This window comes from Channa argus, chromosome 1 (assembly GCF_033026475.1).
Source record: "Channa argus isolate prfri chromosome 1, Channa argus male v1.0, whole genome shotgun sequence".
NCBI lineage: Eukaryota > Metazoa > Chordata > Actinopteri > Anabantiformes > Channidae > Channa > Channa argus.
Window position 1 is genome coordinate 4,687,411 of NC_090197.1, and position 72,089 is coordinate 4,759,499.

The 72,089-nt window shown below is 40.4% G+C and overlaps 1 protein-coding gene and 2 gene segments (V, D, J or C); 2 read left to right on the plus strand and 1 right to left on the minus strand.

Moving 5' to 3' along the window:
* Window positions 1-2,537, minus strand: part of LOC137102408 (Ig kappa-b4 chain C region-like) — a 4,254-nt gene extending 1,717 nt beyond the window's left edge. Inside the window, 1 exon segment of the C gene segment in view lies at window positions 2,364-2,537. Within this exon segment, the coding sequence occupies window positions 2,364-2,537 (174 nt within the window).
* A 16,364-nt stretch (window positions 2,538-18,901) lies between these two features.
* On the plus strand, window positions 18,902-29,890 carry LOC137102413 (C-type lectin domain family 17, member A-like). The gene is made up of 6 exons (XM_067481923.1): window positions 18,902-19,139; window positions 19,805-19,921; window positions 25,908-26,053; window positions 26,650-26,787; window positions 28,082-28,200; window positions 29,045-29,890. The coding sequence occupies exons 1-6, from the start codon at window positions 18,977-18,979 to the stop codon at window positions 29,181-29,183; spliced, it is 822 nt and encodes a 273-aa protein (XP_067338024.1). The 5' UTR covers window positions 18,902-18,976; the 3' UTR covers window positions 29,184-29,890.
* A 1,370-nt stretch (window positions 29,891-31,260) lies between these two features.
* On the plus strand, window positions 31,261-48,832 carry LOC137133502 (Ig kappa chain V region 3547-like). The segment is given in 2 exon segments: window positions 31,261-31,392; window positions 48,403-48,832. Coding segments are annotated over 2 exon segments (414 nt in total).
* Window positions 48,833-72,089: the final 23,257 nt, after the last annotated feature.

The window sequence follows — 72,089 nt, forward strand, 5'->3', positions numbered from 1 at the left end:
TAATTTAATTACCATGAAAATGTTAATAAATATTTTACTATATATGATCATATAAAAAATAGTTTGTAAATATTTTATATAAGAAAAAAGATGTTTTCACAAAAGTCCCAAATAATAAAAAGATAATAAATAACCAAAATAAATAATAATTCATTAATCCACTGACAATCAGCCTGATCAGATTGATCCAAGTCCCTGTTGGAGTCAGTGTGATCATTTCCATAGAGCCACTTTGCATCAGCAGCACCATGCTCCAGTGCTCTGGGAGAGTTTATAGTCCTGAGAGTTGAACACTGGATGACTGACAGCTGTCCTTCATGACAACAGAAGACACAGAAATCCTTCTCATCAAAAACATGACTCTGATATCCGTCCTCATCTGGACTCTCCTCTGCTGCTGCTTCACAGGTAAAGTCCAGAGAATCCAACTCCTCTCCTCTATCAACATCCGTTCCTCTGAAATGAAGCCCACAAAACCATGATGCTGCTTTCTGTTTTTGTCTCTGTGTCCTCAGAGTCCAGAGGTCAGGTCACAGTGACTCAGCCTGGAGCAGTGAGCTCTGCTCTGGGAGGAACCACAACCATCAACTGTAAAACCAGTCAGGACATCTATGGTAGCTATTTCGCCTGGTACCAACAGAAAGATGGAGAACGTCCTAAGCTCCTTATTTATTATGCCACCACTCGAGCATCAGAGATTCCAGATCGTTTTTCAGGCAGTGGATCAAACTCTGACTTCTCTCTGACCATCAGTGGAGTCCAGACTGAAGATGCAGCAGTTTACTACTGTCAGAGTTATCACTGGTTGAACAGTCAGTATGTGTTCACACAGTGAAAAAGCATCGTACAAAAACCTCCCTCAGTCAGACTGAACAGAAACTGAACTGATGCTGCAGCTGGAAGCTACTGCAGAGACTGATTCAGTTCACTGAGGACACACACACACACACACACACACACACACACACACAGACACACACACACACACACGGACACAAAAATCAGTTGATGATCAAAGTCAATTGTGATAAACATGAATATAAAGCAACAAAAACATCTTTACAAACATTTCCTTCTCTATTAATAGTAGCTTAATAATTACATGTATATGAGAATATAAAATCATTCACAGCATTAAGTTAAATAATTTTGTTTAAATAATTGTAACTACCTTATTAAAACCCAGTCTAAAGATAAGCATCACTTACACCAAATTCCAAAACACTATATCTTTGTTAGCTTCTAACATCTAAACAAAATTCAATATTCAGTAAAGATCAGTGACTTCATTTGTTCACATACATGTAAATATAATCATCATAACACAGTTTCACTGATGCTACTTGAAAGCTAAACTGCAAAGAGATTAACAGAAATAGCATTTGTCCACATTGTCCATCTACTTTTTGTTGTGGAGTGTGACGTCATCTGACCTCTGACCTTTAGCTTGTTGGCTCTCCTCTCACAGGTACATGTAACGGGTGGCAAATAAAGTGACAGACGCCAGAAACACATTCAAATAACTGATTTCTTTACTAACATGACTTTCAGATGAGATGTGGAAGTTGGTGAATGTTGCTGTGAAAACTAAATAAAGGCCTGGAGAGAGTCTTACAGAAAGGACTGAGGTGGTTCAGAGAATTGGACCCAAGTTTTTGGAGTTCATGGCCCCGTCCTGTACCTGTACCTGTAGCAGGAGGCCAAAGGTTGTCACAGGAGCCTTTATGGCAGATGGAGTCAACCAGTTGTCATTGAACTTTCTCAGTTTCAGGCCTCTCAGCACTTTATGATACGATAAACTTTATTGTCTGTCCCAACCGGAGACAGAAATTCCTCTTTGACAAAGCTCCACACGTACTACGTACAATACAAATACAATTAACACAGTTCAAAACAACAACCAGATAAAATGTCTACTTTTTGCTTTTCAGAATAGTTATTGTTCTGGTAATGAAAGATTTTTTCCAGTGGGACTTTATAACACCTGACCAATGGCAGCAGCGGGAAAGAACTGTGTAGGGGATGAGAGGGGTCCTCAGTAATCCGGGTTGCTTTCCTCACCACCAATTGGCTGTAAAGCTCAGAAAGAGGAGTCTGTGGTGATCCGGTTCTCTTGCTGCCCTGATTAATTAAAAGTTTGGTTTTGTGTTGAAAGGTGAAATTATAATAGGTTGTGATGTTGAACATGAGGATGGATTCAAAGAGTGATGTGTAAACCAAAGTTAATATTTCCCTGCTAACTTGACCTTTAGCTTCCTCAGCAGGTGGAGGCACTGTTGTGCTTTTTTGTACACTGAGTCAGCATGTTGTGTGAAGGACAACCAGGTGTCAATCTCTGTCCCTAGATATTTAAAGGATTGCACCTGCTCCACCGACTGGCCCTGGATACTCAGTGGTTGAGTCAGCAAAGGGGAGGTTTTTCCTCTGGCCCCAAAGCACAGTTCTTTTGTCTTTGTTATGTTCAGCTCCATCCTGTTGACGTCCTGCTGGTGTTGAGACAGAGTCTGGGTGTCAGTCACGTGAGCCACCAGGGCCATGTCGTCTGCATACTTTAAGAGCTTCATTCCTCCCTTGTTGCGGCAGATATTATTTGTGTGGACAGAGAAGAGCATGGGAGACAAACCACATCCCTGAAGCAGTCCTGTGTTTAAAACCAATGTACTGGATTTAAAACCATTAAAAAGCACATGTTGTGGCCTGTTCTGTAGAACATTCTTTATCAATAAAATCAATGTGGGTGCACATGAAGACCGAAGAGGCAATGCAATACAGTGTCCGTCTGTACTGTGTTAAAAGCAGAAGAAAAGTCCTTTTTGCAGTTTGTTTGCACTGTGTCCCCAACATTAAACAGTCCCACGAATGTCATTGTCTCCATATCAGCTGCTGAATGGACCATGTGTGGTGATTCAGATCCTTTCAGGGGAAGTCATTTTGGGACTGACTTCACTCTGAGCATCAGCAGGGTTCAGTCTGTAGATGCAGTTTATTAGAGGAGGGGGACCAATGTCAACAAACAGTGGCACAGAAATTCAGTGAAGAGCTTTGATTAAAGCAGTTTCTAAGTAAGACCACCACGTTAAGACGGTCAGCGTGAAAATGTGTATTTAAGGGAGATATTTTTCTTCATAAATATATTTGCCCGTAGTTGCCCATCACCTTTCTCACAACAACAGTAAATACATACATTTAGTTTCAAATATCTGATTAAGTTGACTTTGTGTGTTTTCTGCTTGCTGCCAGAACCTTTTTTATTGGACTGTGAATTGAAAAATGGATCACGAGTCTTTCAAAATCTCCCATTTTCCTCTGTTTAACTTATACCAAGACGTCTGTATTTATCAGTCAATGCAGTTATAATACTACTGTGTATTATTTGGAGACAACAATGTGTCTGGATTAACAGGACTGCTGGGTAAACTAAAGAAATGTCTTTAACCCAGCTTCTTTGTGAGTATTTGTAATAATGGGATCACTGAGATCTGCTGCACTTTGAATTCCCAACTTCTGTCACTTATGAAGTGTATCATACATAAGTATTCAGACCCTTTGCAACAACACTTGAAATGTAGCTCAGGTGCCTCCAATTTCTCTTGATCCTTGCTGAGATGTTTCTACACCTTGACTGGAGTCCACCTGTGGTCAATCAAATTGATTGGACATGATGTGGAAAGGCGCACACCTCTGTATAGAAGCCCTCACAGCTGACGATGCAGACTGTCTCAGAGCAAAGGGCCTTAGTCAGAGCGGTGACCAAAAACCCAATGGTCATTCTGACTGAGCTCCAGAGATTCTGTGTTGAGATGGGACAAAGTTCCAGAAGGACAACTGTAGCTGCAGCTCTCCACTGATCTGGGCTTTATGGCAGAGTGGTTAGAAACAAACCCCCCTAAGTCCAATCACATGAAACCTGCATGGAGTTTACAAAAAGGACCTGAGACTGTAATTGATGCCGAAGGTGCTTCAACAAAGTCCTGAGCAAAGGGTCTGAATACTTATGTACATGTGATATTTCAGTTTTTCATTTACATAAATTTACAGACGTTTCTAAAATTCTGTTCCCACTTTGTCATTATGGTTTACAGAGTGTAAATTAATAAGAAAAAAATGGAAATGAAACAAGTGTAGCATGAGGCTGTGACATAACAAAATTAAAAAACAGTGAAGGGGGTGAAAACTTTCCAAATGCTGTAAGTCAGCATCTCATCTGTCTTTATTAACATATAAATGAGACATGGATCCTCGTCAGGGCCAGAGGTTAGTAATAGTGATAAATGTTGATATAAAACGTGTCGTTTAAGCGTGTTTCTACTTCCATTTATGGCAAATTGTGGGACTGAAAATGAAGCTTGTGCATGTTCACATTAAAAATGTGGTAAAAATAAATGAATCTGCATCCTTCTGTCCTGCTTCACCAGTCACTGACTCCTACATTGTTTCACTTCCCTTTAAGAAACCTGTCATGTAAATCAGCACAGAAAGAGTCCTCATATGACCCAAATCACCCCAAACTACTAAACTTTTCACAGCCCAAGTATATAAAACTAAATTAACTAAGGAAAAAGTAGTTAAGTGTCTTTATAATGTAGAAATTACATTGTTCCAAAACCCTTGCTGTTTGAAAAATTCACCATAAAGTTTGATCTCTTTACTGTTTAAACATGGTAAAAACTATGAGGTAGAATGTACAAAAAGAACATGTCATGTTGAACAACTTTAATTGGTTTGTTTCTCCAAATTAATCTTCGTTTCTACACTAAAATCTCAAAATCCAGTCTTTAAAATTTTTTCTGGAAAACAGAGTTATAGACAAATAAATGTGAAAAAAAATAAAAATATTAAAGACAAAAGCGAAAGTGTATAACTGTAATCTTATGCCCCCTGACATTTATTCACTGCTCCCCTAAACTAGATCTGACATTTGTTCAAGGGGTTTTCTCACAACTGCCAAATCCTTATATGCTGGTAAATCCACTAATAATCAGCCTGATCAGATTGATCCAAGTCCCTATTGGAGTCAGTGTGATCATTTCCATAGAGCCACTTTGCATCAGCAGCCCCATGCTCCAGTGCTCTGGGAGAGTTTATAGTCCTGAGAGTTGAACACTGGATGTCTGACAGCTGTCCTTCATGACAACAGAAGACACAGAAATCCTCCTCATCAAAAACATGACTCTGATCTCCGTCCTCATCTGGACTCTCCTCTGCTGCTGCTTCACAGGTAAAGTCCAGAGAATCCAACTCCTCTCCTCTATCAACATCCGTCCCTCTGAAATGAAGCCCACAAAACCATGATGCTGCTTTCTGTTTTTGTCTCTGTGTCCTCAGAGTCCAGAGGTCAGGTCACAGTGACTCAGCCTGGAGCAGTGTGCTCTGCTCTGGGAGGAACCACAACCATCAACTGTAAAACCAGTCAGGATGTTTATGTTTGGAGCAACTATCAGCTTTTAGCCTGGTACCAAAAGAAAGATGGAGAACGTCCCAAACTGCTCTTTTATTATGTTAACAGTCGAGTGCCAGGGACTCCAAGTCGTTTTACAGATGGTGGATCAAACTCTGACTTCACTCTGACCATCAGTGGAGTCCAGACTGAAGATGCAGCAGTTTACTACTGTCAGAGTTATCACTACATCAACAGTCAAGCTGTGTTCACACAGTGAAAAAGCATCGTACAAAAACCTCCCTCAGTCAGACTGAACAGAAACTGAACTGATGCTGCAGCTGGAAGCTACTGCAGAGACTGATACAGTTCACTGAATGTACACAAACACCAGTTGATGGTTAAAATCGAGATCATTCACTGTATCTGTTATGCTGAACATCAGTGTGCAACAATTCCAAATTTTAATGTTTGATACATAAATACACTTCCAACAAAGTGAAAACAACAATAGGGTAAAAAAGATGCAAACAAATTTAAGCTGAAATCAGACCTCAGAGGGAAGACAAATGATATCAAATTATTCATATTTTATTTAATAACACTTACTTTTACCATGAAGATTGACATGTTTGACGTCACTTCCGTAGTTTCCAAATGGTGGTCTGTTCAAACTGTGTACACGTTTTCACGCAGTTGCAATAAACCATCAAACTTTTGGAAAACGACCTAAGCAAAAAAAAATGAACTTATCTTGGGGTTTTCCAACGTTGCCACCACACAAGCGAAGCACCTCACAGCTCTTAATACCTCGAGCTACATGGAACAAACAGTTTCTATCCACCCAGCTGTTTGCTCAGTGAACCAGGACACCGATGTCACGCTGCCGTGGTCCGGCCCTGTTGCTTCCGCTGGAAACGTGATGCCAACCCGCGGCCTTCTGGCCCTGTCGGACGACCAATGGCCTGTCCTGACACGGGCCTGCTCCTCCTGACACAGGAGGCCTGGATCCCGGCTAAAAGGAGACATCGGACGACACCTGCTGCAGCTAATCTTGTCAACCAGTCCATTGGACCACCTTCCCCGGTCCAGGTGGAGAACCGTTTCACTGTTCTTGAAGAACTGGAAAGGCCGACCTCCCTGGTGGCGGTTCCCTGTGACTCCCTGCCCCGTGAGATACCACACGGCTCCACCGCCCGCGGGCAGCGCGGTCGGGGCCTCGGCAGACCAGACGTACCACCACCACCAACACTGTGCCTCCAGAGAGGAATCCACATGCTCCTCCTCGGCGCACCTCTCCACCGCAACGTCCTCCCGGTCCGACCATGCTAATTATTGGCGACTCCATCGTTAGAGACGTCCGCTTAAAATCAGCTAAAACGTTTTGCTTTCCTGGAGCCACAGTCACTGACATAGCGGAGAAAATTCCAAACCTGATTGAAAAACCTCCTACAGCAACAAAAGTAGTGATACACGTTGGCACAAATGACACCAAACGCCAACAGTCTGAGTTGCTGAAACGTGACTTCATGTCATTTTTCAACTCACTGGAGAGTTTCCACGACAGACGGTTCTTCATTTCCGGCCCAGTTCCCACGCTGGGTCGCGGTGTTGGCTGGTTCTCCAGACTCCTCAGCCTGCACACATGGCTTCAACCACAAGTCTCCGCACACGGACTCTTTTACGTGGACAATTTCAATCTTTTCTGGGATCGTCCTCAGTACTTGAAGCAAGATGGACTGCACCCGAACTTTCTGGGATCACGGATGTTGACTGAGAACATTGTCCACAGCGTCTCAGTCTCCGGAGACTGACTGACCATTCAAAACACCTGTGGCTCTGATGTGCTCACCTCTCCTGCATCCTCCGCTCCAACCTCCAACAACATCCACAGGTATAAACAGTCCGAGATATTTATAGAATCTGACGTCACCAACAGACAAAATGCAGCTATTATGGATTCTAATTTTTCACCCAGGGAATATTATTATTTTGTTGAATGTTATGATCTTAACCACACTGCTCTTTGCCCCATAGAGACTAAAAAATCTAATACAAGTTAAGACTACTGCTCATACTGAACCAAAACCCAAAACTATTAAATATGGATTATTAAATATCAGATCTCTCTCTTCTAAATCTCTGTTAGTAAATGACTTAATAAATGATCATCAAATTGATTTACTTTGTCTCACTGAAACTTGGTTGCAGCAGGAAGAATATGTCAGTTTAAATGAGTCATATTAATGATCATGTTCCTAGAAGCACAGACTGAAGTGGAGGAGTTGCAGCAATATTTCACTATAGCTTATCAATAAACCATAGACCTAAACATAGTTATAACTCATTTGAGAGTCTTACTCTTATCCTTTCACACCCAAACTGGAAAACTCAAAAACCACTATTATTTGTTATCATGTACCGTCCTCCAGTCCCTTACTCAGAGTTTTTGATTGAATTTTCTGATTTTCTATCTGATTTAGTGCTTAGTACAGATAAAGTCATTATAGTGGGTGACTTTAACATTCATGTAGATGCTGACAGTAACTGTCTGAGCACTGAGTTTAATTCATTATTAGATTCAATTGGTTTTTCCCAAAATGTAAATAAACCCACTCACTGTTTTAGTCACACGTTAGACCTTGTCCTTACATATGGAATTGAAACTGATAATTTAATAGTATTTCCTCATAATTCTCTTCTGTCTGACCATTTTCTAATAACATTTGAATTTACAATAACTGACTATACAGCAGTTAGGGAAAAATTCCACTACAGCAGATGTTTATCTGAAAATGCTATGAATAAATTTAAAGAAATGATTTCATCTTTTTCACCACCATGTGTCAACACTATGGTGAGTAGCCATCTTACTTAGTTGACGATTCTGCAGCCTCACTGCGTATGATACTAGATACAGTTGCCCCTCTGAAAAAGAAGGCAGTGAATCAGAGGAGCCGACCTCCATGGTACAATTCACAAATGCACAGCTTAAAGCAGGCGTCAAGAAAGTTAGAGAGGAAGTGGCGTTTGACTAATTTAGAAGAATCCCGGTTAGCCTGGAAAAACTGTTTAAAAATTAAATAATAAGAAATAAAAATAAAAAAAAAAAGCCATTAGGGAAAAGGCCATTAGGGAAAAGATTCACCAGATCCTCCCTACAAATATTACAGATAGATCTTCATGTACAACAGCTCTAGAATCCTCAATAAGGCCCCAATCCATCTTAGACTGTTTTTCACCCATAGATCTCACTGAGCTAAGTTCAACTATCGCCTCCTCAAAACTAACAACATGTCTTTTAGACCTTGTTCCAACCAAATTGCTTAAAGATGTTCTACCTTTAATAGACACGTTCATATTAGATTTGATTAACCTATCTTTAGATACTGGCTATGTACCAAAGGCCTATAAAGTTGCTGTAATCAAACCATTTCTTAAAAAACCTTGTCTTGATCCAGGTGATTTAGCCAACTATAGACCAATATCAAATCTCCCGTTTATTCCTAAAATCCTTGAAAACGTAGTTGCAAAACAATTATGTGATCACCTTTACAGGAATAATTTGTATATAGACTTTCAGGATTTAGAGTTCATCATATTACAGAAACAGCACTGGTAAAAGTCACCAACGATCTTCTCTTGGCTTCAGATAATGGACTTGTGTCCATGCTCGTCTTACTAGACCTTAGTGCCGCATTTGACACCATTAACCACAACATTTTATTCTTGAGACTACAACATGAATTTGGGATTAAAGGAACCACATTACATTGGTTTAAATCTTATCCGTCAGACAGATTCCAACTTGTTCATGTTAATGATGACTCTTCTTTATGCACCAAAGTTAGTTATGGAGTTCCACAGGGCTCTGTGCTAGGACCAATACTTTTTAATCTGTACATGTCACCTTTAGGCAAAATTATTAGAAAACATTCCATAAACTTCCACTGCTATGCAGATGATACCCAGCACTATTTATCTGTGAAACCAGAAGATACTAACCAATTAGTCAAACTTGAAGCATGTCTAAAAGACATAAAGACCTGGATGTCCTACAATTTCCTACTTCTAAATTCAGACAAAACTGAAATTATTCTCTTTGGGCCTAAATATGCTGTCTAACAATATAATTACTTTTGATGACATAACTTTGGCCTCCAGTACTGCGGTGAGGAACCTTGGAGTTATTTTTAACCAGGATTTGACGTTTACATCACATATAAGACAACTCTCTAGAACAGCCCTTGTTGTTAGAAGCATCCTGTCTCAAAGTGATGCCGAAAAATTGGTCCATGCATTTGTTAGTTCTAGTTTGGACTACTGTAATTCCCTACTTCTGGGGTGTCCTAATAACTCTCTAAAAAGCCTTCAGTTAATCCAAAATGCTGCAGCAAGAGTGCTGACTGGATTAGGAAAGAGAGATCATATTTCACCTTCACTAGCTTCTCTCCATTGGCTTCCCATTAAATCTAGAATTGAGTTCAAAACCCTCCTCCTTACATACAAAGCTCTTAATGGACAAGCTCCATCATATTTAAAAGATCTCATAGTTCTGTATCGCCCAATTAGACCACTTCGATCCCAGAATACAGGCCTACTTGTGGTTCCCAGAGTTTGCAAAAGTAGAATGGGAGGCAGAGCCTTTAGCTATCAAGCTCCTCTCCTGTGGAGCCAGCTTCCAATCCAAATTCGGGGGGCAGACACCCTCTCTACTTTTAAGACTTGGCTTAAAACCTTCCTTTTTGATAAAGCTTATAGTTAAAACTGCTCACTCAACCTGAACTAGCTCCTACTTAAGATGCTATAGGTTTAGAGTGTTGGGGGACTACCATAAGTGCAATGAGCTCCCCTCCCCTTTTTCTCCATACATTTATTTGTCAGCACTGTATGCTATTAATTTTGTGTCCTACCAACCTGTATAATTTGTTTTTCCTTTTTGTTGTCGTTTTGTTGTTGCTTTTTGTTGTTCTTTTCTTTTCTCGCTTCACTTTCCACTCACCCCAACTGGTCAAGGCAGATGGCCGCCCACCCTCCTGTTAAAGGGAGTTTTTCCTCTCCACTGTTGCCCTGGGCTTGCTCAAGGGGGAATTGTTGGGTTGCTTCTACATACTTGTGTAGTCTGGACTTTAGCTATCAAGCTCCTCTCCTGTGGAGCCAGCTTCCAATCCAAATTCGGGGGGCAGACACCCTCTCTACTTTTAAGACTTGGCTTAAAACCTTCCTTTTTGATAAAGCTTATAGTTAAAACTGCTCACTCAACCTGAACTAGCTCCTACTTAAGATGCTATAGGTTTAGAGTGTTGGGGGACTCCTGCAACTGCAATGAGCTCCCCTCCCCTTTTTCTCCATACATTTATTTGTCAGCACTGTATGCTATTAATTTTGTGTCCTACCAACCTGTATAATTTGTTTTTCCTTTTTGTTGTCGTTTTGTTGTTGCTTTTTGTTGTTCTTTTCTTTTCTCGCTTCACTTTCCACTCACCCCAACTGGTCAAGGCAGATGGCCGCCCACCCTCCTGTTAAAGGGAGTTTTTCCTCTCCACTGTTGCCCTGGGCTTGCTCAAGGGGGAATTGTTGGGTTGCTTCTACATACTTGTGTAGTCTGGACTTGATTCTGTAAAGTGCCTTGAGATGACTTTGTTGTAAATTGATTATAAATGTTTGTCTGTCTGTGTTGGCCCAGAAATAGACTGGAGACATATCAAGGGTGGACTTGCCTCTCACCCTGTGACAGCTGGGATAGGCTCCAAACCCCCAAGACTCTGAACACTGCTCAGAGTCCCTGGAAAAGCCTTTGGCAGGGTGCTAAGAAAGTCTTGGACTGGTTGTCTGTCCTAGCCATTAAACAGTGGAACAACTCTTTAATTTTGAGAAGGGGGGCTATAGTGGGAGTATTGGGTACAGGAGCCATTATTACAGGCCATGCAGTCCTTGTATAACCGAACTGAGAAGTTTCCGTATTCTCAGTAAGAAGTGAAACATGTTCCCATGTGGTTTTGCCCCTTGTCACTGATCCTGTGATTGTCATGGACACAACAACCTGTTATCTAGTTGTTCTACTGCTTATCGCCCCCAGGTTGGAGGTGTGTGTGATGCCATCACATTCATGCTGCAGCGGGGGCTCTATCACCTGGACAAAGTGGGCAGCACTGTGAGGATCATGTTCTTTGATTTCTTCAGTGCCTTTAATAGGATCCAGCCTGTCCTGCTGAGAGACAAGCTGCTGAAGATGCAGGTTGACCGCTCCATCACCTCATGGCTTGCTGACTACTTGACCAACAGACCACAGTTTGTGCGGCTGTGTGGTTGTGTGTGTCTGTGACAAAGAACGGTACAGGAGGTCATTCCTGCAAACGGCCACAAGTCTGTACAATGACTCTCTAGAGCAGACATGCCCAAAGTCCGGCCCCCGGGCCAAATGCGGTCGCGTTTATATTTCCACTGGCCCGAAACCTCTGTCATAAAATCAATAATATGTGTCCCGCCAGTACTGTTGTCCACAGTATAAAATACACGCGAAAAAAAAGCAATTTTATATTTCACCACAAGATGGCAGTAAACTTGTGGCCGAACTCTCGCGACCCCGTTTTGGGCCTGATCTGTTTTGTGCCCATTTCTAAAATGGAAACTGGAAAAAAGAAAAGGAAAGTTGACAGCGAGTGCCGCCGTTTCCAGGACAAGTGGAAATCGGAATCTTTTTTTACTGAGTTACGAAACAACTGTCTCTGCCTAATTTGCCAAGAGACTGTGGCTTTGTTCAAGGAGTTAATATAAAGAGGCGCTACCAGAGAAACATGCTAATTACAACAAGCTAACTGGGAACAAACGCGGTGAAAAATTGAAGCAACTTGAAGCTGGTTTAACGGCACAGCAGCTTTTTCACCATTGAGTCGAATGAAAATACCACAAAGGCAACGCTGATTGTCAAGAGCTGCAAACCTTTTACTGAGGGTGAATTTCTTAAAATTTAAGAAATTCAGATTTATTTGATTTTGTTTGTTCCGCCGTAGATGACATAAAAGTACAGTGGAATAAAATCACGGGGATTATTACGGATGGATTATCAAGTCTGGTGTCAGCGAAGAAGGAGGTAAAGCTATAAAACTCCATTGTATTATTCACCAACAAGTTCTATGTGGCAAACATCTGAAATATGATCACGTTATGAAACTGGTGATAAAGGCTATTAATTATATTCGCTCCAAAGCCCTGTGCCACCGCCAGTTTCAACAGTTTCTACTGGACATTCACGCTGAATACGGAGATGTTGTGTATCACACTGATGTAAAATGGCTCAGTCGGGGGTCTGCACTGCATCATTCTACTTCTCTTACAGAGGAAATGGACAATTCTTTTAAAAAAAGGGACAACCGATGCCAGAACTAACCGATCCTGTTTGGCTGCTGATTTTTGGATTTTTAGGCGACATAACCCGACATCTGAACGTCCTGAACACGAACCTTCAGGGCAAAATGCAGTGATAAGCCAACTGTAGTCACATATCAAAGCCTTTCGGACCAAGCTGCTACTTTTCCAAAGCCACTTGTCCGTTAATGACCCGTTTTCCAGCGCACAGTATGAATGCGGATATGAGGAGGTAAATGAGGAGGTAAATGAGAGATTCAGGGATTTTGCAACTATTGAAGAGGAGATCACGCTTTTTTCCGTGGATCCCAGTGAGGTTCCAGCCCACCTGCAGTTGGAGCTCAGTGACTTGCAGTGTGATACGTGTCGCAGCCGGCACCAACAACTCGCTCTTGTCAACTGTTACCAGCAGCTGGAAAAAGACATTTTCCAAGAGATTCAAACATTTGTAAGAAAATGTTGAGCTTATTTGGCTCGACATACTTGTGCGAGAACACATTCTCAGTTTTGAACATGAATAAGAACCGTGTGAGAACAAGACTAAGCGACTCCCACTTGCGTGACATTTTGCGCATTAAAACCACTGTTTTTGAGCCAGACCTGCCCAGTTTACTGCAGTGGAGATCTCAGTATCACCCTTCACATTAATGCAAACCTGTTATTTGTTGATTCTGTGGAATAAAGGTTTGAGTTTGAGTCAAATTTCATAAAATACTTGCATTCAATTTATTTTTTTAACCTACATTTATCCAGATCAGGCTGTTATCAGATCTACCTAGCAGCACAAAGCATAGTACAACAAAGCAAAATAAAAGGAAATACATAGAAGCAACCCCCCCCCCCCCCCCCCCCTCCATCAGTGGCGTGTAAAATTCATACTGGCCAGTATGACAATTGTTTTACGTCAATATGGCCCCTGAGCCAAAAAGTTTGGGCATCCCTGTACTAGATAAAACCATGTAAACCAGTTGCTTTAAAAAAACAAGTAATGGTTCCAACTTTAAAAAGTCATGAATGAAAGATGTTCAGAATGTTACTTTGGTCACATATTCTTTGTCTTTGTTTGTTAACCACGTCCTCCGTCAAAAGAAATTTATGAACGTGCATCGCTATTATAACAATACTGCACTACAGCACTAAGGGAAGCTCTTTAAATGGATAGACCCCAACTCAACTCCGTCCATCACCCCCTGTTGTTCATTAACTTCAGCTCAGCATTCAAGACACATTTCCCCCCATCCTGACCATGTTCTACAGAGGGACCATTGAGAGCATCCTGAGCAGCTGCATCACTGCCTGGTTTGGGAACTGCACCGTCGCGGATCTCAAGACCCTACAGAGGATAGTGAGGACAGCTGAGAAGATCATCAGAGTCTCTCTCCCCTCTATTATGCACATTTACACCACACGCTGCATCCGCAAAGCCAACAGCATTGTGGACGACCCCACACACCCGTCACACACACTCTTCACACTCCTGCCATCAGGAAAGAGGTTCAGAATCATTCGGGCCGCTACATCCAGACTGTGCAACAGTTTTTTCACGCAAGCCGTCAGGCTCCTCAATACACAGAACTGAAATGGAACACACACACACACACACACACACACACACACACACACACACACACACACACACACACACACACACACACTCGTACAATCTGAACTTAACACACACTCATCACTTATTACTCCTCTCAATTCATTCAATCATCATTTATTTATTTATTATTCTATACTTAACTGCACTACACTGTTTACCTGCCGCTTTTTGCACCTTTAGCACACTTGACTGTACTGTACTGTATAATCGAAGTATACAATAAGTTTACTGGTCGGCGCTGTCTTAAGTTTTGTGTCCTGTCCTGTGTTATTTTGTATTTTCTGTCTGGACTGTATGTACTAGGTTTCACTCAATGCACTTTACATAGCTACTGTTGTTTTGTAGCACGTTGGTTCTGGAGGAACGTTATCTTGTTTCCACTGTGTACAACTGTGTATAGTAGAAATGACAATAAAAGCCACTTGACTTGACTTGACAGTGGTTCTTGTGTCAATTAGCCATAATTATCCAGTGCTCAGATCCGTCCCACCAAGGTGTGAAAGGTTCTTCACACTGTACAGCAACGCAATTTTAAAAAATGTAAGATTCCCTCTGTCCTTAGCACATCCAGCAGAGGGTGCTCCAAGGACAGAAAAGGGTCAGGGGTCACTGGGTTCATGAATTTTATTATACCTGATTGTGTTGCATTAACTCAAAAACAATAAGTGAAGGGGTTTGTTCACCCTGCACTTAATTCAAACTTGATGAAAATGGTAAGAAGTGCATATTGTTTATAACTGAGTAAAATTGACTAAAAATGTAAAATAGAAGAATAGATGTTATAAAAACTTTAATAAACTTTTAACGATATTTCTCACCAAAACAAATTTATTACAGGTTAAATTATTCTTCTTCTTCTTCTTCTTCTTCTTCTTCTTCTTCTTCTTTCTTCTTCTTCTTCTTCTTCTTCTTCTCTTCTTCTTCTTCTTCTTCTTCTTCTTCTTCTTCTTCTTCTTCTTTCTTCTTCTTCTTCTTCTTCTTCATTCTTCTTCTTCTTCTTCTTTCTTCTTCTCTTCTTCTTCTTCTTCTTCTTCTTCTTCTTCTTCTCTTCTTCTTCTTCTTCTTCTTCTTCTTCTTCTTCTTCTTCTCTTCTTCTTCTTCTTCTTCTTCTCTTCTTCTTCTTCTTCTTCTTCTTCTTCTTCTTATTATTATTATTATTATTATTATTATTATTATTATTATTTCAAAGCCATCAAGTTGATTTCAAGTATGACTGGACATAATGGAACTATTAAGATGGAAATATTATTTACAACAGCCATAGAGAGCTAATTTAAATATGTTTCATTCAACTGAAACAATAAAAACATAAAAAGTTGTTGAATGCAATTTATTAGTAAAGGACAGAAAAACACAGAGAGACAGCAAAGTGAAAGCAGTAGCAGAGTCCTAGTATGTCAGGTCAGAACTGGAAACACTGGTCTCTCCTCAGTGTCTCTGACTTGTGAGGCAGACAGGGCTCCCAGACTCTGTTTCAGAGTCCACCTTCCCCCACTGGTCTGCAGGGAGCCTCAGGGTGCTGCTCCATCTGCAGAGGCCGTCCATCTCCAGCACCACTGTGCTCCTGCTCTCCTCCCAGCTGATGCTGCTCTTCACTGGCCCAGTCAGGGTGGGAAGGACTCGACCCACTGCACAGAAAGAGAACAAAGTGTAGAAACGCTGCAGGTTGAGATGAAAATGGTCTGAAGATTTTCACTTCCGCTTTAACCTTAGTAACTATAGCAACAAATTGGCATCACTGATGAACCATGAAAGCAGACGGTTTCAGGACTAACGATAAAATGTCAAATGTCATTTGTTCCACAGATATTTCACCATTTCATCCTGCAAATTACTTATTGTTAGCTTTAAAAAAGAAGAAAAATCATCAAATCACTGGTCTAACTAATGGATTGATGGATGAATGCAGCACAATGTGCGATAAAAAAATCTATAGGAAAATTGTAGATAATAAAAAAACTAAATGTCACACATTTGTTGGAGGGGACTTATTTTGGGAAACATACTTTTGATGAATTGTTGAAATTTCAGTGTAACAAAGAGAAAAATTTAAGAAAATTTTACAGTGTGATGAACTAAACAATCACTGCAACAGTCTTAAAAATAAATATCAGCTAAATTTCGCAGTAATGTACAATAATTAAATACAATTAATTACAGTTTATGTAGAACTGACTCCAAAGTAAAATTAATGTATCAAAAAAGTCAGAGTCATGATTTTAAAATATCTGAATGTAGAGAAACATGACTGAATATGAATCAAATAAACAACAATCAACAACAAAAAAAGTGTAAAAGAAAAGTCAGTTGCTGTAAAAGTGACCAAAAACATAATGTCACTAATTTCCTGAATGTTTATATTTTACCTTTAAAAATACAGTATATTAATTTCCAAACTAATCCCTGTTTATTTATTTGAAGACAAAAGAAAAGATTTTGAAATAAATGTCTAGAAAAAAGTTACAAACAAACTGAACCACTGATAATCAGCGGATCAGATTGATCCAAGTCCCTGTTGGAGTCAGTGTGATCATTTCCATAGAGCCACTTTGCATCAGCAGCACCATGCTCCAGTGCTCTGGGAGAGTTTATAGTCCTGAGAGTTGAACACTGGATGACTGACAGCTGTCCTTCATGACAACAGAAGACACAGAAATCCTCCTCATCAAAAACATGACTCTGATCTCCGTCCTCATCTGGACTCTCCTCTGCTGCTGCTTCACAGGTAAAGTCCAGAGAATCCAACTCCTCTCCTCTATCAACATCCGTCCCTCTGAAATGAAGCCCACAAAACCATGATGCTGCTTTCTGTTTTTGTCTCTGTGTCCTCAGAGTCCAGAGGTCAGGTCACAGTGACTCAGCCTGGAGCAGTGAGCTCTGCTCTGGGAAGAACCACAACCATCAACTGTAGAACCAGTCAGGATGTGTAAGTGGGAGCTATTTAGCCTGGTACCAACAAGAAAGATGGAGAACGTCCTAAGCTTCTAATCTATTGGGCAACTTCTCGAGCATCAGGGATTTCAGATCGTTTTTCAGGCAGTGGATCAAACTCTGACTTCACTCTGACCATCAGTGGAGTCCAGACTGAAGATGCAGCAGTTTACTTCTGTCAGAGTGTTCACAACATCAACAGTCAGTATGTGTTCACACAGTGAAAAAGCATCGTACAAAAACCTCCCTCAGTCAGACTGAACCTGAACTGATGCTGCAGCTGGAAGCTACTGCAGAGACTGATACAGTTCACTGAATGTACACAAACACCAGCTGATGGTTAAAATCGAGATCATTCACTGTATCTGTTATGCTGAACATCAGTGTGTAAGATCTTTACAAACACAAATTTATTACCTTGTTACTCGATAATATTTTATAATGTTCTATAATTAATAAATCTTGATGACTCCACCCTGTAGGGACTGATGCAATTCACTAAGACACACACACACACACACACACACACACACACGTTAAAAACATTTCTTCACAATATGTTTGAAATCCTGATTATCTTCACAGGAAATTCTGTTTCACTTCATTCTCATTCATTCATATCACATGTCCATATAACATCATGTGGTAAGTAGAGGAGCTATTTTAAGATGATGATGTTCATTGGTTAAAACATGATTTCTAAATACTCCCTCTATTGTAAATGTGTAGGATTTATTTTCCATCTCAGTCACCAAAGAACCTAACATACATCTCTTTGGTTGAAGCTGGAGTATCCAGATGAAACCCACGCAAGCACAGGGAGAAGATACAAACTCCACACAGAAAGGTCGCAGCCAGCTGGGAGGAGATCAGGAAGTATCTTATCTCAGCACATAAGATCTGCAAGAAGTGAACTGAAACTCTCTGTGCCTTCATGTTCTGAAATCGAATTTTGGCTCCTATTTAACATCAATGAGGCTGAAGCCAGTGATCAAGCAGCTCAGAGTAATGCAGTTCCCTCCTTTACCAGGTGAAGGCGCTGATCTGTTCACATTAATCCTCCTCTGTTTCAGTTTGTGATCATTTTTGACCAGGTATTTAAATTAACACACACTGACCCCCCAGGACTCTGGGCCTGTGCCCACTATAGTCTCATGATCCATCAGTGAATTCATCTACTTTATCTTATATCAATCAGAGTTTTTAGATTTCATGTGTCTGTTGTACTTTTACACACTTTGTACTGATGGTTGCACCAATAGAAACAGAGTCTGACCACAACCATTTTCATTGCAGCCTGCTCTGCATTAGTGACACTATGATGTTGTTAAGTCACTGACAGACTGATGGTCTGACACTTTGTATATTGTTAAATATTCTTTCATTAAAATGATTTTGTTCATCTGTAAGAAAGAAACACTTCCTGTTTTTTATTTCCTGTTAATCTGCTGTTGTATTTTCATCCACCAGTAAAATGAATAAAAAGGTGTGAACACATTTGTTTTCTTGTTACTTCCTGAACCAGACAGAAGGTTGAACTCTGACAGCAGCATCAGTAAAGTAGATCATGTTACTGCATTTCTGTCTGCCACAGGTCGTAGTTTATACTACAGTAGAAGACTTTAAAGTTTTACTGCAGCACAGTAACAGTCAGTGAAGTTCAGCTACTGTCGGTCTGTCTCAGTCGTCTCAAAATGTCTTCAGATATTTACGCCAAACCAGATTTTTCCAAGAAGGTGAGATACCACAGAAAGGTGGAGGAAGATGGAGGAGAGTGGGAGGAAAGAGAGGTGGATATCTACGAGAACACAGATGATATCAGAGATGATGTCACTGATATTCAGTCACAGGAAGAAAGTAAGTGATTGGACACAGGTGTAAATCTGCTTTGTTGCTCTGTTCTGTCCACACAGCATCTACTGCACATCTGTTCATCTTGTTGCTCTTCCTGAACTTTCTTTTATTCTCTATTAAAGGTTTTTTAATGGAAAACATGACAAATCAATATTACAAATAACTTTGTTTGAGTGGCTTTAGATCATGTTAGACTGATATGTGATGTTTTTCCTCCATTCAGAACCTGCAGCCCATCACTGTTCTCTCTGTATCTATATCCTACATGTCGAATGTAGAATGTAAATGTAGAAAACTCATTTTCAGGTGTTTTGTTGCTGAATGTGTTCAGTTTTTAGCTTCAGTCCTACTGGTCACAGTTTAACATTTATTCAGTTGTCAGATCTGTAGAAGCATCAGCTCTGGTAAAGAGTTTTACCACAGAGTGGAACAAACACACAACAGGAAGAAGTGGGAGGTGTAAAGTGACTGTTCAGTTGGACACTTCTGTGGTCAACTGCAACACGAACATGATAATCTGTCAGATCACTGATCTCTAGTGTTGCTGTGACATTTTGAACAGATGCCACCACAACCACAGACCTGAACCACGATGCTTGTGTGTAAACCACCATGATTAAAGCTGATGATCAGTAACAACCAGCTTCCATGTTGTTTTGTCTCTGTAGGACCACAGACTCAGAATCATCCTCCAGTCCACAGAAAGTCTTTCAGAGGAGCTGCTCTGTGTCTAGCAGTGCTGTGTCTTCTGATGGCAGCTGGGATCATCGTCCTGTCCACACATCGTAAGATAAACTGCTCTGATTGGTTGTTCTAGATTTGTACTTTATTGATCCTGAGGGAAATTTAAAGCATCCAGTAACTTACACAGCTTAAAATGCTGAAATACACAAAATAAAATATGAATATAAATAGTAATGAACAGTAACAGTCCAAGTTTTTACTAAGCCAATAAACCTAAGTTAGCTCAGTATAAAAGTGAACATGATGAGACTAATAAAGGTCAAGAGGGCAACAAAGCCAGTGAAACACAACACAGTGACGGTGGACACTGACTGTGTTGTTGCACCCTGGACTTTGGTACTGAGCAGAATTAAACTGATGGCTTGGGGGACAAAAGGACTAAAAGTCTTGAAGCTGTTCAGCTACAGATGGTTTGAGCTGCACCATAGCACAAAGTCTTTCACCAGGCTCCTGTACCCCCCCTCCTGATAAACTCTACAATGGCTGTGTCATTCACATGGGACATAACTTGGAGTTGTATCCAAAGTCTGATGTGAACAGGGTGAACAGGACAGAAAAGAGCACAGTCCCCTGTGGTGCCCCCTTTTTGCTGACCACAGTCCCACAGGTGAACTCCCTCAGTTTGACATACTGTGGTCTCCCTCCACTTATCATCTGGAGTGTTGCTGACTAACCACGTCTCTGTGAAGCAGCAGACTACAGTCCTTGTTAATCCTCTAGTTTTTCACTGCAGCTGCCAGATCATCAGTCTTCTTCCACAGTGAATTAACATTCCACATAACCACAGATGGAACAAACATCTTATGCCTCTGGTTCTCCAGCTGCATGGCTCTTAGTTTAGTACCGGCCTCCTGCCCCAGTACTTGCACCTCAGCTCACTGTGGATCTTCTTTTTATTTAATTATCTTCATGTGTTTGGTGAGAAGTTCATTATGTTACAGGAAGTAGGAATGACAATAATGTCGTTTTTGTGATTAACTGTGAATCTGAAGCTGTTTAAAATCAATTTCAAATTCCATAATGAAGCTTCATTTATGTCATTTCATGAAGCATCTTTGAAAAGCTCATTATACCCTACTGACATCAAGTGTGTAAATTATTTGCAGCAAACAGCACCAATTATGATGAAGGTAAAGCACCAGGTAATGTAAGTGTGTAGAAATGTATTTGATGTCAGATGTTACCCACCTTTAAATTTCCCCTTCAATTGGTAAAAAGAAGAAAAAAGTTTGAATACCTGGGATTCATAACCAGTACAATGGTACAATACCGTTGGCCTCCATGTTGGTCTCTTGGAACTGTTTGCAACAGTTTTTCAAACTCTCTGTCCCGCCGTGTCCAAGCGGTGCAGTGGAGAGACATGTCCTGAGCCTGTCCACGTGTATGGACATTTAGCAGACTCCTAGAGCAGCAGCAGGTCCTGATCACTTCACTGCAGCAGTGTGTGGCAGCGATGCAAACACCCACAAACACTAATGAACGTCTTTCTCTAAGCAGCAAGTGTCCAGAATCTCCCAGTGTCAGATGTAGTTACCGTCCTCACTCAGTAGCTTGGTGTAATACGTGTCTCCCACATTCACCATGCTAGCATGAAGGAGCTAAGCTAACTACAGTCCACAGCGTGGTGAAGGCCTTAGAGTCTATGAAGTGAATGTAGAGACAGCAAACAGCTCCTACTGCTCCCATACTTTATAAAATACAGATACAGAAACATTCAGGAGTTTAGTGAACCAACAACATTACTGGAACTTTACCAAACATGGATATTGTATTTTTGTCTCTTCCCTCAGTCAGGCTCCGTTTTCTGCTCCTTCCTCCTGTTCTCTTCCCTCCTGCTTCGTTCTTTGAGTTTCCCACTCACCTAAACATCACTAATTGTCCAACACAAATGACTGACACCTGTGTTGTCCACTAACAACACAGAGAAAGGGAGAAAGATGCGTTTAACAACCATTCTGAACATAGGATATTTCATTTACATAAGTGTCCAATTATAACAGTCCACATTCAACAAAAGCTGGAAACTCCCCTTCTGCTCCACACAAGCACTGAAACTTTGATATCACATGGAGCATCACTACTGTTCACCTGATCACATCCTAGCAAAGGAATCTGAACAGGTGCCATTGGGGCATCGAGGTGTTTCATTCACTCACATACAGATAGTTCACAGTGATCTGTCCTGTCATTCTTACAAACTATGAGATGGTTTAATAGTATGTGTGTGTGTGCAACAGCTCCAAACTAACTGAGTGGGATAAATAAAGCTGTATTTTATTGTATTGATCAGAGTAGGTCCAGTTCTCTCCTTCATGACCTTTGTGAGCCGTTGCACCACTTGCTCTGTCCATGTTTTAAGCTGTAATTTTTACATTTATTTAAAACTTAGATTTGTGGACTTTGAACAGAATAATAAGTTCAAACTGCAGCAACAGCTCACACATCACATTTCCTGTCAGAAACACTTCTTGTTTTTATTTAGTTTGATCTGAGACAGGAAGTCAGCTTTTTACACCTATAATTATATGCTAATGATATGCAGACAAACACAGTTCTGCTAATGAACCTTATATCTTAGTACGATGACCAGGAAACATTTAAAAATATGAGAATGAGCTGTGTTTCTCAATATTTTTGAACGTTTTCCAGATAAAATTCAGAAATATAAAATAAAGATTTACATCAAACACAAATGTATTTAAAGTGTCAGTGGGTGTGGTTTGTCCTGCTGCTACTTCCTTGATGCTCTCTGTTCAAAGCTGCCTGACTCAGACACAAACAGACAGTGAAGACTGGTCACAAAGAAGTTCACTTAGTTTTTAGCTCTTTAGTTCATCAACATGTCGACAGAAATTCAAACTGAGTCTGATCTGAGGGTGAAATATATTAGAGGAGAGAGAGAGAACATGGAGGTGGAGATGATGGAGGATGGAGATCAGTGTGATGATGTTGGATCACAAGAAGCTCGTGAGTTTGAATAATTATGTTCACTATTATTGTGGGAACGCAAATAACTTTTACAGCTTCAGTCTCACTGTTAAAGAACAAAGTTCCTGTAACAGTTGGTGATGTCATTATCTTGTCATCAGGAGCCATTTAATACAGCAGGAGTTTAAAAATCTTTGTTCACCAAACAGTTGGAGTTAATTAAAGTAAAAACCCTCCATACTGTAGTTCATTAAAGTCCCTTAATAAAGTTGAATAAAACATATCCTCTGTGTATTTTGTGTCTGTAGAACCACACAGTGAGAAGAAGCTTCCAGCTATGAGAAACAGCAGTTTCAGAGTTTTTACAGTGTCTCTGCGAGTTCTGTGTCTTCTGGTTCTGGCTGGGATCATCACACGCTGTGAGGACTTTTATTCCATAATGTTGAAGGTTTTATTTTCTTCGTAGCAACTTTGTCTCCTAGAAATGATGTTAGAAACATGTTTCTTACAAATTAATGTTGTTGAACTTGTTAATCATTTAGTCCTGATCAGCTCTGGGCTCATCACACACATTGTCCTAAACCATAGGATGATTAAAGACTGTCCACAGCTGTTGGGCTGCTCTCCAAGCACCAACCATTTGTCATCTTGTGAGGAGAATTCAAATCCAGTGGCTGTTCCATCAGTAAACAGGCTTTGAAAAACCCACAGACGACCAATCATTTCAAAGAAACACAGGATATAGTTGTGACCACCTAAAGCTCGAGCTTGTCACGATTTTGGTTAAGGGAGGACCCAAGTGAAGAGACTGTGAGAGGGATTGCAATAAGGGGCTTTTATTGACAGAGATTTAGATGGTGAACAGAAGTCGCTCCCAACAGTAGGATACTAGAAACTGGATTCAGAACAGGACCAGCACACGAAAGGAGTTAACTTAATATTATCTAAGGTGACAACAGAGTGGACGTTGAAAACAAGAGGGGACAAAATTTACCAAAATAAACACAACTAAGGCTCAGGGACGAGTTAGACTAGGAAATGAAAGAACAAACAAAGGCTACTAAATAAATAAGGCACAGATAAACGTTAAACTACTAAAGCAGGTAAACACAAGGGGAAGGCTAAGGAGACTAACAGGAATATAAAAGGACACAAACTACTGAACAAAGGATGATATGTAATAATGATTAAAGTAAAACGGAGCACAACTTAAAACACACTGGAAGGGAAAGATACCAAAGTAACACAGTTGGGGGAGCACGTAAACACAAGAACTAAGGGGAGGCAGACACGAACAAACTAAGCATAAAGCACTGGCAAACTGAAGAACACACAAGCAAACCTAAACACGAAAAAACCAGGATCAAAACAAGCGGAGAAAACTAGAGACTAGACCAAAACACTGAATTAAACAAAAGGCAAACCTCAGACCAAAACCACACAGAAAACACGGAGTCCAGGATACTAGAGTCCAGATTTCCCAAGAGTTCAAGAAACATAAGTTTAGGCTTTACCAAAAGTCCAGAGTCTACTGTGGGGTTGGTGAGGACAATAACGACGACAATGAAGACAGTAACAACGATAGAAGTGACCATGTGAACAACGACGAGGATCTGGCAGGGAGTGAGGGGAAGACTGAACTAAAATAGAGGAGGAAACAGGTGCAAACCATCAGGGACAAATGAAGGCAAAGCTGGGGAAAAGAACCAAGGCACCGGAAGTAGGGGGGAGGGGCCACAAAATAAAGGTCCAGGAACAGGAAGTGCACTGAGATCCTGACAGAGCTGTTAGAACTTGGTTACTATGCGTCTCCTTCAATGTGCTGCAGGGCTTATATCCTGGTCCTCTTCTTTTTCCATCTATACTACATCCCTGGGTTCTATCATCCACTCACATGGTTTTTCCTATCATTGCTATGCTGATGACACACAGCTCTTCCTGTCCTTTCCACTGAGGACACTGATCCACTGATCACATTTCTGCCTGTCTCTCTGACATATCTGCTTGAATAAGAGAAAGAAATCTTCAGCTCAACATCACCAAGACAGAAGTTCTAGTCTTCCAAGCCGGACCTTCAAACAACATCAGCATCAACATTGGGTCTTCAATGATTGTCCCCACTAAGTCTGCCAGAAATCTGAGGATAATCATAAACAACATACTGACTTTTACTGACATCTCCTCTGTCTCTAGGGCAGCAGATTTGTCCTCTACAACATCCCAAAGATCAGATCCTACCTTTCTGAATATACAAGACAACTCACTGCTCTGCTCATATCATCCAGGTCTACAATCCCTCCCACCTACTACGCTCTGCTGATGAACATTTCCCCTTTAAAATAGAAAAACTCTTTTCCAATCAACACTTCATCTCATTGCACTTTGCTTTAACGTTTTCACCTTGACTTTTCTGCTGCTTTGTTCTTCACTTGTAAGTCACTTTGGATAAAAGTCTGCTAAATAAAATATGTAAATGTGAAAATACTTTGTTCCAAAAGTGAGACACTAGAGGGCAGTTTCCACATCATATGAATGAAGGTGCTGCAGGAACCTACATGGGACACAAAGTGTTTTCAGAGTTATTAGGAAAAAACAATAATAATTCACAATTCAACAAAGCAAAAGTAAATATTGACATTTTGTCCCATAATTTAAAGTGCTACATGTTTTCTAATAATGTCATGTGCTCATGTAGTTAATTAGTGGATTTGGCAGGTTGGAAATAGGTTGATACTGAATTTCTCAGTAAAATGTTCACAACACAACAACATGTTCACAGAACAACATCTACTTTGTGACAACAGCAGAAATAAAGTGATTTCTGCTTCTGTTCAAAGTCACAGCACTTGGTGAAGTTGAAATCCTTTAAAAACAAGTATTTAACATTACAGACATTTGTGTTGGTTCTTTGTTGGCTCTAGTCACGACTCCCTGAGTGAGTTTATCACAGCAGGTGAAAGAACAGTGGCTTCAACAGGTTACTAGTGTTATTAAGTGTGACAGTGACACTTTAACGTGCTCAGGAAACTTCAATATGCTGTATTTAAAACACAATGATTTCATGGTTTTGATCTGTTTGGATTTGGTTTTTCCCTCCAGATATTTTAGTGACTTTGGAGAAAAATGATCTGGAGAAGAAACTCAACAACGTGAGTCACAGTTCCAATCAGTCACAGCATCTCATCAAGCAGCTCCAGGGTAAAACTTCAGGATCCAACTTCACAATGTTTCCATGTTCTCATATTGTTTTTCTACTGTTCTAATACAAAGACAGCAGTCAACAATACTCAGTTACAGAGACTCATTGTTTCTTTGCTTTTGTGTTTCTCATCATTTCATTCAGTCACCAAAGAAAAAGAGCTTCAATCCAGGATTGACAACCTCATCAAGAACTACAGTCAGTCCCAGAATGAAGTCAAACAGCTCCAGGATAAAATTTCACGTAAGGTTTTGAAATCGTTACCAAATATCATTATACACAAGATTCAGCTTCATGTTATGTTGAGACATGACAGGATTCATATTGTTGTAATGTTGTTTTTAAGACACGTTAGTCACCAACAGTCAGTTACAGGATTAAAGTAATTTCCATGAAACAACTTAAATGTGCCTTTATGTTCAGTTAGAGTTGTTTCATGTTGTGTAACATTTTCTATGTGGATATTTCTGTTGCAGGTCATCACTTAAAAATCGGAGTTTTAACTTCTTTCTAAACTGAAGCTGAAAGAGAAAAGCAGCAGATTAAGATCTTATTTTACACAGTGACACTACAGATCATCATCATTCTGATACTGAATGACATGAAATCTGTCTTTAAACATTTGTTTGACATTAAGGGAAGTTGTGTCCTGAAGGATGGAAGAAATTTGGATGCAGTTGTTACTTTAAATCCACGGAGAGGAAAAGTTGGTCTGAGAGCAGAAGATTCTGTCAGGACAGAGGATCAGATCTGGTGATTATCAACAGCAAAGAGGAACAGGTGAGTGTGTGTGTGTGTGTGTGTGTGTGTGTGTGTGTGAGAGAGTGTGTGTGTGTGTGTGTGTGTGTGTGTGTGTGTGTGTGTGTGTGAGTGTGACTGTGTGAGTGTGTGTGTGTGAGTGTGTGTGTGAGTGTGAGTGTGAGTGTGTGTGTGTGTGTGTGTGTGTGTGTGTGTGTGTGTGAGTGAGTGTGTTAGTGTGTGTGTGTGTGTGTGTGAGTGTGTTAGTGTGTGTGTGTGTGTGTGTGTGTGTGTGTTACTGTGTGTCTGTGTTAACGTGTGTGTGTTAATATGTGTGTGTGTTAATGTATGTGTGTGTGTGTCTGTTAATGTGTGTGCGTGAGTGTGTTTGTGTGTGAATGTGTGTGTTTTAAAGTGTGTGTGTGTGTTAGTGTGCGTGTTAATGTGTGTGTGTGTATGTGTTAATGTGTGTGTGTGTGTGTTAATGTGTGTATGTGTGTGTGTGTTAATGTGTGTGTGTGTGTGTGTGTCTTAATGTTAATGTGTGTGTGTGTGTGTGTCTTAATGTGTGTGTGAGTGTGTGTGTGTTTGTCTTAATGTGTGTGTGTGAGTGTGTGTGTGAGTGTGTGTGTGTGTTTTAAAGTGTGTGTGTGTGTGTGTGTGTGTGTATATGTGTGTGGGTGTGTGTTAACGTGTGTGTGTGTGTATATGTGTGTGTGGGTGTGTGTTAACGTGTGCGTGTGTTAACGTGTGTGTTAACGTGTGTGTGTGTGTTAACGTGTGTGTGTGTTAACGTGTGTGTGTTAACGTGTGTGTGTGTGTTTTTTAACGTGTGTGTGTTAACGTGTGTGTGTGTTAACGTGTGTGTGTTAACGTGTGTGTGTTAATGTATGTGTGTGCGTGTGTGTTAATGTGTGTGCGTGTGTGTTAATGTGTGTGTGTTAGTGTGTGTGTGTGTGTGTGTGTTTCTGACCTGCTGTCAGTTTTTATAGACAATGAAAAGTCCCATGAATATGGGAGAATTTTGATGAACTATAACCAGGAGCCCTGATCTCAGTTAAATGAACAAAAGAAAAAGATGTGAATGATTCAAAAAGCTTCTGCATGAACAATGAAATGTGAAATAAACAGTTACATTTTATTGAAACACAACAAATACATTCTGCTCATAGAAAATATGAACTTTAGTTCCATTCAAACAATGTTTGTTACAACTTTTCTTTTCCTCCAAGTTGTAACAGATTCAAATGTTCCTTCAAACAGATTCACATGATGATGTTACTAGAACAGAAAAACTGAATGATGAAAGAAGAACTGATTATTGAATTTCTGTTAGGACTTTGTCACCGAGCTGAATCAGCATGAAGAGTCCTGGATTGGTCTATGGAATCAATGGTCAGACACAGAGCGAAAATATCAATGGAAATGGTTGGATGGATCACAACCGACAGAAACGTGAGACAGATTCTCTATATAATATATAATACAGTGACATCAGTCATTTTTAGGAGCTAATAGGATCATGTGATAAAATGTAGGACAGTGACAAAATGATCCAAATCTCTTTGGAAAAATCTTTCTATGAACTCTCTTCATCTCCAGTCTGTGATGAGCTGCAGTAACAATGAGTCAGGATTGAAACATGGTTCAAAGCTCTGGTCACAGTTCAGAGGATTGAATGTGTGTGCTGCTCTCTGTATCCTCACACAGAACAAACATGGTGGAAGAAAAACTAGCTTCAACATTTAGAGTCAAACTTTCTTGAACTTGATCTCAGCATGAAGGAGCAGCTGCCTCTTCTCTGCTCTTTAGAAAGTGAAGAACAGATGAAGGAAAAAGCTGAATATGATCATTAGTCCCAGGGATGGATTCAGAGAGCAGCTTTCCAACCACTTTTTCCTGCTGCTGTCTTTTCCTCAGAGACAAAGCTGAAAGTGATGTGAGGAAACCTGTTGACAAAGTGAAAAGTCTAAGAGACAGTGACTGGGCTCAGAGAGAGAAACACTACTGAACATGTGCAGTGGCTTTAAAAAGCAGGAATCAGAGCAGGAAGACACTAAATGCTGCTGGAGTCTGAGCAGAGTCACTAACTTTGATTGGAATGAATGGAGGAGATCTCAGAGTCCTGGATCCAGGTTTCAGTTCACATCTGGGATCCTTGTGGTGTCAGCAAATCCCCTACATAGTTACTAACATGACACTATTTCAAATCATTAAAATGAGATTTAACTTTATTTGAAAGTGAAAATAATCATGAATTTATCAAAGTCAAAAACAACGTTTGATTTTTTTCCCACAGCTTCTGGGCGACAGAAGAACCACAATACACTTGGTCTTCATATGCAGCATGTTGTGATCGACACGGAAGATGGAGAAGTGAACAATATTATTATGATAAAAACTGGATTTGTGAAAAGAAGATTTGCTGCTTCCTCTGATGACAGAGAGGTGTGTAGTGTTGGGATGAAGCTGTTTGTCAAACTCTGAAATGTTCTTCCTGATCCTCAGAGTCATCTCACATTTGTTGACTTGTTCATTCTGTGTCACATGTTCAATCCTCTTTATTCCATAGATATTGTCCCTCTGTGCTCTATGGTGCAGACAGAGTAGTGGGGTTGGAAGTCGTCCACACAACAACTACATGTGGACTTACTAACTCTGTAGTCCCACTAAAATGCTGCAGTCACAGGAAACTGCAGCTTCACTTTGTCTGAACTTGGTTTATTGATGAGTTTGTTGCTTCTTTATTTTCTGACACACCTGGAGTCAACAGCTGATTATTTTGAGAGGTTTAGTTTGGAAAATAAAACTTTTCTTGATTGTTCTGACAAATGAATATGTTTTAATCCACATTTCTATTGTTAATTTTTAACATGTATGGGGGAGAAAAAAAATAAACTCGAGAAATATTACACAAAGAAATGTTGTCGACTTTGATGTGAATTAGTTTCCACAGAATCAAACTGATATTTACGACCAAATACAGTCTAATAATTAGTCCCTCTTGATTTCAATGTGCAGTCAGTAAAAACAAACTGGCTCCAGGAATAAGAAAATGAAAATACATCAACCATCCATCCTCCACCATGTTTGACTGTGGGGACTATGTTCTTTTCTTTGAAAGCCTCATTTCTTTTTCTGTAAACAGTGTCTTGATGTCCTTTACCAACAAGCTCTACTTTTGTCTCATCTGTCCACATTCTCGCAGAAGGATTGTGGTTTCGTAACATAAGTTCTGTCAAACTCCAGTCTTGCTTTTTTATGTCTTTGTGTCAGCAGTGGATTCCTCCTCTGTCTCCTACCATAGTGTCCCTTTTCATTCAGACGGTGACGGATAGTGTGAGGTGACACTTCCAGGGAGGTTAGCTACAGAGCCATGAGCTGTAAACCTCTTGATGATATTGCACACGATCTCTGGAGATGGACTTTTAGCCTTGAGATTGTCCATGTTTTTCCACCTCTTTCCACTTCTTTCTTTTCTCAATGCTCGGTGTGACACACAACACAAAGGTTGAGTCAACTTTCCTCCATTTTAACTGGATTGTTGTGGATTACTGTGTTGTCCACACCTGTTACTTGCCACAGGTGTGTCTACATACAAATTCTGACAAAATTGCCAGGGTGCTGATATTTTTGGCCATGACTTTAGATGAAAATGGTTTTCAGTGCTTTACTTCCTCTTTAAATGTAGTAGCCATGGCGACAGTCAGGCATCACTGATGAAGCATGAAAACAGATGGTTTCAGGACTAAAGATAAAAAGTAAAACTAGTTCCAGAGTATTAAGTTGGACAGAACATTTTTGGAAACCTAATATCTATAAATTGCTGAAATTAAAATGTTAGTTTAACAATAGTTGGAACTTAAAAATTTAAATGTCTGAAGAAAGTGTGATGAAATAAACAGTTTCTGTAATGGTATTAACAACTAAATCAGCTAAAAAGATGCAGTAATGTCTACAATTATTATATAAAATAGAAAACAGTATAAGTAGAACTCCAGAGCTTAAGGAGACAAAAGTACAGTTGACAGCAGTCTGCATGTTTCCAGCATTGAACGTTGGCTTAAAACCTCAGACTATAGAGAGACATGACTCTTTGATGCTAAAACAGTTCTGGAATGTCATTGTCACATTTTGTCAGCTGATGTAAAAGTGACCATGAACATAATGTCACATATTTCCTGAAGGTTTAGATTTTATATTTGAAAATAATCTATGCTGTCTTTAATTCTTTATTAGAATTATGTTAATTTGAATGAAAAAGATAAGAAGCTAATCAATAAATCAGAAATATATATTTTTTTAAGATTAAAAGGAAAAAAAAAAAACTAAAAGTCAAAACATCATCTATGACACATTTTTAAGAGGTTTTCTCACCATCAACAAAACCCTAAAAACTCATCAATCCACAGATAATCAGATTGATCCAAGTCCCTGTTGGAGTCAGTGTGATCATTTCCATAGAGCCACTTTGCATCAGCAGCACCATGCTCCAGTGCTCTGGGAGAGTTTATAGTCCTGAGAGTTGAACACTGGATGACTGACAGCTGTCCTTCATGACAACAGAAGACACAGAAATCCTCCTCATCAAAAACATGACTCTGATCTCCATCCTCATCTGGACTCTCCTCTGCTGCTGCTTCACAGGTAAAGTCCAGAGAATCCAACTCCTCTCCTCTATCAACATCCGTCCCTCTGAAATGAAGCCCACAAAACCATGATGCTGCTTTCTGTTTTTGTCTCTGTGTCCTCAGAGTCCAGAGGTCAGGTCACAGTGACTCAGCCTGGAGCAGTGAGCTCTGCTCTGGGAGGAACCACAACCATCAACTGTAAAACCAGTCAGAATGTTAACCTTTGGAACAACAAACATCTTTTAGCCTGGTATCAACAGAAAGATGGAGAACGTCCTAAACTGCTCATTTATGACTCCACCACTCGAGCATCAGGGATTCCAGGTAGTTTTTCAGGCAGTGGATCAAATTCTGACTTCACTCTGACCATCAGTGGAGTCCAGACTGAAGATGCAGCAGTTTACTACTGTGAGAGTGAACATTACATCAACAGTCAGTATGTGTTCACACAGTGAAAAAGCATCGTACAAAAACCTCCCTCAGTCAGACTGAACTTAAACTGAACTGATGCTGCAGCTGGAAGCTACTGCAGAGACTGATACAATTCACTGAGGACACACACACACATTTGAAGATCTATCCATGTTAGGACATCCACTGACATAACATTTTTACCTCCTTACACCATAAAAACATGATCTTTACATTACAGCCACATTATTATTGAATATTAACATAGTAACAATGAGCTGAGATGAATCAGCTCCGGTAGAACTTTTGATTTTGATTTTGGCTGCAAAAACAGTTGGTTTGTGGTTAATGAGTAAGAAATAATCTACAATTCTGAAAAGATTAAAGGACTATCAGATTAAAGGATTATCAATTCAATTCAACTTTATTTATATAGCGCCAATTTACAACAAAGTCATCTCAAGGCACTTTACAGAAAGTCCAGACTACACAAGTATGTAGAAGCAACCCAACAATTCCCCCTTGAGCAAGATATAGGCAACAGTGGAGAGGAAAAACTACCTTTAACGGGAGAAACCTACAGCAGAACCAGGCTCAGGGTGGGCGGCCATCTGCCTTGACCAGTTGGGGTGAGTGGAAAGTGTAGCGAGAAAAGAAAAGAACAAAAAAAAGCAACAACAAAACATTATACAGGTTGGTAGGACACAAAATTAATAGCATACAGTGCTGACAAATAAATGTATAGGGAAAAAGAGGAGGGGAGCTCATTGCACTTGCAGGAGTCCCCCAAAACTCTAAACCTATAGCATCTTAAGTAGGAGCTAATTCAGGTTGAGTGAGCAGTTTTAACTGTAAGCTTTATCAAAAAGGAAGGTTTTAAGCCAAGTCTTAAGTCCGGCTGGGTGACGGTTCGTAAGAGATCTAATGCTAAACAGACGCCCGAGGTTCACCACCAGTCGGTTCACGTTTCTAACCGATTTTCCCCACTCAGCGACAAACCCGCTGAGAAACCAACTCTGGTAATTGGCAGCTCCATAGTCAGAAACGTGAAGTTAGAGACTCCAGCGGCCGTAGTCAAATGTCTTCCTGGGGCCAGAGCGGGCGACGTTGAATCATATTTGAAACTCCTGGCTAAGGATAAACGTAAATACAGTAATATTATTATTCACGTGGGAGTTAATGACGCCCGATTACGCAAATCGGAGGTCACTAAAATTAATGTTGAATCGGTGTGTAACTTTGCCAAAACAATGTCGGACTCCGTAATTTTCTCTGGACACCTGCCAAATCTGACCAGTGACGACATGTACACCCGCATGTCGTCATTCAACCGCTGGCTGTCTAGGTGGTGTCCAGCAAACGATGTGGGCTACATAGATAATTGGAAACGTTTTTGGGGAAAACCTAGGCTGATTAGGAGAGATGGCATCCATCCTACTTTAGATGGTGCAGCTTTCTTATCCAGAAATATGGCTGGTTTTATTAAACAACCAAAAGTATGACAATCCAGAGTTGAGCCTAGGATGCAGAGATCCAGTCCTACACACCTCTCTGCAGTGTCCTTACAACCGTCACCCCCCCACAACTCCCACATACCTATAGAGACTGTGTCTGTTTCCCGACCTAAATTACATAAAGTAAATATGACAACAAGAGGAGTTAATCATAATAACCTAATAAAAGTTAACACTACTCCTCTTACAGAACAAAACCCCAAAACTATTAAATGTGGATTATTAAATATCAGATCTCTCTCTTCTAAATCTCTGTTAGTAAATGACTTAATAAGTGATCATCAATTCGATTTATTTTCTCTCACTAAAACTTGGTTACAGCAGGAAGAATATGTCAGTTTAAATGAGTCAACCCCCCCGAGTCATATTAATGATCATGTTCCTAGAAACACAGGCCGAGGTGGAGGAGTTGCAGCAATCTTCCATTGTAGCTTATCAATAAACCCTAGACCTAAACATAGATATAACTCATTTGAGAGCCTTACTCTTAGCCTTTCACACCCAAACTGGAAAACTCAAAAACCACTATTATTTGTTATCGTGTACCATCCTCCAGTCCCTTACTCAGAGTTTTTGATTGAATTTTCTGATTTTCTATCTGATTTAGTGCTTAGTACAGATAAAGTCATTATAGTGGGTGACTTTAACATTCATGTAGATGCTGACAGTAACTGCGTTTAATTCATTATTAGATTCAATTGGTTTTTCCCAAAATGTAAATAAACCCACTCACTGTTTTAGTCACACGTTAGACCTTGTCCTTACGTATGGAATTGAAGCGGATAATTTAACCATATTTCCTCACAACTCTCTTCTGTCTGACCATTTTTTAATAACATTTGAATTTACAATAACGGACTATATAGCAGTTAGGGAAAAATTCCACTGTAGCAGATGCTTAAGTGAAAAAGCTGTCAACAAATTTAAAGAAATTATTTCTTCATCATTTGCTTCACCATATGTTAATACGTTGGAAAGTAGTCTCCTTAATGTTACTCCTGCACAAGTAGATTATCTTGTTGACAATTCTGCAGCCTCACTACGTACAATACTCGATAGTGTTGCCCCTCTAAAAAAGAAGGCAGTAAACCAGCAGAGGCGATGTCCATGGTATAGTTCACAAACACGCAACTTAAAACAGGAAACACGAAAGTTAGAAAGGAAGTGGCGTTCCAGAAAGTTAGAAGAATCTCATTTAGCCTGGAAAAAATAGTTTAAAAATTTACAAAAAAGCTCTCAGTGATGCCAGAACAGCATATTATTCATCATTAATAGAAGAAAACAAGAACAACCCCCGGTTTCTGTTCAGCACTGTAGCCAGGCTGACTAAGAGCCATAGTTCTGTTGAGCCTAGTTTTCCCTTAACTCTGAGCAGCAATGACTTCATGACTTTCTTTATGAATAAAATTGTAGCTATTAGAGAAAGAATTCACCAGATCCTCCCCACAAAAATTACAGATAGATCTTCATGTACAGCAGTGCTAGAGTCATCGATAAGGCCCCACTCCCTGTTAGACTGCTTTTTACCCATAGATCTCTCTGAGCTAACTTCAATTATTACCTCATCTAAACCAACAACCTGTCTGCTAGACCCTATTCCAACTAAGCTGCTCAAGGAAGCTTTACCCTTAATAGATAAATTCATTCATAGATATCATAAATCTATCTTTAGAAACAGGCTATGTACCGAAAGCCTATAAGGTAGCTGTAATTAAACCATTACTTAAAAAACCCTGTCTTGACCAAGGTGTTTTAGCCAATTACAGACCAATATCTAATCTCCCCTTTATTTCTAAAATAATTGAAAAAGTAGTCGCAAAACAATTATGTGATCACCTTCATAGGAATAATTTGTATGAAGACTTTCAGTCAGGATTTAGAGTTCATCATAGTACAGAAACAGCACTGGTAAAAGTCACCAACGATCTTCTAATGGCCTCAGATACTGGACTCATCTCTATATTTGTTCTGTTAGATCTTAGTGCTGCATTTGATGGAACATGAAATTGGAATTACAGGAACTGCACTAGGTTGGTTTAAATCTTATCTGATAGATTTCAATTTGTTCATGTTAATGATGAATCCTCCATGCACACAAAGGATGGAGTTCCACAAGGCTCTGTGTTAGGACCAATACTTTTTACTTTATATATGTCTCCTTTAGGCAACATTATTAGAAAACACTCAACACACAACATAAATTTCCACTGTTATGCTGATGATACCCAGCTATATTTATCTATGGGACCAGATGAAAATAATCAGTTAATAAAGCTTCAAGCCTACAAGACATAAAGGCCTGGATGTCCCACAATTTTTTACTTTTAAACTCAGACAAAACTGAAGTCATAGTATTTGGGCCCAAAAATCTCAGACATATGATGTCCAACCATATTGTACCACTAGATGGCATAAGTCTGGCCTCCAGTACTACTGCAAGGAACCTTGGAGTTATTTTTGATCAGGATCTGTCCTTTAACTCACATATAAAACAAATCTCTAGAACAGCCTTCTTCCACCTACGGAACATTGCCAAAATTAGGAGCATCCTGTCTCAAAGTGATGCCGAAAAACTGGTCCATGCATTTGTTACCTCTAGGTTGGACTACTGTAATTCCCTACTTTCAGGATGCCCCAGTAACTCCCTAAAGAGCCTGCAATTAATCCAAAATGCTGCAGCAAGAGTGCTGACTGGAACTAGCAAAGGGAGCTCATATTTCACCTTCACTAGCTTCTCTCCATTGGCTTCCCATTAAATTTAGAATAGAATTTAAAACCCTGCTTCTTACATATAAAGCTCTGAATGGTCAGGCTCCATCATATATAGAAGACCTCATAGCACCATATCATCCCAGTAGACCACTTCGCTCTCAGAATGCAGGCCTACTTGTGGTTCCCAGAATTTCCAAAAGTAGAATGGGAGGTAGAGCCTTTAGTTATCAAGCTCCTCTCTTGTGGAACCAGCTCCCAGTTCAGATTCGGGAAGCAGACACCCTCTCTACTTTTAAGTCTAGGCTTAAAACCTTCCTTTTTAATAAAGCATATAGTTATAGTTATGCTGCCATAGGCTTAGACTGCTGGGGGACCCACCCCCCAATGCACTGAGCTCCTTTCCTCCTCTTGATCATCTCTCCTCTCATCCAGCAATTGTCACCACTGTATGTCATTAACTCTGTGTGTTCTCTCCCGTAGTTGTCTTTGTCCTCCTCTGTCCCCCTGTCTGTCCCTTTCTGCAGGTGTCCCCCGGCTTTAAAGCTGTGTGTCTTCCAGCGTGAAGCTACTGGCCCTACCAATCTGCCCGATGTTTTGTTGTTGCTTTTTGTTGCTCTGTTCTTTTCTCTCTCCCCTTTCCACTCACTCCAACCGGTCGAGGCAGATGGCCGTCCACCCTGAGCCTGGTTCTGCTGGAGGTTTCTTCTGTTAAAGGGAGTTTTTCCTCTCCACTGTTGCCTATGGCTTGCTCCAGGGGGAATTGTTGGGTTCTCTCTATACATCTTTATAATCTTGACTTTATTCTGTAAAGTGCCCTGAGATGACTTTGTTGTGAATTGGCGCTATATAAATAAAGTTGAATTGAAATTGAATTGAGCTCTTATGGATTCTAATTTTTCACCCAGGGAATATTATAATTTTATTGAATGTTATGATCTTAACCACACTGCTCTTTGCCCCATAGAGACTATGTCTGTTCCACGACCACCTAAACTTTTTAAACCAAAAATGAATAGAAGGGGAGTTAATCATAAAAATCTAATTAAAGTTAAGACTACTGCTCATACTGAACCAAAACCCAAAACTATTAAATGTGGATTATTGAATATCAGATCTCTCCCTTATAAATCTCTGTTAGTAAATGACTTGATAAATGATCATCAAATCGATTTATTTTGTCTCACTGAAACCCGGTTGCAGCAGGAAGAATATGTCAGTTTAAATGAGTCAAACCTCCCAAGACAGAACTGGGAGGGAGCAGGGAGCCAAGCAGGTGGCCGGCAGCGACCCAGCAGGGAGCCAAGCAGGTGGCCGGCAGCGACGGCAGAAGCCCTCCGGGGGCCGGCCAGGAGGCCCAGCAGGGAGTCGGGTGGGTGGCCGGAGACGTCGGCTGAAGCGAAGGCCCTCCGGGGGCCGGGCGGGAGGCCGCCGACGTCGGCTGAAGCCCCGTAGTGGAGGGCTGGTAGATTGACCAGAAGGAGTGTTGGCTGGGTCGCCGCCCTTGGCGCCGGGACAGGGAGAGGAACAGGAACCAGACGAGCGGTCACCAGCCTCGGCGCAGCGACAGAAACAGGAAGAGCCAGAACAGAATCACCAGAGGCGGCGTCGACTCTACCGGGGGGTTGGACCGAGGTGGCGGCATCGACGCGCCCCGGAACAGGAGCTGAGGTGGCGGTGTCGACGCGCCCCGGAACAGGAGCTGATGGAGTGGTGGCTGACCCAGACCTCTGGACCGGATTGGGGCAAACAGGGACAGGGGCTGGGACAGTGAGAGGAGCGGGAACAGCAGAATCGGGTTCAGGGGCAGGAGCAGGGCCAGTGACAGGAGCAGGAACAACAGGAGCAGGAACAGCAGAATCGGGTTCAGGGACAGGAGCTGAGCCCGTGAGAGGAGCAGGAACAGCAGAATCAGGTTCAGGAGCTGGGACCGTGAGAGGATCAGGAACAGCAGAATCGGGTTCAGAGGCAAGAGCTGGGACTGTGGAAGCAGGTTCAGGTCCAGGGGGAACCACAACATGGACAGGCGAGGGGATTTGGGCCCCCAGCATGGCCCAAAATTCCCTTAGACTGGCCAGATGCATGACAGCAGCTTAACAATAGCACAGCTGGTAGCAGGGTCGTGGAGGGAGGCCTTTAGCTTGGCCTTGAGTACAGTCAGTAGTTTGTCGATTACTTTGAACTCCTCCCTCTCCCTAGCTTCCTGAGCTGACAGAGCTCGAGTGCTAGACTCTGAGGTGGTGCTAGAGAGAGGTTCCTGGCTTGGGGTTTTGGAAGGGCTGGCGTGCTGGGCCCTTCGACGTCTTGCTGAGCGTTTCTTGTGCATATAGGGTCCGACTACCTGTGGCTCTATGGCAAACTGGTCTGACTTGCTCGGGACTGAGTTGGGGAGAGCGTCAACCGGACACGAAGCCAGCCCCAGATCAAGAGCTGACACCTCAGGTATTGGTAGAGTTGGCTCTACCGGAGACAGAACTGGGACAGGTTGGCAGCAGGCCGGCCTAAGGGCAGGCGGTGCTGTAACAGACTCAGGGGTAGAGTCAGGGACAGAGGGCGTGTCAGCCGGCCCGGAAACACCCTCAGGAATATTGACAGACTGAGGGGAGTCAGGGACAAGTGATTTGGTCTGAGGTTTGGTGATCGCCTGAGGCCCTTGAAAAAAATGGGGATCAATGTACCTAACCGAATAACGAGGACTGGGGTCTTCAAAAAAGTAATCTTGAGAGTCTGATTGCTCCCTTACCTGAAGCCATAACTCCCTTGCCTCAGACAGATTCATGGTTGCCTCTTACATGTCTCAGGGTCCAATCTTTGGCCAGATCCTACTGTCACGGTTTTGGTTAGAGGATGGACCCAAAAGAGGAAACAGTGCAAGTGATAGAATATAACAAGGGGCTTTTATTGACAGACTTGAAATTGGCAAAATGGAAATCGCTCCTAATAGGAGGGCACAGACAACAGGCTCAGACAAAACTACCCAAAGGCCCAGAACATGAGGGGCGTTAACTCAGTAAAATAAAGATAACTAATAAACAGGAGAGATAAAACAAAAACAAATGATATGGTATAATAATAACTACCAAGGGAAAAAAAAAAAAGGGAACATGAACCAAAACCTCCTGGAAGAAAGGGTTAACCAAATTAGCAGAGTCGGGGGGAGCACGGAGACTAACACCAAAGACTTTAGGGGAGGCAGACACGTATATACTGAGCATAAAGGCCCTGAAACTGAAAAAACGCGAAGCATACCAAAAACACCAAAACCCAGGACCAGACTAGGAGAAAAAAAACAGAAGATTAAACCTACACACAGAAATCAACAGTAGGTAAACCTAAAACACAAAACCCGGGAGCAACAGGCAGGGAAAACAGGACTAAAACAAGAAACACTGATAGAGAACCAAAAACAAACCTCAGATCAAAGGGGAAAGCTGCACCGGGACCAGAATACAAGTCCAAAAAGAAACAAGTGTCCAGAATACCAGAGTCCATGAAAAACACATTTGGCTTTACCTAGAGTCCAGAGTCCACTGTGGGGTTGGTGAGGGTAATAACAACAGCGAGGACGACAGTAACCATGATGGCAGAGACCACTTTAACAACAACGAGGATCTGGCAGGGGAGTGAAGGTAAGACTGAACTTAAATAGAGGGTGGAACAGGTGCAAACAATGAGGGACAACGAGGGTAAAGCTGGGTGAACAGAACCAGGGACAGAAAGTAAGGAGAAGGGGCCACAAAATAAAAGTCCAGGAACAGGAAGTGCAACAAGATCCTGACACCAAGTCATATTAATTATCATGTTCCTAGAAGCACAGACTGAAGTGGAGGAGTAGCAGCAATATTTCACTCTAGCTTATCAATAATTCCTAGACCTAAACATAGTTATAACTCATTTGAGAGTCTTACTCTTAGCCTTTCACACCCAAACTGGAAAAATTAAAAAACCACTATTATTTGTTATCGTGTACCGTCCTCCAGTCCCTTATTCAGAGTTTCTGATTTTCTATCTGATTTAGTGCTTAGTACAGATAAAGTCATTATAGTGGGTGACTTTAACATTCATGTAGATGCTGACAGTAACTGTCTGAACACTGCGTTTAATTCATTATTAGATTCAATTGGTTTTTCCCAAAATGTAAATAAACCCACTCACTGTTTTAGTCACACCTAATAATAATTTAATAGAATTTCCTCATAATTCTCTTCTGTCTGACCATTTTCTAATAACATTTGAATTTACAATAACTGACTATACAGCAGTTAGGAAAAAATTCCACTACAGCAGATGTTTATCTGAAAATGCTGTGAATAAATTTAAAGAAATTATTTCTTCATCTTTTTCACCACCATGTGTCAATACTATGGTGAGTAGCCATCTTACTCCTGTGCAAATTGATTATTTAGTTGACGATTCTGCAGCCTCACTGCGTATGATACTAGATACAGTTGCCCCTCTGAAAAAGAAGGCAGTGAATCAGAGGAGCCGACCTCCATGGTACAATTCACAAATGCGCAGCTTAAAGCAGGCTGACTAAGAGCCATAGTTCTGTTGAGTCTAGTTTTCCCTCAACTCTGAGCAGCAATGACTTCATGACTTTCTTTACTAATAAAATTGTAGCCATTAGGGAAAAAATTCACCAGATCCTCCCCCCAAATATTACAGATACATCTTCATGTACAACAGCTTGAGAATCCTCAATCCATCTTAGACTGCTTTTCACCCATAGATCTCACTGAGCTAAGTTCAACTATCGCCTCCTCAAAACTAACAACATGTCTTTTAGACCTTGTTCCAACCAAATTGCTTAAAGATGTTCTACCTTTAATACACGTTCATATTAGATTTGATTAATATATCTTTAGATACTGGCTATGTACCAAAGGCCTATAAAGTTGCTGTAATCAAACCATTAAAAAACCTTGTCTTGATCCAGGTGATTTAGCCAACTATAGACCAATATCAAATCTCCCGTTTATTCCTAAAATCCTTGAAAAAGTAGTTGCAAAACAATTATGTGACCACTTTTACATGAATAATTTGTATATAGACTTTCAGGATTTAGAGTTCATCATATTACAGAAACAGCACTGGTAAAAGTTACCAACGATCTTCTCCTGGCTTCAGATAATGGACTTGTGTCCATGCTCGTCTTACTAGACCTTAGTGCTGCATTTGACACTATTAACCACAACATTTTATTACTGAGACTACAACATGAATTTGGGATTAAAGGAACCACATTACATTGGTTTAAATCTTATCTGTCAGACAGATTCCAACTTGTTCATTTTAATGATGACTCTTCTTTATGCATCAAAGTTAGTTCCACAGGGCTCTGTGTTAGGACCAATACTTTTCAATCTGTACATGTCACCTTTAGGCAAAATTATTAGGAAACATTCCACATAATTCCACTGCTATGCAGATGATACCCAGCTCTATTTATCTGTGAAACCAGAAGATACTAACCAATTAGTCAAACTTGAAGCATGTCTAAAAGACATAAAGACCTGGATGTCCTACAATTTCCTACTTCTAATATCAGACAAAACTGAAATTATTCATTTTGGGCCTAAAAAGTTGAGAAATTTGCTGTCTAACAATATGATTACTTTAGACGACAAAACTTTGGCCTCCAGTACTGCGGTGAGGAACCTTGGGGTTTTTTTTAACCAGGATTTGACGTTTACATTACATATAAGACAAATTTCTAGAACAGCCCTTGTTGTTAGAAGCATCCCGTCAAAGTGATGCCGAAAAACTGGTCCATGCATTTGTTACTTCTAGGTTAGACTACTGTAATTCCCTACTTCTGGGGTGTCCTAATAACTCTCTAAAAAGCCTTCAATTAATCCAAAATGCTGCAGCAAGAGTGCTGACTGGAACTAGCAAGAGAGATCATATTTCACCTTCACTAGCTTCTCTTCATTGGCTTCCCATTAAATCTAGAATAGAATTCAAAACCCTCCTCCTTACATACAAAGCTCTTAATGGTCAGGCTCCATCATATTTAAAAGATCTCATAGTTCTGTATTGCCCGCCACTTCGATCCCAGAATACAGGCCTACTTGTGGTTCCCAGAGTTTGCAAAAGTAGAATGGGAGGCAGAGCCTTTAGCTATCAAGCTCCTCTCCTGTGGAACCAGCTTCCAATCCAAATTCGGGGGGCAGACACCCTCTCTACTTTTAAGACTTGGCTTAAAACCTTCCTTTTTGATAAAGCTTATAGTTAAAACTGCTCACTCAACCTGAACTAGCTCCTAGTTAAGATGCTGTAGGTTTAGAGTGTTGGGGGACTCCCGTAAGTGCAATGAGCTCCTCTCCTCTTTTTCTCCATACATTTATTTGTCAGCACTGTATGCTATTAATTTTGTGTCCTACCAACCTGTATAATTTGTTTTTCCTTTTTGTTGTCGTTTTGTTGTTGCTTTTTGTTGTTCTTTTCTTTTCTCGCTTCACTTTCCACTCACCCCAACTGGTCAAGGCAGATGGCCGCCCACCCTCCTGTTAAAGGGAGTTTTTCCTCTCCACTGTTGCCCTGGGCTTGCTCAAGGGGGAATTGTTGGGTTGCTTGTTGTGTAGTCTGGACTTTATTCTGTAAAGTGCCTTGAGATGACTTTGTTGTAAATTGATTATAAATGTTTGTCTGTCTGTGTTGGCCCAGAAATAGACTGGAGACATATCAAGGGTGGACTTGCCTCTCACCCTGTGACAGCTGGGATAGGCTCCAAACCCCCAAGACTCTGAACACTGCTCAGAGTCCCTGGAGAAGCCTTTGGCAGGGTGCTAAGAAAGTCTTGGACTGGTTGTCTGTCCTAGCCATTAAACAGTGGAACAACTCTTTAATTTTGAGAAGGGGGGCTATAGTGGGAGTATTGGGTACAGGAGCCATTATTACAGGCCATGCAGTCCTTGTATAACCGAACTGAGAAGTTTCCGTATTCTCAGTAAGAAGTGAAACATGTTCCCATGTGGTTTTGCCCCTTGTCACTGATCCTGTGATTGTCATGGACACAACAACCTGTTATCTAGTTGTTCTACTGCTTATCGCCCCCAGGTTGGAGGTGTGTGTGATGCCATCACATTCATGCTGCAGCGGGGGCTCTATCACCTGGACAAAGTGGGCAGCACTGTGAGGATCATGTTCTTTGATTTCTTCAGTGCCTTTAATAGGATCCAGCCTGTCCTGCTGAGAGACAAGCTGCTGAAGATGCAGGTTGACCGCTCCATCACCTCATGGCTTGCTGACTACTTGACCAACAGACCACAGTTTGTGTGGCTGTGTGGTTGTGTGTGTCTGTGACAAAGAACGGTACAGGAGGTCATTCCTGCAAACGGCCACAAGTCTGTACAATGACTCTCTACAGCAGACATGCCCAAAGTCCGGCCTCCGGGCCAAATGCGGTCGTGTTTATATTTCCACTGGCCCGAAACCTCTGTCATAAAATCAATAATATATGTCCCGGCAGTACTGTACTCAGTATAAAATACACGCGAAAAACAGCTATTTTATATTTCACCACAAGATGGCAGTAAACTTGTGGCCGAACTCTCGCGACCCCGTTTTGGGCCTGATCTGTTTTGTGCCCATTTCTAAAATGGAAACTGGAAAAAAGAAAAGGAAAGTTGACAGCGAGTGCCGCCGTTTCCAAGACAAGTGGAAATCGGAATCTTTTTTTACTGAGTTACGAAACAACTGTCTCTGCCTAATTTGCCAAGAGACTGTGGCTTTGTTCAAGGAGTTAATATAAAGAGGCGCTACCAGAGAAACATGCTAATTACAACAAGCTAACTGGGAACAAACGTGGTGAAAAATTGAAGCAACTTGAAGCTGGTTTAACGGCACAGCAGCTTTTTCACCATTGAGTCGAATGAAAATACCACAAAGGCAACGCTGATTACCAAGAGCTGCAAACCTTTTACTGAGGGTGAATTTCTTAAAGACTGTGTGATGAAAATGATAGAGAACATTTGTCCTGAGAAAAAGCAACAGTTCTCCAAAGTTTTCCTGGCTCGTAGCACTGTGTCACGGAGGATTGAAGAAGTTTCATCTGGTATTAAGAGACAGTTGAAGGCAAAAGCACCGATGCATCCGACACCGCTCAGTTACTGATTTTTTTGAGAGGAGTGGACAGTGAAATGAACGTGAGTGAAGAGCTACTTGACCTCCAGAGACTGAAGGACCAAACAAGAGGGACAGATTTATTTGATTTTGTTTGTTCCGCCGTAGATGACATAAAAGTACAGTGGAATAAAATCACGGGGATTATTACGGATGGATTATCAACTCTGGTGTCAGCGAAGAAGGAGGTAAAGCTATAAAACTCCATTGTATTATTCACCAACAAGTTCTATGTGGCAAACATCTGAAATATGATCACGTTATGAAACCGGTGATAAAGGCTATTAATTATATTCGCTCCAACGCCAGTTTCAACAATTTCTACTGGACATTTACGCTGAATACGGAGATGTTGTGTATCACACTGATGTAAAATGGCTCAGTCGGGGGTCTGCACTGCATCGTTTCTACTCTCTTACAGAGGAAATTGGACAATTCTTTTAAAAAAAGGGACAACCGATGCCAGAACTAACCGATCCTGTTTGGCTGGCTGATTTTGGATTTTTAGTCGACATAACCCGACATCTGAACGAACTGAACATGAGCCTTCAGGGGCAAAATGCAGTGATAAGCCAACTGTAGTCACATATCAAAGCCTTTCGGACCAAGCTGCTACTTTTCCAAAGCCACTTGTCCGTTAATGACCCGTTTTCCAGCGCACAGTATGAATGCGGATATGAGGAGGTAAATGAGGGATTCAGGGATTTTGCAACTTTTGAAGAGGAGATTACGCTTTTTTCCGTGGATCCCAGTGAGTTTGGGCATCCCTGTACTAGATAAAACCATGTAAACCAGTTGCTTAAAAAAAACAAGTAATGGTTCCAACTTTAAAAAGTCATGAATGAAAGATGTTCAGAATGTTACTTTGGTCACATATTCTTCTGTCTTTGTTTGTTAACCACGTCCTCCGTCAAAAGAAATTTATGAACGTGCATCGCTATTATAACAATACTGCACTACAGCACTAAGGGAAGCTCTTCAAATGGATAGACCCCAACTCAACTCCGTCCATCACCCCCATCTCTATCTTTCTGTGCTGTGCACAGCAGTGAAGGACGAATGCTGTTCATTAACTTCCGCTCAGCATTCAAGACACATTTCCCCCCATCCTGACCATGTTCTACAGAGGGACCATTGAGAGCATCCTGAGCAGCTGCATCACTGCCTGGTTTGGGAACTGCACCGTCTCGGATCTCAAGACCCTACAGAGGATAGTGAGGACAGCTGAGAAGATCATCAGAGTCTCTCTCCCCTCTATTATGCACATTTACACCACACGCTGCATCCGCAAAGCCAACAGCATTGTGGACGACCCCAAACACCCGTCACACACACTCTTCACACTCCTGCCATCAGGAAAGAGGTTCCGAATCATTCGGGCCGCTACATCCAGACTGTGCAACAGTTTTTTCACGCAAACCATCAGGCTCCTCAATATACAGAACTGAAATGGAACACACACACACACACAAACACACACACACACACACACACACACACACACACTCGTACAATCTGAACTTAACACACACTCATCACTTATTACTCCTCTCAATTCATTCAATCATTTTGCACCTTTAGCACACTTGACTGTACTGTACTGTATAATCGAAGTATACAATAAGTTTACTGGTCGGCGCTGTCTTAAGTTTTGTGTCCTGTCCTGTGTTATTTTGTATTTTCTGTCTGGACTGTTTGTACTAGGTTTCACTCAATGCACTTTACATAGCTTGTGTTGTTTTGTAGCACGTTGGTTCTGGAGGAACGTTATCTGGTTTCCACTGTGTACAACTGTGTATAGTAGAAATGACAATAAAAGCCACTTGACTTGACTTGACAGTGGTTCTTGTGTCAATTAGCCATAATTATCCAGTGCTCAGATCCGTCCCACCAAGGTGTGAAAGGTTCTTTATGTCAGGTCTAAGCACCTAGAACATTTAAAAATAACATACAAGGAAAGAAAGACAAAGGCGTTATTCAGTTTTACTCATGAGGAGAACAAGCATAGATGCAAGACAGTAACATCTCCTACTCGCTCTGAAATGCATCTATGTTGCTGCCTCTCTTTTATTCAGTTTAGGGAGGTTTCCTGTTACATTCCTTTCTAAAGGGAGAGGGATCACACAGCATTGCACCAAGATAACACTTCCAATTAAAACAGAGTTCAATGTCTTGTCTGCAGGTGGATGTGGTTTTTTATCTAGCAACTTTATATACATTTATTCCAACACTTTACACAATCTACAGCAATGCAATTTTAAAAAATGTAAGATTCCCTCTGTCCTTAGCACATCCAGCAGAGGGTGCTCCAAGGACAGAAAAGGGTCAGGGGTCACTGGGTTCATGAATTTTATTATACCTGATTGTGTTGCATTAACTCAAAAACAATAAGTGAAGGGGTTTGTTCACCCTGCACTTAATTCTAACTTGATGAAAATTGGTAAGAAGTGCATATTGTTTATAACTGAGTAAAATTGACTAAAAATGTAAAATAGAAGAATAGATGTTATAAAAACTTTAATAAACTTTTAACGATATTTCTCACCAAAACAAATTTATTACAGGTTAAATTATTTATTATTCTTCTTCTTCTTATTATTATTATTATTATTTCAAAGCCATCAAGTTGATTTCAAGTATGACTGGACATAATGGAACTATTAAGATGGAAATATTATTTACAACAGCCATAAAAAGAGCTAATTTAAATATGTTTCATTGAACTGAAACAATAAAAACATAAAATGTTGTTGAATGCAATTTAATAGTAAAGGACAGAAAAACACATAGAGACAGCAAAGTGAAACCAGTAGCAGAGTCCTAGTAAGTCAGGTCAGAACTGGAAACACTGGTCTCTCCTCAGTGTCTCTGACTTGTGAGGCCAGACAGGGCTCCCAGACTCTGGTTTCAGAGTCCACCTTCCCCCACTGGTCTGCAGGGAGCCTCATGGTGCTGCTCCATCTGCAGAGGCCGTCCATCTCCAGCACCACTGTGCTCCTGCTCTCCTCCCAGCTGATGCTGCTCTTCACTGGCCCAGTCAGGGTGGGAAGGACTCGACCCACTGCACAGAAAGAGAACAAAGTGTAGAAACACTGCAGGTTTAGATGAAAATGGTCTGAAGATTTTCACTTCCGCTTTAACCTTAGTAACTATAGCAACAGATTGGCATCACTGATGAACCATGAAAGCAGACGGTTTCAGGACTAACGATAAAATGTCAAGTGTCATTTTGTTCCACAGATATTTCACCATTTCATCCTGCAAATTACTTATTGTTAGCTTTAAAAAAGAAGAAAAAACATCAAATCACTGGGTCTAACTAATGGATTGATGGATGAATGCAGCACAATGTGCGATAAAAAAATCTATAGGAAAATTGTAGATAATAAAAAACTAAATGTCACACATTTGTTGGAGGGGACTAATTTTGGGAAACATACTTTTGATGAATTGTTGAAATTTCAGTGTAACAAAGAGAAAAATTTAAGAAAAATTTTACAGTGTGATGAACTAAACAATCACTGCAACAGTCTTAAAAATAAATATCAGCTAAATTTTGCAGTAATGTACAATAATTAAATACAATTAAATATAGTTTCTGTAGAACTGACTCCAAAGTAAAATTAATGTATCAAAAAAGTCAGAGTCATGATTTTAAAATATCTGAATGTAGAGAAACATGACTGAATATGAATCAAATAAACAACAATCAACAACAAAAAAAGTGTAAAAGAAAAGTCAGTTGCTGTAAAAGTGGCCAAAAACATAATGTCACTAATTTCCTGAATTTTTATATTTTACCTTTAAATATACAGTATATTAATTTCCAAACTAATCCCTGTTTATTTATTTGAAGACAAAAGAAAAGATTTTGAAATAAATGTCTAGAAAAAAGTTACAAACAAACTGAACCACTGATAATCAGCCGGATCAGATTGATCCAAGTCCCTGTTGGAGTCAGTGTGATCATTTCCATAGAGCCACTTTGCATCAGCAGCACCATGCTCCAGTGCTCTGGGAGAGTTTATAGTCCTGAGAGTTGAACACTGGATGACTGACAGCTGTCCTTCATGACAACAGAAGACACAGAAATCCTCCTCATCAAAAACATGACTCTGATCTCCGTCCTCATCTGGACTCTCCTCTGCTGCTGCTTCACAGGTAAAGTCCAGAGAATCCAACTCCTCTCCTCTATCAACATCCGTCCCTCTGAAATGAAGCCCACAAAACCATGATGCTGCTTTCTGTTTTTGTCTCTGTGTCCTCAGAGTCCAGAGGTCAGGTCACAGTGACTCAGCCTGGAGCAGTGAGCTCTGCTCTGGGAGGAACCACAACCATCAACTGTAAAATCAGTCAGAATGTTTATGATGGGAACCGTTTAGCCTGGTACCAACAGAAAGATGGAGAACGTCCTAAACTGCTCATTTATGGTGCCACCACTCGAGCATCAGGGATTCCAGATCGTTTTTCAGGCAGTGGATCAAACTCTGACTTCACTCTGACCATCAGTGGAGTCCAGACTGAAGATGCAGCAGTTTACTACTGTCAGAGTGCTCACTGGTTGAACAGTCAGTGGTTGTTCACACAGTGAAAAAGCATCGTACAAAAACCTCCCTCAGTCAGACTGAACAGAAACTGAACTGATGCTGCAGCTGGAAGCTACTGCAGAGACTGATACAGTTCACTGAGGACACACACACACACACACAGACACACACACACACACGGACACAAAAATCAGTTGATGATTAAAGTCAATTGTGATAAACATGAATATAAAGCAACAAAAACATCTTTACAAACATTTCCTTCTCTATTAATAGTACCTTAATAATTACATTTATATGAGAATATAAAATCATTCACAGCATTAAGTTAAATAATTTTGTCTAAATAATTTTAACTACCTTATTAAAACCCAGTCTAAAGATAAGCATCACTTACACCAAATTCCAAAACACTATATCTTTATTAGCTCCTAAGATCTAAACAAAATTCAATATTCAGTAAAGATCAGTGACTTCATTTGTTCACATACATGTAAATATAACCATCATAACACAGTTTCACGGATCCTACTTCAAAGCTAAACTGCAATGAGATTAAAAGAAACAGCATTTGTCCACATTGTCCATCTACTTTTTGTTGTGCAGTGTGATGTCCTCTGACCTCTGACCTTTAGCTTGTTGGCTCTCCTCTCACAGGTACATGTAACTGGTGGGAAATAAAGTGACAGACGCCAAAAACACTTCCAAATAACTGATTTCTTTACTAACATGAATTTCAGATGACATGTGGAAGTTGGTGAATGTTGCTGTGAAAACTCAATAAAGGCCTGGAGAGAGTCTTACAGAAAGGACTGAGGTGAAATTTTTTATAGTGGTTCAGAGAATTGGACCCAGGTTTTTGGAGTTCATGGCCCCGTCCTGTACCTGTACCTGTAGCAGGAGGCCAGAGGTCGTCACATGAGCATTTATGGCAGATGGAGTCGACCAGTTGTCATTGAACTTTTCAGAGTCTCAGGCCTCTCAGCACTTTATAATACGATAAACTTTATTGTCTGTCCCAACCGGAGACAGTAATTCCTCTTTGACAAAGCTCCACACTTCACACGTACTACGTACAATACAGATACAATTAACACAGTTCAAAACAACAACCAGATAAAATGTCTACTTTTTGCTTTTCAGAATAGTTATTGTTCTGGTGATGAATGATTTTTTTCCAGTGGGACTTTATAACACCTGACCGATGGCAGCAGCGGGAAAGAACTGTGTAGGGGATGAGAGGGGTCATCAGTAATCCGGGTTGCTTTCCTCACCACCAATCGGCTGTAAAGCTCAGAAAGAGGAGTCTGTGGTGATCCGGTTCTCTTGCTGCCCTGATTAATTAAAAGTTTGGTTTTGTGTTGAAAGGTGAAATTATAATAGGTTGTGATGTTGAAGATGAGGATGGATTCAAAGAGTGATGTGTAAACCAACGTTAATATTTCCCTGCTGACTTGACCTTTAGCTTCCTCAGCAGGTGGAGGCACTGTTGTGCTTTTTTTATACACTGAGTCAGCATGTTGTGTGAAGGACAAGCAGGTGTCAATCTCTGTCCCTAGATATTTAAAGGATTGCACCTGCTCCACCGACTGGCCCTGGATACTCAGTGGTTGAGTCAGCAAAGGGGAGGTTTTTCCTCTGGCCCCAAAGCACAGTTCTTTTGTCTTTGTTATGTTCAGCTCCATCCTGTTGACGTCCTGCTGGTGTTGAGACAGAGTCTGGGTGTCAGTCACGTGAGCCACCAGGGCCATGTCGTCTGCATACTTTAAGAGCTTCATTCCTCCCTTGTTGCGGCAGATATTATTTGTGTGGACAGAGAAGAGCATGGGAGACAAAGCACATCCCTGAAGCAGTCCTGTGTTTAAAACCAATGTACTGGATTTAAAACCATTAAAAAGCACATGTTGTGGCCTGTTCTGTAGAACATTCTTTATCCATAAAAATAATGTGGGTGCACATGAAGACCGGAGAGGCAGTGCAATACAGTGTCCGTCTGTACTGTGTTAAAAGCAGAAGAAAACTCCTTTTTGCAGTTTGTTTGCACCAACATTAAACAGTCCCACGAATGTCATTGTCTCCATATCAGCTGCTGAATGGACCATGTGTGGTGATTCAGATCCTTTCAGGGGAAGTCATTTTGGGACTGACTTCACTCTGAGCATCAGCAGGGTTCAGTCTGTAGATGCAGTTTATTAGAGGAGGGGGACCAATGTCAACAAACAGTGGCACAGAAATTCAGTGAAGAGCTTTGATTAAAGCAGTTTCTAAGTAAGACCACCACGTTAAGACGGTCAGCGTGAAAATGTGTATTTAAGGGAGATATTTTTCTTCATAAATATATTTGCCCGTAGTTGCCCATCACCTTTCTCACAACAACAGTAAATACATACATTTAGTTTCAAATATCTGATTAAGTTGACTTTGTGTGTTTTCTGTTTGCTGCCAGAACCTTTGTTATTGGACTGTGAATTGAAAAATGGATCACGAGTCTTTCAAAATCTCCCATTTTTCTCTGTTTAACTTATCCCAAGACGTCTGTATTTATCAGTCAATGCAGTTATAATACTACTGTGTATTATTTGGAGACAACAATGTCTCTGGATTAACAGGACTGCTGGGTAAACTAAAGAAATGTCTTTAACCCAGCTTCTTTGTGAGTATTTGTAATAATGGGATCACTGAGATCTGCTGCACTTTGAATTCCCACCTTCTGTCACTTATGAAGTGTATCATACATAAGTATTCAGACCCTTTGCAACAACACTTGAAATGTAGCTCAGGTGCCTCCAATTTCTCTTGATCCTTGCTGAGATGTTTCTACACCTTGACTGGAGTCCACCTGTGGTCAATCAAATTGATTGGACATGATGTGGAAAGGCGCACACCTCTGTATAGAAGCCCTCACAGCTGATGATGCAGACTGTCTCAGAGCAAAGGGCCTTAGTCAGAGCGGTGACCAAAAACCCAATGGTCATTCTGACTGAGCTCCAGAGATTCTGTGTTGAGATGGGACAAAGTTCCAGAAGGACAACTGTAACTGCAGCTCTCCACTGATCTGGGCTTTATGGCAGTGGCTAGAAACAAAACCCCCCTAAGTCCAATCACATGAAACCTGCTTGGAGTTTACAAAAAGGACCTGAGACTGTAATTGTTGCCGAAGATGCTTCAACAAAGTCCTGAGCAAAGGGTCTGAATACTTATGTACACGTGATATTTCAGTTTTTCATTTACATAAATTTACAGACGTTTCTAAAATTCTGTTCCCACTTTGTCATTATGGTTTACAGAGTGTAAATTAATAAGAAAAAAATGGAAATGAAACAAGTGTAGCATGAGGCTGTGACATAACAAAATTAAAAAACAGTGAAGGGGGTGAAAACTTTCCAAATGCTGTAAGTCAGCATCTCATCTGTCTTTATTAACATATAAATGAGACATGGATCCTCGTCAGGGCCAGAGGTTAGTAATAGTGATAAATGTTGATATAAAACGTGTCGTTTAAGCGTGTTTCTACTTCCATTTATGGCAAATTGTGGGACTGAAAATGAAGCTTGTGCATGTTCACATTAAAAATGTGGTAAAAATAAATGAATCTGCATCCTTCTGTCCTGCTTCACCAGTCACTGACTCCTACATTGTTTCACTTCCCTTTAAGAAACCTGTCATGTAAATCAGCACAGAAAGAGTCCTCATATGACCCAAATCACCCCAAACTACTAAAGTTTTCACAGCCCAAGTATATAAAACTAAGTTAACTAAGGAAAAAGTAGTTAAGTGTCTTTATAATGTAGAAATTACATTGTTCCAAAACCCTTGCTGTTTGAAAAATTCACCATAAAGTTTGATCTCTTTACTGTTTAAACGTAGTAAAAACTATGAGGTAGAACTAATAATCAGCCTGATCAGATTGATCCAAGTCCCTGTTGGAGTCAGTGTGATCATTTCCATAGAGCCACTTTGCATCAGCAGCACCATGCTCCAGTGCTCTGGGAGAGTTTATAGTCCTGAGAGTTGAACACTGGATGACTGACAGCTGTCCTTCATGACAACAGAAGACACAGAAATCCTCCTCATCAAAAACATGACTCTGATCTCCGTCCTCATCTGGACTCTCCTCTGCTGCTGCTTCACAGGTAAAGTCCAGAGAATCCAACTCCTCTCCTCTATCAACATCCGTCCCTCTGAAATGAAGCCCACAAAACCATGATGCTGCTTTCTGTTTTTGTCTCTGTGTCCTCAGAGTCCAGAGGTCAGGTCACAGTGACTCAGCCTGGAGCAGTGAGCTCTGGTCTTGGAGGAACTGTCGAGATCAACTGAAAAAACCAGTCAGGACATCTATAGTAGCTATTTCGCCTAGGACCAACAGAAAGATGGAGAACGTCCTAAGCTCCTTATTTACTATGCCAGCACTCCAGCATCAGGGATTCCAGATCGTTTTTCAGGCAGTGGATCAAACTCTGACTTCACTCTGACCATCAGTGGAGTCCAGACTGAAGATGCAGCAGTTTACTACTGTCAGAGTTATCACTGGTTGAACAGTCAAGCTGTGTTCACACAGTGAAAAAGCATCGTACAAAAACCTCCCTCAGTCAGACTGAACAGAAACTGAACTGATGCTGCAGCTGGAAGCTACTGCAGAGACTGATACAGTTCACTGAATGTACAAAAACACCAGTTGATGGTTAAAATCGAGATCATTCACTGTATCTGTTATGCTGAACATCAGTGTTACATCTTTACAAAGGCAACAATTCCAATTTTTTATATTTGATACATAAATACACTTCTAAAAGTGAAAACAACAATAGGGTAAAAAAGATGCAAACAAATTTAAGCTGAAATAGACCTCAGAGGGAAGACAAATTATATCAAATTATTTATATTTTATTAGGCCACAAAGTATTGCACCAAGTCTCTGCACCTAACAGGGGACACCAACTGTTCACCCAGCAGACAACACTTAACCTCACTGTTTAAGATAAAGTGAGTGTGAGTATGAGGAAGAATCGTTGTCCGTCTGTGTATGTCTCTCTGTGTTGGCCCTGAAATAGACTGGAGACCTGTCCAGGGTGGACTCGCCTCTTACCCTGTGACAGCTGGGACAGGCTCCAACCCCCCATGACTTTGAACAGGATAAGCATTTACAGATAATGGATGGACTGATGGGTGGTTGGATTTGCTGTGGAATATCAGGGTGATGACTGTTTAAAGAAGGTTGTATGCAGCACAGAAACCTACCAGAGACTGTTGGCAACTGATGCTGGGTTTGAATTTTTAACCAATTTACATTTTATGCAGATTTACATTATATGTTTTGTATTTATTGCTTACTAATTTACACAGTAAGGTTCAACAGAAGAAGAAATGTGATTTTGACTTTGTATAAAAAACAGGCATTGTTGACATTTTATTTTAATGCAGAATTTGATGACCATTTATATATTTGTCACAGTGTCTTCATTGAAAAATATTCAGGGTTTGCTCCAATGATTGGGGTGTTACACTGCTCAGCGTCCCTGGAAAAGCCTTTGGCAGGGTGCTAAGAAAAAAAGTCTTCGGCTGGTTGTCTGTCCTGGCCATTGAACGGTGGAACAACGCTTTTGTTAAACTATTGGAGGGGGGTCATGGGACTATGTCCATCCAGTCAACACGTGTTTTACCATGTCTGTTGAGGGTGGGGTCTTTGGGGGCTATTGTGGGAGTATCGGGTACAGGAGCCATTATTACAGGCCATGCAGTCCTTGTATAACCGGACTGAGAAGTGCCTGTATTCTCGCTAAGATCTCAAACATGTTTCCATTTGGTGTTGCCGGTTGTCACTGATCCTGTGATTTTCATGGACAGAATTTCCAGGTGAAGCATGGAGAAGGAGTGTGTCTGGTTTAGGGACCTCCGAATCTCTCTTCCGCTCTTTGCAGATGATGTGCATCTATTGACTTCATCAGACCATGACCATCAGCACGTGCTGGGACATTTTACAGCTGAGTGTAAAGTGGCTTGGGATGTGATGCACCTCCATGTCTGGTTCTCTGCTGGAAAATAGTGAATAATTTTGAGTATCTTAGGGTTTTTTTCACGAGTGAGGGTCAAACAGATTCAGCAGAAATGCAGACGTTGTACCAGACCCCTGTGATGAAGTGGGAATTAAGCCCCAAGGCTTAATACATGAGTTTTGGGTAATGACCGAAAGAATAAGATCACAAATACAAGCGGCCAAATTGAGTGTCCTTTGTATGGTGGCCGGTGTCAGCCTCAGATTTAAGGTACAGGGCTCAGACATCTGAAAGGAGCTCGGGGTAGAGCTACCAGATGTGACATGTATCACTGTACATAACACTGTGAAGTTTAATACAGTCATTAGTTGACAAATTAGTTGAAAATTTTATCTCTTATATTCAGACACTTACTGCTTCATGTTGGAAGGAGTAAGTAAAGGTGTTTGGGGCATCTTATAAGAGTGTAAGTACCATAGAATCACCTCAGGGGACAGTCCTCTCACCCTTCCTCTTCACCCTGTACACCTCTGCTTTCCAGTACAACTCGGACTACTGTCACCTGCAAACAGATGGTCGGGGACTTCAGGAGGACTGTGGTGTCAGGAGGAGACAGATCTTTACCATTTCATCACATCATAGCTACAACTACTTTAACATATATCCACTGTTTCTACATATGCAGTCTAGTACAAACAATGTCTCTGGCTGTTTCAGATTGTTCACCTCACTCGTACTGACAGAACTAACAGGTGCAACATGTATCACTGTACATGACACTATAAAGTTGTATGAAATCATAAATTAAAAATCCTTTATATTTTTAATTGAGACACATAGTAGATTTTATGAATCTTCACACAGAAACACATGACAGTTGTTGTTCTTTTAAAAACAAAAATCACCACTCAGTAAAAGAAACTGGCAACTTGGGTTTCCAGAATAATTCTGTTAAAAAACTGTACCACTGTTGACACCTTTACAGGAGAAACTGTACATTGTACAGTTTACATTTACCTTTTAAACCTGTAAAGCTAACAGCCCTTATCTGCTGCATTAACAGGAGATTAACATGCAGTTGATGCTTATTTTACATGGCAGCGACTTTGCATACACACAAAACTGCGTTCTGGTTAGTGAAAACAACTTTGGGGTTTAGTGCTTTTATCTAATGTCCTTTACAATGTTGCTTCTCATTCACCCATTCACACACACACTCACACACACACTTACAAATACACATTCACAAACCAATGTTGGTGGCTGCTATGCAAGGTGCTCACCTGACACACCAGGAGCAACTTGGCGTTCAGTTTCTTGCCCAAGGACACTTCAACATGCAGCAAGGAGGGAGTGGGAATCGAACCACTGACCCTGTGGTCCTGTGGTTGTGTAACGATCATCATTAAAGTGCACAACACTGGAGTTGGATTCTGGTCTGCTGTGGGACAACCTTCTAGCTGTGAGGTGGCAGCTCCAACCAGTCCACCACCCTGCTGCCCACTGTGCCCAACGTAACACTCAAATGTTTGAGAATGTATTAGTTACAATTAATTATGAGTTTAGTTTTTAGTGGGTATAATACATCTTAAAGGCTACGTAATGCAATCTATTTACGTAATTCTACTGTTGTTTTTCATATTCATATCTGTATAGCATATGATTTTGTACAATGTCATGCAGGTTGTTTCTGTAAAAAGATCCTTATATTAAAACTATCTTGTAATTTTAACTGTATTGTATTGGCTTTTATATTACAGTTTATGTGTTTATAGTACAGTATTCTGTCAATTATACAATAAAATGTTACTATTTTAACATATTTACATTAAAAAGTACTTGGTTCACTGCTTTACAAAATTTAACTGTAAATTACAAATTGCATTTGTGTTTTATATGTCAAGATTTTACAGCAATTTGCTGTTTCACAGACGTTTCGTCCAGCGCATGAGTTGTTGGATAAATTGGTCTTTAATGATGTGTCACTGAGTCTTTGGTGAATGTGAATGTTCACCTTTCAATGACGTTGGAATGAAATCTCAGATCGCAGTTCGAATCATACAAGATATTTAATTTTATGCCAACGATGTCCTGCTTTATTTCTCATTGCAGAAATGTCTTTTCCATCATGTTTTGGCTTGTTTGATTGTATTTTCTCTCTACACTCAGATTGAAGGATTTTTGCATATGCATACTACTGAAAATCAGACTTGACTGGTGACAGAGGTTTTAAAAATCTCTATGAAAAATTTGTCAACTTGCTTTTTTGCAACAGAGTTTAATTAATTCATAAAGACAATCACACACTCATCAACATTAACACAAGAAACAAATAGAGACAGAGAGAAAGCAGCTGCAGAGTCCCAGTGATTCAGGTCAGGACTGGGGACAAAGGTCTCTCCCCAGTGTCTGCTTGAGTGAAGTCTGGGAGCCCTGGGTGGCCTCACAGGTCACAGAGTCCACCTTCCCCCACTGGTCTGCAGGGAGCCTCAGGGTGCTGCTCCAGCTGTAGCGTCCGTCCTTCTCCAGCACCACAGGGCTCCTGCTCTCCTCCCAGCTGATGCTGCTGCTGCTGTCCACCTTCCAGGACAGACTCCAGTCTGAGGGGAAGCCCTTGTTGGCCAGACACATGAGCGTGGCCTTGCCCTTCTCTAGTTCCTCACTGGAGGGGGGCAGCACAGTCAGGGTGGGATGGGCATCACCTACAGACAGTTGGACACCTTTACTGTGTGAGGGTGGATTTGTCCTTGAAGGAGTTTCTGTCAGATGGTTGTTCTGCTCCACCAGTCACTGACTCACACATTGTTTCACTTCCCTTTAAGAAACCTCTCATGCAGATCAGGACAGAAAGAGTCCTCATATGACCTGAGACATGTCAAACTAAAAAAGTAAAGTGAGAAAAAAAAATACATTGTAAACATTTGATCAATATTTTATTGTAACTTATTTAAAGGAAAAAATAAAAATGGAGTTTAAAATCAGTCGGGGCCAAAAATAATTTTCCTTCATTTGAAATGACTTAGACACTGTTCTGGCTTTAAAGGACACAGAGACGTCTGAAATGTTTCACATCTGACAGCAATAAAACTAATATATTTATTTAGTGTCACTGAATTATTTTAAAACAGATACAACTGGAGAGATAAAGGTTTAAGAAAAAAACTGTATGATTGTTAAATATTCTGATGTTGACATTTAACAAATGAAGTAGAAAGTGAAAGTTTCTATAAAGGTCACTTTGAATGTCACATGTTTAAAGTATGTTTAAAATCCACCTAAACATTTATTAAAAAGACCTATTCAACGATAAATCTACAAAGCAGGATCTAAGACACATTTTCAAAAGATTTCTCCAAATTGACAAATCGCTGGAAAAACTAAATGATCCATTAATAATCAGCCTGATCAGATTGATCCAAGTCCCTGTTGGAGTCAGTGTGATCATTTCCATAGAGCCACTTTGCATCAGCAGCACCATGCTCCAGTGCTCTGGGAGAGTTTATAGTCCTGAGAGTTGAACACTGGATGACTGACAGCTGTCCTTCATGACAACAGAAGACACAGAAATCCTCCTCATCAAAAACATGACTCTGATCTCCGTCCTCATCTGGACTCTCCTCTGCTGCTGCTTCACAGGTAAAGTCCAGAGAATCCAACTCCTCTCCTCTATCAACATCCGTCCCTCTGAAATGAAGCCCACAAAACCATGATGCTGCTTTCTGTTTGTGTCTCTGTGTCCTCAGAGTCCAGAGGTCAGGTCACAGTGACTCAGCCTGGAGCAGTGAGCTCTGCTCTGGGAGGAACCACAACCATCAAATGTAAAACCAGTCAGAATGTGCTTGGTGGAAACTATTTGCACTGGTACCAACAGAAAGATGGAGAACGTCCTAAACTGCTTATTTATTCTGCCACCACTCGAGCATCAGGGATTCCAGATCGTTTTTCAGGCAGTGGATCAAACTCTGACTTCACTCTGACCATCAGTGGAGTCCAGACTGAAGATGCAGCAGTTTACTACTGTCAGAGTTTTCATGTTATCAACAGTCAGTATGTGTTCACACAGTGAAAAAGCATCGTACAAAAACCTCCCTCAGTCAGACTGAACAGAAACTGAACTGATGCTGCAGCTGGAAGCTACTGCAGAGACTGATACAGTTCACTGAATGTACACAAACACCAGTTGATGGTTAAATTCGAGATCATTCACTGTATCTGTTATGCTGAACATCAGTGTGTAACATCTTTACAAAGACTCATTTGTTACCTTGTTACTTATTCTATTCATTACACAAACACTGATTATGAACATATTAAAATCCATCAGTATCTTTGATATTATATAATTTACAACATAAACAATATTGTAAAACAGTCTCCTCTGTAATGGGAGCTGCTCCTCCTCCTCCTCCTTATCTTACATGTCCTCGTCTTCTCCCTTTGTCTGCAACATTCACCTCCATTTTGTCCAAACCAAGACAACAATGTGACCTATTTCATGAAGCTCCAGTTCTGATTTCTGAGTGAACAAATCAGACATACTGTGTCCACCTGGGTTTGGGGAACTGCTAAGTGGGTGTGACACTTCCAAAAGAAACTGAATGAAGTTTGAACTGATGTGTCTGATATAGAGAACTGTGTTTTGCAGAAAGTGGGTTTTAAATGAGGGTAAAGCAGAGAATGTGCTTATAGATGAAAATACCAGGTCAATAGATAACATCTACATGAGTTAGTGCTTTTAATAAATTGGCCACTTTGTCCTAACAACTGCAAAACCTGCAGCTGCAGAGACCAACAGTTTGAATGTCATAGTAAACATAGTAGAGTTCAAGCCCTCACCCTCTCCTGCATCTGGCCATAAGTTCTCATCAACATCACATTTTATTTTCCTCTCCTTTGTCCTCCACACATCCTCCTTCTTTCAGTCGCTCTTCTTTTCTGTTTTACTTGATCCATGTTTCCACACAAAGTTATTCTAAAGCTTTTTATTAACAATGTTAATGAGAGCAAACACAGGACACTTGGACAGTCTTTCAGCTGAAGTTTGGACAATTTTTTTTTTATGTTAAATATTTTGTGATTTTCTGTTTTTTCCATATTATTAATGTAGAAACAAACAAAATGCTTTAAATCAGTTTTTAATGTGTTTTTTAACACATCAGCTTTTGTTGTGGAGTGTCTCTCTGTCCTCTGTGGTTAAATCCTGTTTGCTCCTCACTTGCAGGTACCTTTTTCGGCTCCTATTTAACATCAATGAGGCTGAAGCCAGTGATCAAGCAGCTCAGAGTAATGCAGTTCCCTCCTTTACCAGGTGAGGGCGCTGATCTATTCACATTAATCCTCTGTTTCAGTTTGTGATCATTTTTGACCAGATATTTAAATTAACACACACTGACCCCCCAGGACTCTGGGCCTGTGCCCACTATAGTCTCATGATCCATCAGTGAGTTCATCTACTTTATCTTATATCAATCAGAGTTTTTAGATTTCATGTGTCTGTTGTACTTTTACACACTTTGTACTGATGCACCAATAGAAACATCGTCTGACCACAACCATTTTCACTGCAGCCTGCTCTGCATTAGTGACACTATGATGTTGTTAAGTCACTGACAGACTGATGGTCTGACACTTTGTTCCAGAGCAAAGACAACAGTTTATCATTTATATATTGTTAAATGTTTCTTTCATTAAAATCATTCTGTTCATCTGTAAGAAAGAAACACGTCCTGTTTTTCATTTCCTGTTACTCTGCTGTTGTATTTTCATCCACCAGTCAAATGAATAAAATGGTGTGAACACATTTGTTTTCTTGTTACTTTCTGAACCAGACAGAAGGTTGAACCCTGACAGCAGCATCAGTAAAGTAGATCATGTTACTGCATTTCTCTCTGCCACAGGTAGTAGTTTATACTACAGTAGAAGACTTTAAAGTTTTACTGCAGCACAGTAACAGTCAGTGAAGTTCAGCTACTGTCCGTCTGTCTCAGTCGTCTCAAGATGTCTTCAGATATTTACACCAAGGTGAGATACAACAGAAAGGTGGAGGAAGATGGAGGAGAGTGGGAGGAAAGAGAGGTGGATATCTACGAGAACACAGATGTTATCAGAGATGATGTCACTGATATTCAGTCACAGGAAGAAGGTAAGTGATTGGACACAGGTGTAAATCTGCTTGTTGCTCTGTTCTGTCCACACAGCATCTACTGCACATCTGTTCATCTTGTTGCTCTTCCTGAACTTTCTTTTATTCTCTATTAAAGGTTTGTTAATGGAAAATATGACAAATCAATATTACAAATAACTTTGCTTTGCTTGAGTGACTTTAGATCATGTTAGACTGATATGTGATGTTTTTCCTCCATTCAGAACCTGCAGCCCATCACTGTTCTCTCTGTATCTATATCCTACAATTAGAATGTAGAATGTAAATGTAGAAAACTCATTTTCAGGGGTTTTGTTGCTGAATGTGTTCAGTTTTTAGCTTCAGTCCTACTGGTCACAGTTTAACATTTATTCAGTTGTCAGATCTGTAGAAGCATCAGCTCTGGTAAAGAGTTTTACCACAGACTAGAACAAACACACAACAGGAAGAAGTGGGAGGTGTAAAGTGACTGTTCAGTTGTATAGTTCTGTGGTCAACTGCAACACGAACATGATAATCTGTCAGATCACTGATCTCTAGTGTTGATGTGACATTTTGAACAGATGCCACCACAACCACAGACCTGAACCACGATGCTTGTGGGTAAACTGCCATGATTAAAGCTGATGATCAGTAACAACCAGCTTCCATGTTGTTTTGTCTCTGTAGGACCACAGACTCAGAATCATCCTCCAGTCCACAGAAAGTCTTTCAGAGGAGCTGCTCTGTGTTTAGCAGTGCTGTGTCTTCTGATGGCAGCTGGGATCATCGTCCTGTCCACATATCGTAAGATAAACTGCTCTGATTGGTTGTTTCTAGATTTGTACTTTATTGATCCTGAAGGAAATTTAAAGCATCCACTAACTTACGCAGCTTAACATGCTCAAGTACACAAAATTAAATATGAATATAAATAGTTATGAAGAGTAACAGTCCACGTTTTTACTAAGCCAATAAACCTAAGTTAGCTCAGTATAAAAGTGAACATGAGACTAATAAAGGTCAAGAGGGCAACAAAGCCAATGAAACACAGCACAATGACGGTGGACACTGCTGACTATGTTGTTGCACCCTGGACTTTGGTACTGAGCGGAATTAAACTGATGGCTTGGGGGACAAAAGGAACTGGACTGGGACAGCCGTCTACACAGCGTTATCACCAGGCAGAGAAGCGTTTTCAGTGGCAAAGCGTGGTTAGTGTGATGGTCAAGAGTTTGAGGGTCCTTCTCTCAGCCAATGATGTAAGAGGCCCCTGTTCAGTTCCCAGCTCAGAACTACTCACCAACCTGTCCACCTGTGCAGCATCCCTCTTCCTAATGCTGCCTCTTCAGTGAACCACATCATGGAAGAGAACAATGGCTACCACAGTCTGGTAGAACAGAAGAAGTTTTCAGATCTTGAAAGACACCAGGCTTCTCGGGAAAAACAGTCTGTCCTTTCCCTCCACTTAGGTCGTCCTAAGCATCACTAATTGTCCAACACAAATGACTGACACCTGTCTCGTCCACTTACAACACAGAGAAAGGGAGAAAGATCCGTTTAACAACCATTCTGAACATAGGATATTTCATTTACATAAGTGTCCAATTAGAACAGTCCACATTCAACAAAAGCTGGAAACTCCCCTTCTGCTCCACACAAGCACTGAAACTTTGATATCACATGGAGCATCACTACTGTTCACCTGATCACATCCTAGCAAAGGAATCTGAACAGGTGCCATTGGGGCATCGAGGTTTCATTCACTCACATACAGATAGTTCACAGTGATCTGTCCTGTCATTCTTACAAACTATGAGATGGTTTAATAGTATGTGTGTGTGTGCAACAGCTCTAAACTAACTGAGTGGGATAAATAAAGCTGTATTTTATTGTATTGGTCAGAGTAGGTCCAGTTCTCTCCTTCATGACCTTTGTGAGCCGTTGCACCACTTGTTCTGTCCATGTTTTGAGCTGTAATTTTTACATTTATTTAAAACTTAGATTTGTGGACTTTGAACAGAATAATAAGTTCAAACTGCAGCAACAGCTCACACATCATATTTCCTGTCAGAAACACTTCTTGTTTATATTTAGTTTGATCTGAGACAGGAAGTCAGCTTTTTACACCTATAATTATATGCTAATGATATGCAGGCACACAGTTCTGCTAATGAACCTTATATCTTAGTACGATGACCAGGAAACATTTACAAATATGAGCATGAGCTGTGTTTCTCAATATTTTTAAAAGTTTTCCAGATAAAATTCAGAAATAGTCATTCAATTATATTTACAACACAAAAATAAAGATTTATATCAAACACAAATGTTTTTAAAGTGTCAGTGGTTGTGGTTTGTCTGGCTGCTACTTCCTTGATGCTCTCTGTTCAAAGCTGCCTGACTCAGACAGAAACAGACAGTGAAGACTGGTCACAAAGTTGTTCACTTAGTTTTTAGCTCTTTAGTTCATCAACATGTCGACAGAAATTCAATCTGAGTCTGATCTGAGGGTGAAATATATCAGAGGAGAGAGAGAGAACATGGAGGTGGAGATGATGGAGGATGGAGATCAGTGTGATGATGTTGGATCACAAGAAGCTCGTGAGTTTGAGTAATTATGTTCACTATTATTGTGGGAACTCAAATAACTTTTAAAGCTTCAGTCTCACTGTTAAAGAACAAAGTTCCTGTAACAGTTGGTGATGTCATTATCTTGTCATCAGGAGTCATTTAATACAGCAGGAGTTTAAAAATCTTTGTTCACCAAACAGTTGGAGTTAATTAAAGTAAAAACTGTACTGTAGTTCATTAAAGTCCCTTAATAAAGTTGAATAAAACATATCCTGTGTATTTTGTCTCTGTAGAACCACACAGTGAGAAGAAGCTTCCAGCTTTTAGAAACAGCAGTTTCAGAGTTTTTACAGTGTCTCTGCAAGTTCTGTATCTTCTGGTTCTGGCTGGGATCATCACACGCTGTGAGGACTTTTATTCCATAATGTTGAAGGTTTTATTTTCTTCGTAGCAACTTTGTCTCCTAGAAATGATGTTAGAAACATGTTTCTTACAAATGAATGTTGTTAATCATTTAGTCCTGATCAGCTCTGGGCTCATCACGCACAGTGTCCTAAACCATAGGATTATTAAAGACTGTCCACAGCTGCTGGGCTGCTCTCCAAGCACCAACCATTTGTCAGCTTGTGAGGACAATTCAAATCCAGTGGATTCCATCTTCTTAGTGGCTGTTCCATCAGTAAACAGGCTTTGAAAAACCCACAGACAACCAGTCATTTCAAAGAAACACAGGATATAGTAGTGACCACCTAAAGCTCGAGGTTGTCACGATTTTGGTTAAGGGAGGACCCAAGTGAAGAGACTGTGAGAGGGATTGCAATAAGGGGCTTTTATTGACAGAGATTTAGATGGTGAACAGAAGTCGCTCCTAACAGGAGGATACTAGAAACCGGATTTGGAACAGGACCAGCACACGAAAGGAGTTAACTTAATAGAATCTAAGGTGACAACAGAGTGGACGTTGAAAACAAGAGGGGACAGAATTACCAAAATAAACACAACTAAGGCTCAGGGACAAGTTAGACTAGGAAATGAAAGAACAAACAAAGGCTACTAAATAAATAAGGCACAGATAAACGTTAAACTACTAAAGCAGGTAAACACAAGGGGAAGGCTAAGGAGACTAACAGGAATATAAAAGGACACAAACTACTGAACAAAGGATCACATGTAATAATGATTAAAGTAAAGCGGAGCTCAACTTAAAACACACTGGAAGGGAAAGATACCAAAGTAACACAGTTGGGGGAGCACGTAAACACAAGAACTAAGGGGAGGCAGACACGAACAAACTAAGCATAAAGCACTGGCAAACTGAAGAACACACAAGCAAACCTAAACACGAAAAAACCAGGATCAAAACAAGCGGAGAAAACTAGAGACTAGACCAAAACCCTGAATTAAACAAAAGGCAAACCTCAGACCAAAACCACACAGGAAACACAGAGTCCAGGATACCAAAGTCCAAGATACTAGAGTCCAGATTTCCCAAGAGTTCAAGAAACATAATTTTAGACTTTACCAGAAGTCCAGAGTCTACTGTGGGGTTGGTGAGGACAATAACGACGACAATGAAGACAGTAACAACGATAGCAGTGACCATGTGAACAACGACGAGGATCTGGCAGGGAGTGAGGGGAAGACTGAACTAAAATAGAGGAGGGAACAGGTCCAAACCATCAGGGACAAATGAAGGCAAAGCTGGGGAAAAGAACCAAGGCACAGGAAGTAGGGGGAGGGGCCACAAAATAAAGGTCCAGGAATAGGAAGTGCACTGAGATCCTTATAGAGCTGTTAGAACTTGGTTACTTTGCATCTCCATCAATGTGCAGCAGGGCTTATATCCTGGTCCTCTTCTTTTTCCATCTATACTACATCCCTGGGTTCTATCATCCACTCACATGGTTTTTCCTATCATTGCTATGCTGATGACACACAGCTCTTCCTGTCCTTTCCACTGAGGACTCCACTGTCTCATATTACATTTCTCCCTGTCTCTCTGACATCTCTGCTTGAATAAGAGAAAGACATCTTCACCTCAACATCACCAAGACAGAAGTTCTAGTCTTCCAAGCCAGACCTTCAAACAGCCTCAGCATCAACATTGGGTCTTCAATGATTGTCCCCACTAAGTCTGCCAGAAATCTGAGGATCATCATAAACAACAGACTGACTTTTAGTGACATCTCCTCTGTCTCTAGGGCAGCAGATTTATCCTCTACAACATCCGAAAGATCAGATCCTACCTTTCTGAATATACAACCCAACTCACTGTGCAGGCTCTGCTCATATCATCCAGGTCTACAATCCCTCCCACCTACTACGCTCTGCTGATGAACATTTCCCCTTTAAAAAAGGAAAAACACTTTTCCAATCAACACTTCATCTCATTGCACTTAACGTTTTCTCCTTGACTTTTCTGCTGCTTTGTTCACTTGTAAGTCACTTTGGATAAAAGTCTGCTAAATAAAATATGTAAATGTGAAAATACTTTGTTCCAAAAGTGAGACGCTAGAGGGCAGTTTCCACATATGAATGAAGGTGCTGCAGGAACCTTCATGGGACACAAAGTGTTTTCAGAGTTTTTAGGAAAAAACACTGACTAATAATTCACAATTCAACAAAGCAAAAGTAAATATTGACATTTTGTCCCATAATTTAAAGTGCTACATGTTTTCTAATAATGTCATGTGCTCATGTAGTTAATTAGTGGATTTGGCAGGTTGGAAATATGTTGATACTGAATTTCTCAGTAAAATGTTCACAACACCACAACATGTTCACAGAACAACATTTACTTTGTGACGACAGCAGAAATAAAGTGATTTCTGCTTCTGTTTAAAGTCACAGCACTTGGTGAAGTTGAAATCCTATAAAAACAAGTATTTAACGTTACAGACATTTGTGTTGGTTCTTTGTTGGCTCTAGTCACGACTCCCTGAGTGAGTTTATCACAGCAGGTTAAAGAACAGTGGCTTCAACAAGTTACTAGTGTTATTAAAGTGTGACAGTGACACTTTAACGTGCTCAGGAAACTTCAATATGCTGTATTTAAAACACAATGATTTCATGGTTTTGTCCGTTTGGATTTGGTTTTTCCCTCCAGATATTTTAGTGACTTTGGAGAAAAATTATCTGGAGAAGAAACTCAACAACCTGAGTCACAGTTCCAATCAGTCACAGCATCTCATCAAGCAGCTCCAGGGTAAAACTTCAGGATCCAACTTCACAATGTTTCTATGTTCTCATAGTGTTTTTCTACTGTTCTAATACAAAGACAGCAGTCAACAATACTCAGTTACAGAGACTCATTGTTTCTTTGCTTTTGTGTTTCTCATCATTTCATTCAGTCACCAAAGAAAAAGAGCTTGAATCCAGGATTGACAACCTGAACAAAAGCTACAATGAGCTCCAGGACAAAATATGTAAGATTTTGAAATAATTACCAAATATCATGTTGTTTTTAACACACATCAGTCACCAACAGTCAGTTACAGGATTAAAGTAATTTCCATGATATGACTTAAATGTGCCTTTATGTTCAGTTAGAGTTGTTTCGTGTTGTTGAACATTTTTCTATGTGGATATTTCTGTTGCAGGTCATCACTTAAAAATCTGAGTTTTAACTTCTTTCTAAACTGAAGCTGAAAGAGAAAAGCAGCAGATTAAGATCTTATTTTACACAGTGACACTACAGATCATCATCATTCTGATACTGAATGACATGAAATCTGTCTTTAAACATTTGTTTGACATTAAGGGAAGTTGTGTCCTGAAGGATGGAAGAGATTTGGATGCAGTTGTTGTTTAAATCCACTGAGAAGAAAAGTTGGTCTGACAGCAGAAAAGACTGTGAGAAGAGAAAATCAGATCTGGTGATGATCAACAGCAAAGAGGAACAAGTGAGTGAGTGTGTGTGTTTTAAAATGTGTGTGTGTGTCATAATACGTGTGTCTGTATATATGTGTGTGTGTGTCTGTATATATGTGTGTGTGTGTGTGTATATATGTGTGTGTGTGTGTGTGTGTGTGTGTGTGTCTGTATATGTGTGTGTGTGTGTGTGTGTGTGTGTCTGTATGTGTGTGTGTGTGTGTGTGTGTGTGTCTGTATATGTGTGTGTGTGTGTGTGTGTGTGTGTGTGTCTGTATATATGTGTGTGTGTGTGTGTGTGTGTGTGTGTGTGTCTGTATATGTGTGTGTGTGTGTGTGTGTGTGTGTGTATATGTGTGTGTGTGTGTGTGTGTGTGTGTGTGTCTGTATATGTGTGTGTGTGTGTGTGTGTCTGTATATGTGTGTGTGTGTGTGTGTGTGTGTGTGTGTGTGTGTGTGTGTTTCTGACCTGCTGCCAGTTTTTATAGACAATGAAAAGTCACATGAATATGGGAGAATTTTGATGAATTATAACCAGGAGCTCTGATCTCAGTTACATGAACAAAAGAAAAAGATGTGAATGATTCAAAAAGCTTCTGCATGAACAATGAAATGTAAAATAAACAGTTACATGTTATTGAAACACAACAAATACTTTAGTTCCATTCAAACAATTGTTGTTACAACTTTTCTTTTCCTCCAAGTTGTAACAGATTCAAATGTTCCTTCACACAGAGTCACATGATGATGTTACTAGAACAGAAAACTGAATGATGAAAGAAGAACTGATTATTGACTTTCTGTTAGGACTTTGTCACCGAGCTGAATCCGCATGAAGAGTCCTGGATTGGTCTATGGACACAATGGTCACAGACACAATATCAATGGAAATGGTTGGATGGATCACCACCGACAGAAACGTGAGATACATTTTCTTTCTAATACAGTGACATCAGAGTCATTTTTAGGAGCTAATAGGATCATGTGTTAAAATGTAGGACAGTGACAAAATGATCCAAATCTCTTTGGAAAAATCTTTCTATGAACTCTCTTCATCTCCAGTCTGTGATGAGCTGCAGTAACAATGAGTCAGGATTGAAACATGGTTCAAAGCTCTGGTCACAGTTCAGAGGATTGAATGTGTGTGCTGCTCTCTGTATCCTCACACAGAACAAACATGGTGGAAGAAAAACTAGCTTCAACATTTAGAGTCAAACTTTCTTGAACTTGATTTCAGCATGAAGGAGCAGCTGCCTCTTCTCTGCTCTTTAGAAAGTGAAGAACAGATGAAGGAAAAAGCTGAATATGATCATTAGTCCCAGGGATGGATTCAGAGAGCAGCTTTCCAACCACTTTTTCCTGCTGCTGTCTTTTCCTCAGAGACAAAGCTGAAAGTGATGTGAGGAAACCTGTTGACAAAGTGAAAAGTCTAACAGACAGTGACTGGGCTCAGAGAGAGAAACACTACTGAACATGTGCAGTGGCTTTAAAAAGCAGGAATCAGAGCAGGAAGACACTAACTTTGATTGGAATGAATGGAGGAGATCTCAGAGTCCTGGATCCAGGTTTCAGTTCACATCTGGGATCAGACTTATCCCCATGATCCTTGTGGTGTCAGCAAATCCCCTACATAGTTACTAAAATGACACTATTTCAAATCATTAAAATGAGATTTAAGTTTATTTGAAAGTGAAAATAATCATGAATTTATCAAAGTCAAAAACAAGGTTTGATTTGTTCCACAGCTTCTGGGCGACAGGAGAGAAACAGCCCACTGGGTATTTTGCATCATGCTGTGATAAACAAGGAAGATGGACAAGTGAACGATATTATTATGATAAAAACTGGATTTGTGAAAAGAAGATTTCCTGCTTCCTCTGATGACAGAGAGGTGTGTAGTGTTGGGATGAAGCTGTTTGTCAAACTCTGAAATGTTCTTCCTGATCCTCAGAGTCATCTCACATTTGTTGACTTGTTCATTCTGTGTCACATGTTCAATCCTCTTTATTCCATAGATATTGTCCCTCTGTGCTCTATGGTGCAGACAGAGTAGTGGGGTTGGAAGTCGTCCACACAACAACTACATGTGGACTTACTAACTCTGTAGTCCCACTAAACTGCTGCAGTCACAGAAACTCTTTATGTTCATCTTCCAGTGAAAACCTTCATCAGGAGACTGAGAGGTTTAGTTATGACAACAATATTTTTTCTCCATTGTTCTGATAAATAAATATGTTTTAATCCACTTTTCTATTACCATGTATAGGGGAGAAAAATAATAAACTCTAGAAATATTACACAAAGAAATGTTGTAGACTTTGATGTGAATTAGTTTCCACAGAATCAAACTGATATTTACGACCAAATACAGTCTAATAATTAGTCCCTCTTGATTTCAATCTGCAGTCAGTAAAAACAAACATTGGCTACAGGAATAAGAAAATGAAAATACATCAACATGAAGAATGTAAGATGTTTTAAAAGATCACATCTATATATATAAATATGAGTCAGGATGTAAGAACATGAATCCACAGCACAAACAGAAACACAATGAGATGTGTTCAACCAAATGATGGTGGAAACCAAGCTGGTTTCTATGCAGAGGAGCTGATGAGGGAAGTGGGAACAGGTGTGTAGGAAGGAGGGGACACAGGTGGATCTGGGAGGAGAGTCAGGTGACTGAAGGGATGGAAGTCTGAGGACATCTGGTGGACAGATGGAGAATAGCAGGAGACAGACAAACGTCACTGGATCCTGACTATGTCTGTCCTGGATGAGCAGTATCAAAGCTGGTTATCAGCTGGTTCTGTGAAGCCTGGGTTTCCAGAGTGTGTTCATGTGAAAAAAGCAGAGTTGCTCAGTAGAAGTGACACTAACAGAACCATGAATGAAGTATCTAATGTAATATAAGATTAAAGGGAGATACCTGCACAAATGTGCTTAGAACATGAGCAAAACCATTTCTGCCAGGTGAACTGTAAATGATATGATCACATGTTATTACCAGAATAAGAGACTCAGCAAAGTAACAGTTTTTTACTTTGACTGTTCTGTCAGTGCTTGTGTGGTTTCCTCCCACAGTCCACAGACATGTATGTTAGGTTAACTGCTGACTCGAAATCGCTGTAGGTGTCAATGTGAGAGTGAGAGTTTAAAGAAGCTTCAACATCCAGGACGTCTTTTAGAGTTTTATTATCTTGCAAGAGAGAAGTTCATCAACCGAGTTTCAAGTCTCCATCCTATGCAGTTCTAAACTTCATACATCACACATTAGTTTTATATCTTTCTGTTTCTGGGCAGAACATTCTCCACAGGTGTTCTATGGGATTCAGATCTGGAGTCATTGCTCGCCATGTCAGAACTCTCCAGCACCATTAGAACCATTTCTGGGGGCTTTCTGAAGTGTGTTTCAGGTCATTGTCCTGCTGGAAGACCCATGACCTCTGGTGGACACTCAGCTTCTGACACTGGCCCCAAAATTCTTTGGTGATCATCAGATTTCATGATACTATTCACACAGTCAAGGCAGCAAAGCAACAAAACATCTGTGAACCTCCACCATGTTTGACTGTGGGGACTGTGTTCTTTTCTTTGAAGGCCTCATTTCTTTTTCTGTAAACAGTGTCTTGATGTCCTTTACCAAAAAGCTCTACTTTTGTCTCATCTGTCCACTTTCTCCCAGAAGGATTGTGGTTTCATAACATAAGTTCTGGCAAACTCCAGTCTTGCTTTTTTATGTCTTTGTGTCAGCAGTGGATTCCTCCTCCGTCTCCTACCATAGTGTCCCTTTTCATTCAGATGGTGACGGATAGTGCGAGGTGACACGTCCAGGGAGGTTAGCTACAGAGCCATGAGCTGTAAACCTCTTGATGATATTGCACACGATCTCTGGAGATGGACTTTTAGCCTTGAGATTGTCTATGTTTTTCCACCTCTTTCCACTTCTTTCTTTTCTCAATGCTCAGTGTGACACACAACACAAAGGTTGAGTCAACTTTCCTCCATTTTAACTGGATTGTTGTGGATTACTGTGTTGTCCACACCTGTTACTTGCCACAGGTGTGTCTACATACAAATTCTGACAGAATTGCCAGGGTGCTGATATTTTTGACCATGACTGTAGATGAAAATGGTTTTCAGTGCTTTACTTCCTCTTTAAATGTAGTAGCCATGGTGACAGTCAGGCATCACTGATGAAGCATGAAAACAGATGGTTTCAGGACTAAAGATAAAAAGTAAAACTAGTTCCAGAGTATTAAGTTGGACAGAACATTTTTGGAAACCTAATATCTATAAATTGCTGAAATTAAAATATCAGTGTAAAAATAGTTTGAACTTCAAAATATATTTAAATGTCTGAAGAAAGTGTGATGAAATAAACAGTTTCTGTAATGGTATTAACAACTAAATCAGCTAAAAAGATGCAGTAATGTCTACAATTATTATATAAAATAGAAAACAGTATAAGTAGAACTCCAGAGCTTAAGGAGACAAAAGTACAGTTGACAGCAGTCTGCATGTTTCCAGCATTGAACGTTGGATTAAAACCTCAGACTATAGAGAAACATGACTCTTTGATGCTGAAACAGTTTTGGAAAGTCATTGTCACATTTTGTCAGCTGATGTAAAAGTGACCATGAACATAATGCCACATATTTCCTGAAGGTTTAGATTTTATATTTGATAATCTATGCTGTCTTTAAGTCTTTATTAGAATTATGTTAATTTGAATGAAAAAGATAAGAAGCTAATCAATAAATCAGAAATATATATTTTTTTAAGATTAAAAGGCAAAAAAAAAAAAAAACTAAAAGTCAAAACATCATCTATGACACATTTTTAAGAGG

Excerpts from the sequence above, each read along its gene's own strand:
- LOC137102413 (XM_067481923.1), top strand. The coding sequence starts at position 18,977 with ATGTCTTCAGATATTTACGCCAAACCAGATTTTTCCAAGAAGGTGAGA. Across the intron at positions 26,054-26,649 it reads TGTTTCCATGTTCTCATATT|TTGTGTCCTGAAGGATGGAA; the intron begins GTTTTTCTACTG and ends CATTAAGGGAAG. Across the intron at positions 28,201-29,044 it reads GGATCACAACCGACAGAAAC|CTTCTGGGCGACAGAAGAAC; the intron begins GTGAGACAGATT and ends TTTTTCCCACAG.